The following is a 71,459-nucleotide window of genomic DNA, read 5'->3' as shown; positions in this document are numbered from 1 at the left end:
ACTAGGGTAAGTTTGGCGGCGTGAAGTGAAGGAGGCTTTGTTGGCGGAATAGGAAGCCGATTCTTGATTTGATTTTGGATTGGAGATGTTTGATATGAGTCTGGAAGGAGAGTTTGCAGTCTAGCCAGACACCTAGGTACTATATATGTCGCACATATTCTTAGGTCGGAACGTTCCAGGGTGGTGATGCTAGTCGGGCGTGGCGGGTGCAGGCAGCGAACGGTTGAAAAGCATGCCATTTGGTTTTACTACCGTTTAAGAGCAGTTGGAGGCCACGGAAGGAGTGTTTGTATGGCATTGAAGCTCGTTTGGAGGTTAGATAGCACAGTGTCCAAGGAAGGGCCGGAAGTATAATAGAATGGTTGTTCGTCTGCGTAGAGGTGGATCAGGGAATCGCCCGCAGCAAGAGCAACATCATTTGATGTATACAGAAGAAAAGAGTCGGCCCGAGAATTGAACCCTGTGGTCCCCCCATGAGACTGCCGAGGACCGGACAACTGCCCTCCGATTTGACACCCTGAACTCTGTCTGCAAGTAGGTTGGTGAACCAGGCAGGCAGTCATTAGAAAACCGAGGCTACTGAGTCTGCCGATAAGAAATATGGTGATTGACAGAGTCGAAAGCCTTGGCCAGGTCGATGAAGACGGCTGCACAGTAATGTCTTTTATCGATGGCGGTTATGATATCGTTTAGTACCGTTGAGCGTGGCTGAGGTGGCACCCGTGACCGGCTTCGGAAACGCGGATTGCACAGGCGGAGAAGGTACGGTGGGATTCCGAGATGGTCAGTGATCTGTTTTGTTGACTTGGCTTTCGAAGACCTTAGATAGGCCAGGGCAGGATGGATATAGGTCTGTAACAGTTTGGGTCCAGGGTGTCTCCCCTTTGAAGAGGGGGATGACCGCGGCAGCTTTCCAATCCTTGGGGATCTCAGATGATACGAAGGAGAGGTTGAACAGGCTGGTAACTAGGGGGTGCGACAATGGCGGCGGACAGTTTCAGAATAGGGGTCCAGATTGTCAACGCCCAGCTGATTTGTATGGGTCCAGTTTTTCCAGCTCTTTCAGAACATCTGCTATCTGGATATGGGTAAAGGAGAAAGCTGGGGAGGCTTGGGCGAGTAGCAGCGGGGGGGGTGGGGCTGGTTGGCCATGGTTGGAGTCGCCAGGAGGAAGGCATTGGCCAGCCATTGAGAAATGTTTGTTGAAGTTTTCGATTATCACGGACTTTCAGTGGTGACCGGTGTTACCTTTGACCAGTTTGACCAGTTTATTCGACTTTTATTTAATGACTTTTGTAATTTTTTTGTTCCATGCGCCAAGCGTTCATGGACACGTGAGCACCATTATGCTAGCCAAAGTTGCTAATTCGACAGAAGAAAATGGACATTCTTAAAACAAAAACAATTTATTGTGGAACTAGGACTCCTTGCACTGCATTCTGATGAAGATCATCAAAGGTAAGAGAATATTTATGATGTTATTTCGTATTTTTGTGGAATATGTTGACTCCAAACTGGCGGAGAATGGCTGAGCGCTGTCTCAGATATTGCATTGCTGTGCTTTGTAGCTTTGTACTAAAGTTATTTTTTTAAATCTAACACAGCGGTTGCATTAAGAACAAGTGTATCTTTCATTTGCTGTATAACATGTATTTTTCAGCAAAGTTTATGATGAGTTTTTTGGTTAGATTACGTCGCTGTGTAAAATTTCTCCGGACAATTTGGTGTTATTTGTGACGATGGCTGCGTTGTAAAACCCAGATTTGTAGCTATAAATATGCACATTTTCGAACAAAACATAAATGTATTGTATAACATGATGTCATAAGACTGTCATCTGATGAAGTTGTTCAAAGGTTAGTGATTAATTTTATCTCTATTTGTGGGTTTTGTGAAAGCTATGTTTGCCGTGAAAAAATGGCGTTGTGTGTTGCGCTATTGTGGTGAGCTAACATAAATATATCTTGTGAATCCAGCCAATATTTCCGATTTTTTAAGTGTTTACTTAAAAAATCGGAAATATTGGCTGGATTCACAAGATGTTTATCTTTCATTTGCTGTACAACATGTATTTTTCATAAATGTTTTATGATGAGTATTTATGTATTTCACGTTGCTCTCTGTAATTATTCTGGCTGTTTTGGTGCCATTTATGATCATGGCACCAATGTAAAACCAGGATTTGTAGCTATAAATATGCAAATTTTCGAACAAAACATAAATGTATTGTATAACATGATGTTATAAGACTGTCATCTGATGAAGTTGTTCAAAGGTTAGTGATTAATTTTATCTCTATTTGTGGGTTTTGTGAAAGCTATGTTTGCGGTGAAAAAATTTCGTTGTGTGTTTGGCTTTTGTAGTGAGCTAACATAAATATATATTGTGTTTTCGCTGTAAAACATTTAAAAATCGGAAATGTTGGCTGGATTCACAAGATGTTTATCTTTCATTTGCTGTATTGGACTTGTGATTTCATGAAATTATATTATATGATATTCCTCTGGCGCTAGCCTAGGCTATGCTAGTCAGCTTTTCTGATGAGGATGATCCCGGATCTGGGAGGGTGATTAAGTAAAGCTTTTAAGGTGCCCCATAGCTTTTTACTATCATTCTCTATATAATTTATCTTTGTTTCATAGTGTAGTTTATTTTTTATTTTATTTAGTTTAGTCACATGATTTTTAAATTTGCAGTACGTTTGGGCTGCCAGACTTAATTGCCATACCTTTTACCTCATCCCTCTCCACCATAAAATGTTTAAATTCCTCATCAATCCAAGGGGATTTAACAGTTTTTACAGTCATTTTCTTAATGGGTGCGTGCTTAGTAACTGGAATAAGTAGTTTCATAAATTCGTCAAGTTCTGCGTCTGGTTGCTCCTCATTTAACACCACAGACCAACACAACTTGTGTCGTCAGCAAACTTAATGATGATGTTGGAGTCGTGTTTGACCATGCAGTCGTGGGTGAACAGGGAATACAGGAGGGGACTAAGTACACACCCCTGAGGGGCCCCAGTGTTGAGGATCAGCGTGGCAGACATGTTGTTGCCTACCCTTATCACTTCGTAGAAATGGATTCCCCATCAGTTCAGCCTGAAAATCCCTCTGTTAATCTTTGGTCACCGCATCATTCTTCATAGCTGCAAGCCCCACTGGCAGAATCGGGTTGAATCTCTGGTATGTAGAATGATGAAAGATAATTCATTTTTGCGCTTGTTTGTAATTAGCATAGCCAGGCACAGAACACCACACGGGCATCATGACAAACAGTGAAAAACAGTTTTCAAAAAAATCTTGCCTAGAGAAGTTAAGAGATTACTGTGTGTTGGTCGTTCGAAGTAAACAACGCCATTATTTAAGTTTGTGGACAGACCCCCTCTACCTAGGGGGCGGTATCAGCATTCACCATGAATGCCGGACTTTGTGGTTCACTATGAGCAGATGAATCAAAACTTCTCGATTCTACCAGTGAAATTAAAATGTGCTTGTTCTAGCTTGTGGTTTGGATAATTGTGATGTTTATGATAAAAACGTCATGTTGTTAATATAGTAATGAATATATGCCATTGCAGAGCCAGGGTGAAATTCCCTTTTAAGGCCTTACATTTGAGGAACATCTTGTGAAGTCTGCAAACAGGGTCCACAAGAGGAGACTGGGGAAAAAAACATTGTTTATGCGTAATGAGATTGGTTTTGGGTGGGGGATTTGTAATCAAGCGCCAATAGTTCTCATTAATTGTGACACCGCTCCAACTTTTAGTTCACAACAGAGTTAGTCCCCCTGAAATGGATACAACTGGCTATTACACTCAATGTCAACGTTAATAATATATGGGCCAAAACGAATTACATTGCAGCAAACAAATGGACTGTTTGGATTCCATAACTCCATTACCATTAACCTCCGGAAAGGTAAAGTCAAGCAAGTTATAATCAACCTACATGGGGGCACTAAAACCTGTGTGAGAGTTATCAGACGTGAATTCCCTGAGGTGTGGGGAATGGTTTCAGTCAGGCTTTTCCATTTTGATATTTCAGGTCCTATATTAGCCTATACGTTTGCGTTGCGAAAAATATAAGTTTACAGTGGCTGAAATCCTTCTTTTGATTTAAAAAGATGTGTGTACTAATCAAGATGATTACTGTATGTAAACTCACAGTTTTTAAACCAGTCTTGAGATATAATTGGCTGAATTGTGGACATCTCCCCTTCTGTACTCGCTTGACTTGCTGACAGAAACATTTTGATACGTCTCATTTGTCTTTTGTACTCACTCATGGAATGAAAACACATAATTAACACAACATTAACCCGACCGAGCCACTTATCTGCCCATGTTTACATTCAGCCTTATGATGGCGATAAGGAACGTTACAACACAGAAAAGCCATGTTGGAACCACACAGATAGCTAGTTATTTTGACTGTTTTGCAGTAGTCAGATCTGGGTTCAGATAATATTTAAAATCTTTCACATAGGCCTACTTTAGCTTTGCTTGATTGATCTTGCCTGCCTGGCACAATGAAACCAATGGAATCATCCCAAAAGTGTAAACCCCCTCGCCAGCGCTCAACGTCACCGGTCTACTAACCACCTGTGCTCGCTACCATCATTACGCACACCTGCTCCCCATCATTACGCACATCTGAACTTCATCACCACCTTGATTACCTTCCCTTTATTTAGCCCTCAGTAGCCTTAGTCATCAGGCAGTATTTGTTTGTTTTCACGTTCAGTACACTACTCCTGTTTTAGTCATCTGCCTCGTCTTATTAAACTCTCTTTCTGCAAACTCTCTTTCTGCACAACCCCATCCAGCTGACAATACTACACTGAACAAAAATATAAATGATACATGGAACAATTTCAAAGATTTTACTGAGTTACAGTTCATATAAGGAAATCAGTCAATTGAAATTCATTAAGCCCTAATCTTTGGATTTCACATGACTGGGAATACAGATATGCATCCGTTGGTCACAGATACCTTAAAAAAAGGTAGGGGCGTAGCTCAGAAAAACAGTCAGTATCTGGTGTGACCACGATTTGCCTCATGCAGAGCGACGCATATCTCATTAATCATGTGTTAGAAATGCCTGATTTCTGGTCCCAGGTTGTCCACGGTACTAACTGGATATTTTCGGCGACAGTATGACCATACTCAAACCCTAATCAAATCTTGTGCTATAGCTAGCTAGATAAATATAGCCTAAATAATGTATGCACTCACTGTACTGTACTGTAAGTCACTTTGGATAAAAGTTCCTGCTAAGTGGCATTTATTAGATCAAATTATAAGGCAGGTTTTCCCAAACTCAGTCCTGGCCGTGACAAAGCGAAAACAGGTTTTTCAAAATGTTGGCAAATGTATTACACATATAAAACATAAATACCTGTCACGATCGTCGTAGTGAAGAGAAGAAGTGGACCAAGGCGCAGCGCGTGAAAAGAACATCTTCTTTTATTAGAAGAGGAAAAACACGAAAACGAACACTACACAAAACAACAAACGACCGTGAAGCTATAAACGTTAGTGCACACAAAAAAGCAACAAACGTTCAACATAGACAATTACCCACAAACACCTAAAGCCTATGGCTACCTTAAATATGGCTCCCAATCAGAGACAACAATAACCAGCTGTCTCTGATTGAGAACCAAATCAGGCAACCATAGACTTTCCTAAACACCTACACTCAACCATAGACATACCTAGACACATACACTCAACACAAACCCATACACTACAACCAACACCCCCTATACCATATAATCACCCAAAACACACACATACCCCATGTCACACCCTAACCTAACTAAAATAATAAAGAAAACAAATAATACTAAGGCCAGGGCGTGACAATACCATATTTACATAAGTATTCAGACCCTTTGCTATGAGACTCGAAATTGAGCTCCAGTGCATCCGGTTTCCATTGATCATCCTTGAGATGTTTCCATTGATCCTCCTTGAGAGTTCACCTGTGCTAAATTCAATTAATTGTCCATGATTTGTAAAGGCCCCACAGTTGACAGTGCATGTCAAAGCAAAAACCAAGCCATGAGGTCGAAGAAATTGTGCGTAGAGCTCCGACACAGGATTGTGTCAAGGCACAGATCTGGGGAATGGTACCAAAAACTTTGAAGGTCCCCAAGAACACATTGGCTTCCATCATTCTTAAATGGAAGAAGTTTGGAACCACTAAGACTCTTCCTAGAGCTGGCCGCCCGGCCAAACTGAACAATCGGGGGAGAAGGGCCTTGGTCAGAGAGGTGACTTAAAATGATGGTCACTCTGACAGAGCTCCAGAGTTTGTCTGTTGAGATGGGAGAACCTTCCAGAAGGACAACCATCTCTGCAGAACTCCACCAATCAGGCACATGACAGCCTTTTTGGAGTTTGCCAAAAGGCACCTAAAAGACTCTCAGACCATGAGAAACAAGATTCTCTGGTCTGAGGAAACCAAGATTTAACTATTTTGCCTGAATGCCAAGCGTCACTTCTGGAGGAWACCTGGCACCATGGTGGTGGCAGCCTCATGCTGTGTGGATGTCTTCAGCAGCAGGGACTGGCAGACTAGTCAGGATCAAGGGAAAGATGAACGGAGTCCTGAGAGAACCTTGATGAAAACCTGCTCCAGAGTGCTCAGGACCTCAGACTGGGGCGAAGGTTCACATTCCAACAGGACAACAACCCTAAGCACACAGCCAAGACAACTCAGAGGTGGCTTTGGGACAAGTCTCTGAATGTCCTTGAGTGGCCCAGCCAGAGCCCGGACATGAACCCGATCGAATATCTCTGGAGAGACCTGAAAATAGCTGTGCAGCGACGCTCCCCATCCAACCTGACAGAGCTTGAGATAAATGAAAAACAGTTTTTGCTTTGTCAATATGGGGTATTTTGTGTAGATTGATGAGGGAAAAAATGTCAAGGGGTCTGAATACTTTCCGAATGCACTAGGTGGCTTCTTATTTCCAGACAATAAAAAAGCGACATTAATACATTTTTTACGTGTTTTGTAGGTTTTAACCTCTGCATGTGTCCTCATTAGGCCTTTTTGGGATGGGACGTATTTTGCTTAAAGTGTTTTGATATAGTCAAAAAATAATACCTGAACATACTCTAAAATCTTCAACCCAACTCAACGATTACTAAGGTGTGTTTAAGAAGCCCAAACACTGGATATTTCATAATTATGTTTGGCTTTAAAGTTGATATATTTTTCTACAAAGCTACCGTACGTTGTGTTTGGCCTTGGGCCCAAAGTAATCAAATGTTTTGATAGGCCTCCTGAAAGCACCCTACAAGGTCATGTACTGAGAGAAGCATCTCTCCATTGTGCATTATTTGTTTGTTGTGTTTTCCCTCAGGTTGGAGCTCATACAGTAATTGTGCAGGTGGTGGTGAATGGGTTTACATGTACCCTGGCAAAACAAACTTCATGATTAAACATGGAGTTACCCACTGTTAATGATTTAGATGCCAAGCTACTTTTCAGGCTTACAAATAAATCCAAATTTCAGGCTTACAAATGAATCCAAAAAGCATTTAAACACTGGCAACAAAACAAATTGGGAATTTCTTCCATGGGTAATTACCATGCCAGTCATACAAGCAGCTTCTCGAGTTGGAATTTGTTGAAGTTTAATTAAAGAAGAGAGGGCTGAATAAGTTCTCCATGTTTATTTCCATTAATGTCAACGAGGTAATCTGCTGGAGCGGAGGTTGAGCCAGGTTGTTCTGTGCTTATTTACAGTTCAGGTTTTTTATACCGGTGGTTGGTTGATTTATTTCAACACATTAGATCGAAAACAGAAACTGTGAAGTTCTCAATGTACTTTTACTTTTGTAATAATGTGAGGTGAAATTTTTACATTTACAAAATTACAGCAGAAATTGAATTGGAATATAAAGTGGTGTGCCTCAGCACCATTTGGAGGGTTGGGAGTCAGGAGTAAATTCTGATCAGGTCAGAGTTCAAAGAATAATCAATATTGATGAATCTGAATGAATGCAGGTGTATTCACTCAATTTGAAATGTATTTCCTACAAATGTGGTACAGCTGTCACCCTCCTCTGATTCCAGCAACCATACAATTGCTATAAGTAAATTGATATATGATTTCGAGGTACACACAATAACAGGTGCACTAATTGGATGTCACTGTCACCAGGTGTATGATATTGTCCTGTGGTTTTGCATCCTGGTGAAATAATTCCTGCAGCTCAGTGGGATCTTTCTGTTTCCCACACATCACAGGTTACACAGTGTCTCTGGTACACTGGTGAAGGTGGACTTGATGCCAAATATGTGGGGAGTTATAAATGTTCATTGGTCTCCTCCGCGGATCGCACTGAAAATGCATTGCCATGAGAAATAGAAAGAGACTCAGAGATTGCCTGCTCCAAGGTGGAATATTGGATTTTCCAATTGTCAATGGAAGGGGGCCTGATCATTAAATTGAATATATTTTCTCTCCTTGAAGCAATTTTGGGTCATGCCTGCTTCCCACTCACTTTGCCTTCAGCGTTTCTATCTGCAATTTTTCCCAGAGCACTGGGCTGCCTGTGTAAATGTAGCCATAGAGGGTTGTACATAAAATGGATTGGCAGTAGTACAAGTGGATTTTCAGTAGAACATGGGCCAATCATTGCCCCCCTGATCGATCGGTGTTTGTTGATGGGTTTTTTTTTTCATGCCTTTCTGAATAAAGCCTGGGGATATATGGAGTTTAGGATCAATTCAGTTTTTGTTATTCACTTTTGACATTTGCACACATCTAGATAAAATGTGCTAAGGTGACACCACTTTCATGACACTCAGGCTACTAATGAAGGAGCTCTAAAGTGACTTAAAATGGGTCTCAAGACAGGTGACAGATAGTATGTCAATTAAATATGGAGGATGTCATTGAGTGTAGGTATAATTTAAGTAGAGAACTCAATGTAATCATTACAAAGTAATTTCTTGCCTAAGAGGTCTCTTGTCTATCAAATAAAAGGGTAATACAGTAATCTCGTTCCCAGACACTTCCACCCAAATGTGCAAAGAGTCTGGTGAACCAACACGTCAATCTTGGCCTGTTATAACAAATACAGAAATACCAGGAGAAACTCCTGGGGCATAGGCATTGGCTTAATCGGCTTAATCTACCAACCAATCATCTCCCATAACACCTTCCCTCCTAACCCACCCCATACACTAGCACATCACAAGCACAGAGCCACGACTAGCAGTCGTGTGATTCACTAAAATGAAATGATGACAAGTAAGGTCAATGCCATATAATTCTATGGTCACTCACACTAAAGGGGTCTACAGACAATACGTAAACAGGGTCGTCGGAGCGTAGCGCAGTGTTGCAATGTCGTTTTTCATCACAAAAGGGGCTGCTCCTTGTAATATGCTCCGTTGTTCAACGCAGTTTTTTCCTACTTGGAAATTGAGACCCGACTTATCATTCCTTGCGAAGACTGAGGGGCAGTATTGAGTGAGTTTTGCAACAGAAGTTCCGGCCCTGTTTCTACAACACGTCTTTTCCGGTATCCCTTCTGGTATAAACACAGAAGAGATGGACGTTCTGCTACTTCGCTTCTACTACTTGCAAGCTTCCTTTTTTGTGCTTTTTATTTCGAGATTTGCAAAGCGCAATTGTCTACGTCCAGTTTGGAGTACTGCCTGTGTGAGCTGGTGAGACAATACGAGAACCTTTACAACCCTTTGATGTGGTTGCATTTGGACAAGCAAGCAAAAGACAACAGCTGGAGGGAGATATCACAAAATTTGAGCACCGATACTGATATCAAAGAAACATGGTGAAAGATTAAGTAAGTTGGTGGTTGAAGATATCCCTCTAGTGGTGTGGGGGCTGTGCTTTGCCAAAGTGGGTGGGGTTATATCCTTCCTGTTTGGCCCTGTCTGGGGGTATCATCGGATGGGGCCACAGTGTCTCCTGACCCCTCCTGTCTCAGCCTCCAGTATTTATGCTGCAGTAGTTTATGTGTCAGGGGGCTAGGGTCAGTTTGTTATATCTGGAGTACTTCTCCTGTCTTATCCGGTGTCCTGTGTGAATTTAAGTATGCTCTCTTTAATTCTCTCTTTCTCTCTTTCTTTCTCTCTCTCGGAGGACCTGAGCCCTAGGACCATGCCTCAGGACTACCTGGCATGATGACTCCTTGCTGTCCCCAGTCCACCTGGCCGTGCTGCTGCTCCAGTTTCAACTGTTCTGCCTGCGGCTATGGAACCCTGACCTGTTCACCGGATGTGCTACCTGTCCCAGACCTGCTGTTTTCAACTCTCTAGAGACAGCAGGAGCGGTAGAGATACTCTTAATGATCGGCTATGAAAAGCCAACTGACATTTACTCCTGAGGTGCTGACTTGCTGCACCCTCGACAACTACTGTGATTATTATTATTTGACCATGCTGGTAATTTATGAACATTTGAACATCTTGGCCATGTTCTGTTATAATCTCCACCCGGCACAGCCAGAAGAGGACTGGCCTCACCTCATAGCCTGGTTTTGGCCTTTCTAGGGAGTTTTCCCGAGCCACCGTGCTTCTACACCTGCATTGCTTGCTGTTTGGGATTTTAGGCTGGGTTTCTGTACAGAACTTTGAGATATCAGCTGATGTAAGAAGGGCTATATAAATAAATTTGATTTGATTTTGATTTGATTTGATTCGGGACCGGTATGTTCGCAATCAGAAAAGGGTGAAGGAGAAGAGGAGTGGTGCTGCCGCTGGTGTGTGTCCCACCGATTTTCAGACAACTGGAATGGCCTCGTGTTCACGTGAAACATCGTCAGACAGACACCAATATGCCAGATACGGTATGTACTCGTCATCAGTAGCATTAATACGTGTCACGTATCTGTTTGCAAACAATGTAAAAAATATATATATAATTGAGTTAATAAAGCTGCATACCAACATGCTCTCTTTTTTGCTTTCTTGAGTAAGGCAGCTCCAAAATGCAGGTGTTTCAGCCCAGCTCAGTGTTTTCTGTGGTGGTTGGGCAGCCAGCGGAAAATACAGAGCATAGGGGTTGGTAATGTTCTCTGGTTGTGCCGTGATTGGCTCAGTTTCCTGTCACTCTAGGGGACACTACGTCACAGCAAAATCTACAGGGACTCCCTGTTCACTCATGACTGCACGGCCAGGCACGACTCCAACACCATCATTAAGTTTGCCGATGACACAACAGTAGACCTGATCACCGACAACGACGAGACAGCCTATAGAGAGGAGGTCAGAGATCTGACCGTGTGGTGCAAGGACAACAACCTCTCCCTCAACGTGATCAAGACAAAGGAGATGATTGTGGACTACAGGAAAAGGAGGAACGAGCATGCCCCCATTCTCATCAACGGGGCTGTAGTGTAGCAGGTTGAGAGCTTGAAGTTACTTGGCATCCACATCACCAACAAACTAACATGGTCCAAGCACACCAAGACTGTCGTGAAGAGGGCACAACAAAACCTATTCCCCCTCAGGAGACTAAAAAGATTTGGCATGGGTCCTCAGATCCTCAAAAGGTTCTACAGCTGCACCATCGAGAGCATCCTTATGGTTTGCATCACTGCCTGGTTTGGCAACTGCTCGGCCTCCAACCGCAAGGCACTACAGAGGGTAGTGCATAAGGCCCAGTACATCACTGGGGCCAAGCTTCCTGCCATCCAGGACCTCTAAACCAGGCAATGTCAGAGGAAGGCCCTCAAAAATTTTGTTAGCAAGCTAGACAAACAGTCATCGTCATGATGAAGTCGACAATCTACTGGCAAATCCTTTTCATTTCTTGTCTTATGAACAAAATGTACAGATAAAATGTAGCGATGCTCATCAACCATTGGACATAAACCTTACAAAACAAGTTGGAAATCGCAAATTCAACAATGACTGGTTTGGAAGGGATCAGTGGCTAACTGCACGTGTTGCGAAGCAATCACTAGCCTGCTATTTAGTGGAGTGGGTGTGTGGTCCATGTCTGGGTTTAACTTCTTTGGGGTACCCCCCCTTCTTCTCAATTTTCCCGCCTGAAGACATACTGTCACGCTCGTCGTTAGGAGAAAGAGAGGAGGACCAAGGCACAGCGTGATGTGAATACATTCTTCTATTTATTAACGAAGAAACACTAAACAAACTATACAAAACAACAACGTGACGCTATATATAAACACGTGCAGACACAGGCAACTAACCATAGACAATAACCCACAAACTAAACTGGAAAATGGCAACCTAAATAGGATCCCCAATCAGAGACAACGATCAACAGCTGCCTCTGATTGGGAACCAATCTAGGCCACCATAGACCTACATATGCCTAGACTAACTACACACACCTAGACATACATAAACCCTATACAATACCAAAACCCCATAGATATATAAAACCCCTAGACAAGACAAAAAACACACATGCCACCCTCGTTACACCCTGACCTAACCAAATTAATAAAGAAAACAAAGATAACTAAGGTCAGGGCGTGACACATACCCTAATCTAACTGCCTGTAGCTCAGGCCCAGAAGCAAGGATATGCATATTCTTGGTATCATTTGAAAGGAAACACTCTGAATTTTGTGGAAATGTGAATTGAATGTAGGAGAATATAACACAATAGATCTGGTAGAAGAAAATACAAGGAAATAAACATAAGTTTTCTGTTTTTTATTGTTGCTGCATCATCTTTCAAATGACSAAGAACAYKKAAACATACAGATAGGATGCTGTGGATGATTTGAATGAAGAACATAAGATGGCAAKAATAGCTGAGCAAAGTTTTAGACAGATAACTTCAAAAATGAGCGAGCTACATGACATTGAGCATGAAGRCACCCAGGTGTCCCACACWAATYTACCCAAATGTACCCAAGTGGCCGAATTGGTACAGTGATACATTTTGAAGGAAATAACTATATATAAAATACATAAATGCTATTCTAACACACCCCCCAAAAAAAWATATATATATGAAAAAATATTATTATTAATAATAATAATAATAAACAAATAACAAGGGTAACTATTTAAACATTTTCTATTTACAATATTGTGAAGACCCTCAGTCCTCAACACAATATTGTGCTGCTGGTGCCATGGCCCATAGCAGTCTCTTTCTGCTGTAAAGCAGAGGCTTACTGAACAGGTGGTGCAGGTGATGGGGCATTTCCTGTGACAAAGGGCACAACGACGTCTCCCTACTGTGCCCTTTTTGCCCTGAGGCACATTCATGCCCGCAGAGATGAATCTGGACAGGTGAACACCACTGGTTGGAGCAGAAGGGACAGAAGGTGCTGCAGTGGACTTCACCTGAAGGAAGGAATTCCTGAAGGAATTCACCACAGCAATGTCAATGAAATTATAGAAAAATGTCTTGTACCATTTCATGGTCTTGTGGAGAACATTTTAGTATCCTATCAGCGTATCTGACAGGTCCACACCTCCCATGCTCTTGTTGTAGTCCTTCACAGCAGCTGGAATGGGAAAAAAAATTGTGGTCCATGCCCCGGCACCGTCCTTCACACGCCTGACGACGTGATCTCCACTGAAGGACTTGTGGATACTGGAGCACATGACCACCTCTCTGGTATCCATCCACTTCACAAACAGCAGGCCATCTTCACGGATCCATCACATGGTACCCCGCTCAGCCCGCTTAGGCATGTCCTTCACCTTTGTCTTTGGAAATCCCACCCTGTTGGTACGAATGGTGCCACAAGCCCACAACTCCCGCTTCCTCAGCTCTGTAAACAGGGTAGGGCTTGTGTAGAAGTTGTCCAAAAACAGTTTGTAGCCCTTACCCAGCAGTTGAAAATCCGATAACTCCATAATGGAATCATAACTCAGTCCATTACCGGTAGCAAAACTGTTTTTCCGCTCATAAACAAAACAAATTGCAAGTGTAGGCACACACAGAATCAGCCAAAACAAACAGTTTGTAACCCCATTTGGTTGGTTTGTTACGCATGTATTGTTTGAGAATGATTCTGGCCTTTGAGGCTACCATCCTCTCATCGATGGACAGGTTCTGGGCGGGCTGAAAATAGGTCTTGCAGGCCTCAATGATGCTGGGCTAGAGAGGTTTGATTTTGCAGAGCCTATCAAACCTTGGTGTGCCTCTCTTCTTGTCATTCTCCCCATCAACTTCTGGGTCACTGATGTGAAGCGCCCGTGAGATAGTCAGAAACCTTTTAGAAGACATGACAGTCATGGGGGAAGGCAGTTGATAGAGAGCTGATGTTTTCCAGTAGTCCCTTAGAGTTTTCAACTTCACCAGCCCTATGTAAATGACCATTGAAAAGTAGCAGAAAAGGTCTGACATGGAAATGGTCTTCCATGCCTCTTTCTTTCCTGCCTGCTTCTTAGCCCCGTACTTATTGGTGTTCGACACCAGGGAATCAACAACTGACGAGGTGAAAAACAGTTAAAAAAGTTGAAGGGGGCTGTACTTTGCAGTCATGTCTAGTTGAGGTCCTGGCTGCCTTTTGGGTCTAAAAACTGGTGGTTTTGGTTCCACATCATCTTCTAACACAGAGTGCCAACGACCCTCTGGCCCTCTGTCTGCAGGTTTCTCTCTTCCCCATCTCCGCTTCTTTGTCACTGACTTCACACCTCTAGATGGCCGGATAGGTGTGGAGCCGGAGACAGCGGGGGTCCGGCTGGATGAACCAGCTTCAGAGGGAGATAGCCACCTAGACATTGGTGGCTCATAATCAGAATCACTGCCATTGTGAAAGATTTAAAAAATCAGTAACAATACTTTCACGTATGAGCCCTGTATCAACACATGTATCAACACGTGAAATAAACAGATATATATAGAGTACATATATATATATATGAAACTATATTGCAAATAAAATAAGGAAATCAACAAAAAAAATCTCAAATGAATAATATTTCATATTATTAATTTCAAACAATGACATTAGCATTAGAATTTACCAATCCAGCATGGCATCTTCGCCGTGCAGAAACATGTCTTCCGCCTGGGAGTCAAAACTAGCTAAACATCTTCCTGAAGCAACTCGGTCTCGCTGTCTCTATCAATTTCCTCTATAATTTGGGTTAAATCTGTATACCTAAACTTTGTTTTAGCTTTTCCTGATTTATTCGCCATAATTTAAATATATAAACTTGTTGAAAATGCTATTGAATATGTACTGCTATGCGTAACTCTCGTGGCTCCGTCAAGTAGAATATGCAATGGTGAATGAACCTCTTTTACGCCAGAGTTTACGACAAAGGCGGGTCTTCGAACGTATAACCATTACATATTGCCGTTTACCTCAGCTCACTGCCTATCTTCCAAGCTAGATTTCAAGATGATCAGTGGTCATTGGGCCAAAATACAGTCAATCAACGAAAGACTTGTCCTACCATTGGTGCGCAATGAGGTCATTGATTGGTGTCTTCAAATCGGTTTGTTTCGGTCAAAACGTCCCGGGAAAAGAACCATCAAGTATGGTTGTGTTAGTAACAACCAGTCGATTGCAATGAAACCAACCATGACTGGATAAACGTTTGTTTAGTGTGTGTAATTACCACAAACGCTTCGTCCAAAGTTGAATGAGACGGAAATCACGACGCAAGCGGTTTACAAATGTTTCGTGTTAGGCTATAAAAATTGATTTTATCAAACAAAACGAACATGTAGTTAGGACACTTGGCATTGCCACCAGAGGAAGATCTTCAATGGTAAGCGATTTATTTTATTGTTATTTCTGACTTTCGTGATGCTAATGCTAGAAAATGCTAGTAATACTTGTGTGTGCGGGGCGCCGTCCTCAGAAAATCGCATGTTTGCTTTTGCAGTAAAGCCTTTTTGAAATCTGACACAGCGGCTCGATTAATAACACGTTCATCTTTTAAATGATGTAAGATACATGTATTTACAAGAATGTTTAATATATGAATGGTGTATTTAGAATGTTAGCTCTCTGCAGTTTCACCGGATGTTGGCCTGGTGGGATGTTAGCGTCTCACCTACCCTAGAAAAGTTAAGGGTCTATTTTCCAAACTTAAAAGGATAAAGATTCAACACCATGGGCCAGAAAAGGTTGAATACATTGACCATGCTGTTAATCCAGCATGACTTCTGCCGCGTTCGAAACTGGGAAATCTCAGACTCAGTGAGTTCAAGTGTCACGTCCGTCGTTAGAATGAGACCAAGGCGCAGCATGGTATACGTGGGACAGGGGGCAGCATTTTCACTTTGGATGAATAGCGTGCCCAGAGTGAACTGCCTGCTACTCTGTCCCAGATGCTAATATATTATATTATTATAGAAAACACTCTGAAGTTTCTAAAACTGTTTGAATTATGTCTGTGAGTATAACAGAACTTATATGGCAGGCAAACTTCCAAACAGGAAGTGGAAATTCTGAGGCTGGTCGATTTTCAACTCATCGCCTATTGAAATCCCAGTGGAATATGGATCTGTTTGCACTTCCTACGCCTTCCACTAGATGTCAACAGTCTATAGAAAGTTGAATGGAGCGTCTACTGTGATGTGGGGCCGGATGGGAGCTGTTTCAGTCAGTGGTCTGGCAGAGTGCCAGTTCCTGGTCACGCGCATTCCAAATGATATCGTCTTGCGTTCCATTACTTCTAGAGACACAAAGGAATTCTCTGGTTGGAATGTTATTGGATATTTATGATAACAACATCCTGAAGATTGATTCTCTACTTAGTTTGACAAGTTTATTCGACCTGTAATATAATTTTTTWAAGTTTTCGTCCGAGTTTGCCTGGATCTGCGCGAGCGTTTGGACATGTGTACTAAACGTGCTAGCAAAAGTAGCTACTTGGACATAAATAATTGACATTATCGAACAAAACAGCAATTTATTGTGGAACTAGGATTCCTGGGAGTGCATTCTGATGAAGATCATCAAAGGTAAGGGAATATTTATGATGTAATTTCGTATTTCTGGCAGAGAAATGTTTTTTATATCTGAGCGCCATCTCAGATTATTGCATGGTGTGCTTTTTCTGTAAAGTTTTTTTGAAATCTGACACAGCGGTTGCATTAAGAACAAGTGTATCTTTAATTCTATGTAAAACATGTATCTTTCATCAAAGTTTATGATGAGTATTTCTGTTATTTGACGTGGCTCTCTGCAATTTCTCCGGATATTTTGGAGGCATTTCGGAACATGGCGCCAATGTAAACTGAGATTTTTGGATATAAATATGCACATTATCGAACTAAACATACATGTATTGTGTAACATGATGTCCTATGAGTGTCATCTGATGAAGATCATCAAAGATTAGTGATTAATTTTATCTCTATTTCTGCTTTTTGTGACTCCTATCTTTGGCTGGGAAAATGGCTGTGTGTTTTTTGGACTTGGCGGTGATCTAACATAATCATATGTTGTGTTTTCGCTGTAAAACATTTTTTAAATCGGACACGATGGGTAGATTAACAAGATGTTTATCTTTCATTTGCTGTATTGGACTTGTTAATGTGTGAAAGTTACATATTTCAAAAAAATATTTTTGAATTTCCCGCGCTGCCTTTTCAGCGGAATGTTGTCAGGGGTTCCGCTAGTGGAACGCATGTCCTAGAAAGGTAATGAATTACCACCGAACAAACCAACAAAATGAACAAATGAAACGTGAAGCTATACAAAATAGTGCTGACAAGCAACTACACATAGTCAAGATCCCACAAACACAAATGAGGAAATGGCTACCTAAATATGATCCCCAATCAGAGACAACGATAAACAGCTGCTCTGATGGGAACCATATCAGGCAACCATAGAAAATACAAAAAACACTAGATGACCCACCCAGTCACTATCCAACCCAACCAACACTGAGAAAACACCAGCTTACTATGGTCAGGGCGTGACAGATACCCCCCCCCCCCCCACAAAGGTGCGTCCTCGACCGCAAAACTGACTCAATAGGGGAGGGTCTGGGTGGGCATCTATGATGGATGACGCAGGGCTCCGGTGCGGGACGAAGTACCCACTCCATCGCAGATACGTCTTCCTCTGGTGCGGGGATCATCGCGGAATCTCCGGACCGGTGGGTCGTCGCTGGACGGTACCTGAACCGTGGATCGTCACCAGATGGCTCTGGACTGAGGACCCCTGCTGGAAGCTCTGGACTGCCAGTCGTCACTGGAGGCTCTGGACCGCCGCTGGAGGCTTTGTCTGTGGAGGACCGCGGACGTGGATCATCGCCGGTAGGCTCCGGACTGGAAACCACCACTGGGGGTCCGACTGACAGATTCTGTCGCCGGGAGGCTCTGGATGGAACCCCCGCTGGAGGCTCTTGGATGCGGGACCGTCGCTGAAGACTCCGGACTGCGGACCGTCGCTGGGAAACCTCCGGTAACTGAGGGACCGTCGCTTGGAAACCCAGACTGTGGGGCCCGTCTCAGGAGGTTTCGGACTGTGGCCCGTACATCAGGAGGTCGCACTCTCTCAGGAGGTCAGCTGTGGCCCGTTGCCCTGACAGCTCTGGAAGACGATAACTGTCGCGGAAGCCTCTGGACTGGAACTGTCGCCGGAACAGCTCTGGGCTGTGAGAGGCGCACTTGTGAGCCTGATTCGTGGGACGGTCACAGGTCGGCAACCGGGCTTGATTTGACACAGACCTCAGGGCGAGTTGCGGGAATGACGGCACCAGGACCGTACTGGGACTGTCTGAGCAGGCGCCACTGGAGACCTGATGCGTGGGACTTTTCACCGAGACTGTGGTCACGCGGCTACAGAAAGCTGATGACACACACCTCAGGGCTCGATGTGCGGGGAAAGAGGGATAACAGCGGGTGCTGTGAGCAACGCGCACTGGCAGACCTCGATGCGTCGGAACCGGTCAGGTCCGGCAGCCGGGGGCTGATGACACGCACTCAAGGCGCGAGTGCGGGTGAAGCAGGCAATGAGCGTACTGGACTGTGGGTAAGGCGACATTGACGAGACCTGATGGCGTGGGACTTTAGCAGTGGCACCCGGGCTGGATGACCACACCTCAGGCCGGCGGCTGCGGGGAGAACGAGGCAGACATGGATGTACTGGACTGTGAGGCGACTGGAGACCGATGCGTGGGACTTTACAGTGGGCACGGGCCTCGGATGACACGCAACCATCAGAGGCGAGTGCCACGAGAGGAGGCACAGGATGTCTGGACTGGTGGAGCGGCGCACCCAGTGTCTGGAGGTCTACGAGCGCAGAGCGCACAAACCTTCCTGACTGGGATGCTCCTCGACAGCCCGGCAAGAGACTGGGAAGCCTAGCAACTATGGACACCACTGGTGCTTGAAGGCGCTACTGGGAGACTTATGCGTGGGACCGGTCCACAGGGTGTAGGCACCGCGCTTATGACCACGCACCTCAGCATCAGCAGCACCGGCTTCTGCCAGCCGCGTCTCAACGGCACAGCACTCTCTTCCGGAATCTCTCGTGTCGAGCTCCTCACTCGACCCCGTACTGGCTCTGTTCACCGCCGCTGGCTTCATGCTGCCCCCCCCAAAAAAATATTGGGGTTTCTGTGGCCTTCCCTCCCGACGTTGTTGTGTCCTCTCATGCTCCTAGGCAACTCCGCCAAGGAAGGCGATCCTGTCCTGCAGGTTCTCTCCCAAGTCCAGGATCTCTTCCATCCAGGATCTCTTCCAAGTCCAGGCATACTTCCTTCTCCTGGGCACACTGCTTGTCCTTTGTTGGAGGGATCTTCTGCATGTCCGTTGTTTAGATGAGATCAAGGCGCAGCGTTGTATGCGTACATTCTCTTTTAATGAATGAACACCGAACAAACCAACAAAATAAACAAACGAAACGTGAAGCTATACAAAATAGTGCTGACAGGCAACTACACATAGTCAAGATCCCACAAACACAAATGAGGAAATGGCTACCTAAATATGATCCCCAATCAGAGACAACGATAAACAGCTGRCTCTGATTGGGAACCATATCAGGCCACCATAGAAATACAAAAACACCTAGATGTCCCACCCAAGTCACTATCACGCCCCAACCAACAGAGAGAAAAAACAGCTTACTATGGTCAGGGCGTGACATCAAGACAACTGAGAAGTTAGAAAAATACATCCAACACAGAATTCCAAGTCAGGAACATGGCCTCTTTCTAGAGCTTCGACATGAAGATCACTGACGTCATGATTCAACCTTTTTTTCAAAGTTCCCAATTGTCTTGAAAGCACCATAAATCCAGAGAATGCCTGGGGAGCATGTCTGGTGAGAATGCAGGCCATGGAAGAACTGGGACATTTTCAGCTTCCAAGAATTGTGTACAGATACTTTCAACATGGGGCCATGCATTATCATGTTGAAACATGAGGAGATGGCGGTGGATGAATGGATCTCGCCACGGTATCTCTGTGCATTCATTTAAAATGCAATTGTGTTTGTTGTCAGTAGCTTATGCATGCCCATACCATAACCCCACCGCCATTACGGGGCACTCTGTTCACAATGTTGACATCAGCAAATTGCTCACCCTCACAACGCCATACACGCGGTCTGCCATCTGTCCGGTACAAAACGTGATTCATCCGTGAAGAGCACACTTCTCCAGCGTACCAGTGGCCATCAAAGGTGAGCATTTGCCACTGAAGTCTTTTACGACGCCAAACTGCAGTCAGGTTAAGACCCTGGTGAGGACAACGAGCACGCAAATGAGCTTCCCTGGGACGGTTTCTGACAGTTTGTGCACAAATTCTTCGGTTGTGCAAACCCACAGTTTCATCAGCTGTCCGGGTGGCTGGTCTCAGACGATCCCGCAGGTGAAGAAGCCGGATGTGGAGGTCCTGAGCTGGCGTGGTTACACATGGTCTGCGGTTGTGAGGCCGGCTTATGGTAGAGAAATTAACATTCAATTCTCTGGCAACAGCTCTGGTGGACATTCTTGCAGTCAGCATGCCAATTGCACGCTCCCTCAACTTGAGACATCTGTCATTGTTGTGTGACAACGGCACATTTTATTGGCCTTTTGTCCTCAGCACAAGGTGCACCTATGTAATGATTGTGCTGTTTAATCACCTTGATATGCCACACCTGTCAAGTGGATGGATTATCTTGGCAACGGTGAAATGCTCACTATTATGTATGTAAACCAATTTGTGCACAAAATTTGAGAAATATGGAACGTTTCTGGGATCTTTTATTTCAACTCATGAGACATGGGACCAACACTTTACATGTTGCGTTTATATTTCTGTTCAGTGTAATATGTAACGTTGTGAAGACATTAGTTTATTATACATTCTCTTTAAAAATGTCAGGTTTGTGATGAAGACATGCAAGAGATCTGTCGTTCATTCAATGCTATGATCATTGATCTCCTGAAGAAGCCATCCCTTTTGATTTTGCTGGTAAAGTTACCAGGTTGTTAGCAAGCTAGCCAATGAGGTAACATGACTGAACAAAGTAAACAACTGGGTAACGATGCGTGAGTAGTTTTAGAACGGCCCACGACACGGTTTATGTTATGACTGTAAAATGTGGTCACGGCATTCCGCTATAGGAAGATACAAATATTGCGCCGGTAATATGGGTCAGATCCTATGACCTGGTTGGGCTAGAAGCAGGCCGTTTTCACTGTAGGAATGGTGCAACCATGATGCTTTTCTTTCTAGGGCACTCTGAAACAACAGCCTTATTACAACAATTATTATATGGGAGATTTTACTTGTAGTCGCACGGTGCTCCTAGAATAAAACTTTGCATATGCGACCAAATTGGTCACACTTTAAAGCCCTGACTGTATGTATTTCTATGGTGGTAACCTTCTATTCTCCTCTTCCTCCACAACCCTAGGGCCGTCAGAACATCTCCCCAGAGAAGATCCCGTGAGCGATCTTGGAGACCTAATCCATCTACGGCGGCCGCATCGACAACGAGTTTGACCAGCGGCTGCTCAACACCTTCCTGGACTGCATCTTCACCACGGGCAGCTTCGACTCAGAGTTCAAGGTGGACGGCCACAAGGACATCAAGATGCCCGATGGCATCCGGTCAGTGGCCGGGGTTGGGGGGTAGTGGTGTTAATTTAGTTTAGTTTTATTTCATTACATTGGCAACTAAAAGCTGCATTTTTTGATACAGTACATGCAAAAAAACATGAAACATGGTTTCCAATATATTGTGACCAATCCATCTCAGCAAAACTTTTGTAAATGTCAAAGAAATTCATAGGAAACCTCTTCTGAAATGCACACATTTAGGAAACACATTTAGGAATCTGTCTCATTGACACTGTGCTGTTCTGTGTCTTTTCTTCCAGACGTGAGGAGTTCATGAACTCCGGACTGCTGCCGGACACCCAGACCACGTCCTGGCTGGGCCTGCCTAGCAACGCTGAAAAGGTCCTGCTCACCACTCAGGGTATGCGATTGTCTGCTGCTGGTTGTTCCCGGCTGCAGCTGAACTCAAGGAGCGTGTCCGGGTTTGTCTGTGGGATCCTTTGTCAGCAGCGAGGAGAGCTACAGGAGCTCATCTCCCAGTTTCTCCATTTCTCTAATAGCTCTACATATGTTCTAACGCATCTTATTTTAATTTTAAATCCTATAGAAGACTACCATTGATGCAGAACATATTCTCACATTGCTCCCGTCAACGTGGATGCAATGGCATTGGTGGCTCATTTTTACTCCCTAGGTCTCTTTCCTTTTCCTCCTATCAGTTCCAGTGTTATAACACAAGCCCCGTGTGGTGGTAGCTGTACCCATGTGAATGGGGGTGTTCTCACCCTCCAGCAGCTGCATTTCAAATTCGTGTCTTGCTTAGCTTCCGGTTCCAACTCCCAGCCATTGATGCATCCATCCCTCCATCCATCCCTCTTTTCCCATTTGAATACATTGATTTCTCTCACAGAGCCCTGGAAACCTTTTTCATGCACGACTTCATGCCCCCATCACTTTATCACTTTGAGTTACTATGATTTTCTCAGAGCCCACAGGAACCCTCTTCACTTTTTATATTGCATGGTCTCCTGTTTACTCTTGACTTGGTGTTCGTGTCATTGTTTTCGTCATGTCTTCTTGACTTATTGTAACCGCTAATTTTGAAGCACAACTACCCCTTATTAATATGTGTATGAGAATGCAAGGCTTTGTCTTTTTTACAATGCAAGGCATTGGTCAAGTCCACCGTTAAAACCTTTTCTCAATAGGGGGTGCTGTTTACACTTTGAAGATTTTTCGTTCCCAGATTAAACTGCCTCGTACTCAATTCTTGCTCGTACAATATGCATATTATTATTACTATTGGATAGAAAACACTCTCTAGTTTCTAAAACCGTTTGAATTATTTCTCTGAGTGAAACAGAACTCATTCTGCAGCTCACTTCCTGTCAAGAAGTGAGATTTCTGAAATTGAGGTCTCTGTTCCAGGGTCGGTTTATAAATTCCCTTATAAGCTATGGGGCTACATGCACTGCATACGCCTTCCCCTAGATGTCAGTAAGCGGTGAGACTTTGAATGGAGCGGATAGCACCATCTGGGGGAGTATAAAACCTCTTGGAACGGAAGTACCGACCTTTTCGACGAGGCGCCTGARGCAMGAGGGAYACCGGCATGGCGTCTTRAAAAGCTTTCGGTTTAGCAGTTCTATATCTCCAGCTCTGATTTAATTTGTTTTTTGTCTTAAAAACTTCATAAGGTAGTTAATTTAAACCGACTTATAGCAGTTTATAGCAGTTTATTGCGATTTTCTGGAGTTMCTTTGTCAGGCGTTATCACGAGTTGGGCACCTCTCCGGTACATCGGCGTTAGCAGCTAATTTCTACAGGAGTAGAGGACATCTTTCAACCAAAAGACGATTGTTCTGGACAAAGGACCACTTGCCCAAGATTCTGATGGAAGATCATCCAAAAGTAAGAGCTATTTATGATGTTAATTCGTATATCTGTGGAAAGATGTAAAATTATTAGTCCGCCATTGATTTAGGCATGGTCTCGCTGTAACGCACGCTGAATGTCGAGTAACGTTAATTTTAAAAATCTAACACAGCGGTTGCATTAAGAACTAATGTGTCTTTCATTTGCTGTCCAACCTGTATTTTTTAGTCAAGTTTGCGATTAGTTATCGATTAGATTAGGTGCCTCTCCAAGATGGCGCCGGGCAGATTGCCTGAAATGTTGCTACAAATCACATTGTATAACCACGATTTGTGCTGCTAAATATGCACATTTTCGAACAAAACCTATATGCATTGTGTAATATGATGTTACAGGACTGTCATCTGATGAAGTATATCAAGGTTAGTCAAAAATTATATATCTTTTGCTGGATTGTTACGATCGCTAACCTTTGCTACTGGTAAACGGCTTGTGTTTCCGGCTATTGTGGTAAGCTAATATAATGCTAAATTGTGTTTTCGCTGTAAAACACTTAAAAAATCTGAAATATTGGCTGGATTCACAAGATGTTGGTCTTTCATTTGCTGTACGCTGTGTATTTTTCAGAAATGTTTTATGATGAGTATTTCGGTATTTGACGTTGGTCTCTGTAATTATTCTGGCTGCTTCGGCACTATTTCAGATTGCAGCTGCAATGTAGAACTGTGACTGTCTCTTATACACATCTAGATGTGTATAAGAGACAGCTGCAATGTAGAACTGTGATTTATACCTGAAATATGCACATTTTTCTAAAAAAACATATGCTATACAATAAATATGTTATCAGACTGTCATCTGATGAAGTTGTTTCTTGGTTAGTGGCTATATATATCTTTATTTGGTCGAAATTGTGATAGCTACCTATGCAGGAAAAAAATGGTGGGGAAAAAAAAAGTTGTGTCTATTGCTATCGTGGTTAGCTAATAGATTTACATATTGTGTCTTCCCTGTAAAACATTTTAAAAATCAGAAATGATGGCTGGATTCACAAGATGTGTATCTTTCATCTGGTGTCTTGGACTTGTGATTTAATGATATTTAGATGCTAGTATTTACTTGTGACGCTATGCTAGGCTATGCTAGTCAGCTTTTTTACTGTGGGGGGTGCTCCCGGATCCGGGATTGGGACCAATTAGAAGTTAATTTCTTCTCCCCTCACTCCTACTCCCCGTCCTTCCACGGGCTTGTCTCCTCCCTAACCAGCCTCCCGTCTCCTCTCCGGTTCCCCTTGTTGGGCTGCTCAGGCACTGACATGATGGGTAAGATGCTGAAAATGCAGATGCTGGAGGATGAGGATGACCTGACCTACGAGAAGGAGATGAAGGGCGACCGCACGGCGTCCACCTCAACCGAGGCCCAGCCCGCCTGGATGCGCACGCTGCGCACCACTGCCACCAATTGGCTGAAGCTCATCCCGCAGGTGGTCAACCACCTCAAGCGTACGGTGGAGAATATCAAGGTAACGTACCAGTAACGTCTCATCTGGTTTGAGCAGCATCTCTGGGATCTGATGGGTTGAGGTTGGAAGAGTGTTCTTATGGTATTTTGCCACTTCTATTTCTTTATATTACTTATATTTCACAAGTACGTATGTACATACCGTAACACTTCAGGTAAACGCAGTCTCAAATAGCCGCCTGTCCCTCTGACTAGCCAGGCAGCGGCACACATTTCAGCAAATAAATGCCTGTTTCAAATAAACACTGGGTCTAAATTAATTGTTTACCATGAATTGTTTTAGGTTTAATGTTTGATTTTTTTACATTGAAATAATTTGAGTCATTTCGGAATGATTTAATCACAACTTTTTATTTTTACGAAATAGAGGCATACTAAAGGAAAAAGAAACGTGACATGGTGTGTAGATAACACATTAGTGTAGGAAATGAAGAAATTGTCACGCCCTGACCATAGAGAGCCCTCAGGGTTCTCTATGGTGTAATAGGTCAGAGCGTGACTAGGGGGGTTTCTAGGTATTATATTTCTATGTTGTTGTGTGGGTATGGTTCCCAATTGGAGGATGCTGATATTCGTTACCTCTAATTGGGGATCATACTTAGTGTGTCCTTTTTCCCACCTGCGATGTGGGATATTGTTTTGTTTGAGTGCCTATGTGCGATACGTATTTCACGATCGTTATATCTTTGTTGTTTTTGGAAGTTTCACTATCAATAAAATGTGGAACTCTACTCACGCTGCGCCTTGGTCCAATTATTCATACGACGGCCGTGACAGAAATGTATTAAAATGCTGGAAATTGAACAATTAACTATGCAAATGAGCAAAAGCTGTCTGTGTTAAGGAAATGGACACCTGTCTCAAATAGAAGCCTGTCTCTAATAAGCACCTGTTGTGTTCAGTGATTTAAGCAAATAAAGGCCTGGGCTTTTAATTTAAGTTTTAGCGTACACTTGCGCACACTGACTCAAAAACTGCCTTCTCTTAATTAAGGATCTTTGCATTAAATGATGAATCTATCCCGAACCTGATTTCATGTGAATGAAACTCGTATACGGATCTGACTTCTGATAATGCAGTTCACAAACACTCAGGGTGTGGGTTTCTTTTCAAGGACTGTACAGGTGAAAAGAATGCCGCGCACAGGATCCCCTGTTCCGCTTCTTTGAGCGCGAGGTGATGATGGGCACCCACATGCTTCAGGAGGTGCGGCAAGACCTGACTGATGTGGTGCAGGTGTGCGAGGGCAAGAAGCAAACCAACGACCTGCGGACCCTCATCAACGACCTTGTCAAAGGTTCTCCTCTCATTCTCCACACAATCCTCAATTAAGTATTAATTCACTACTACTTCTACCACATTGGTCTCAGTTTTACTGCACTAGCCAAACAATTTAAACTCCTACACTTCTTCCACTACCATGAAACGCTTTTATACAGGTGAAGCAAGCGCACATTTTCTCCCGGAATGTACCTTTTCCAGTTATACCCCAATGTGGTTGTACAGTCACAATATGTGAAATTTAATATGGTAACATATTGACTATTTCAAGTCAATATGGTCATATAGAGTCTGTCTAGAAGGATTCCCAATGCTAACATGTAGCATGTCTCCTCCAGGTATCCTGCCTCGTAGTTGGTGCCGCTACACCGTGCTTGCCTCCATGACTGTCATCCAGTGGGTGGCCGACTTCAGCGAGCGCTTCAAGCAGCTGCAGGCCATCTCCCAGGGAGCTGCCAGCGAGGGCGCTAAGGAGCTCAAGGTACATTCATCTGACTTCTATATTAAAGGGATAGTTTCCTGTCATAGGAAGATCTTAGTGGATTTGGTGTTACCTTAAAATGACTCCATTAATGATTTCTCACAGTTGATAGACACCCTATTTGCCTAATTCGTCAGGTTAACATATTGCTAATGTTCGCAACTCATTTGGATATTATTCATTCAACTCTGAATGACTTGAACTACTCTAAAGAAGTCAATGAACAGTTGTTCAGTTTTACAGTTAAGAACAAAGCCACTCTAGAAGTTATCCCTTTAATACCACATGGTGGATTTGCCATGGATTGATACCATAGTTGACCAGGAATTTGAGACATTGGACTCCAACCACTCTGAATTCATGTCTCTTCTGTCCAGAACACCCATGTGTGCCTGGGCAGCCTGTTTGTCCCTGAGGCCTACATCACGGCCACCCGTCAGTACTGGTCCCTGGAGGAGCTGTGTCTGGAGGTCAACGTCACCACCACACAGGAGGACGCGCTCGACGTCTGCAGCTTCGGCATCAAAGGTCCACTCATCAGTCTCTCTATATACAGTACGAGTCAGGGCACTAGGTATTCTCACCAGAGAGGAAGAATCACCACAACACCAGCGCAACACGAAAGCTACTTTTTGATATAGTTGTGCTTTGGCGCAGATTTTCCTTGGTGTCTTGGACCCATATTAAGGCTAGTCCTGGATCAAAAAAACATTTCATAATGGAAACTCCATTGAACGAGTGTTATTTGGTTGGCTGTGATGACACACTTAGCCTCACTGAGGAGTGCTTTGATAATGAGAACACCACCTTAATACTCAAATAACTTCTGAGTCAATGTCTACTGACTAGAAGAAAAAATAAGTGTTTAAACCAGCCCCTATTGTTTATCTAATGTTTATAATCAACCTAAGTGATCTTAACATACCCCTCTTTCTTCCCAACAGGTCTGAAGCTGCAGGGAGCTACCCACGGCAACAACAAGCTCTCTCTCTCCAACTACATCTCCACTGAGCTGCCACTGACTCAGCTGCGCTGGGTGAAGCAGTTGAGCGCTGAGAAGAGGCACATGGTACGGCTCATAGCAACATAAATACTGCACTTTACATGGGAATGTACAAATGTTAACCGATTGAGCTCAAAGCTTTCACTGGATTCAATTCAATACAAAAACTTTATTTATCCCCTCCGGGGTATTGCCAGATTACAAATATCAACTTTCTCCACATATAATACAGACCTCACATTCCCTTAGAATGTATCCAATAAATAGATGGCTCATAGGAAGTCAGTCAAATACCTACAATTAAATTAGGAGCTATTCCTCGTCTATATTGTCCAAATACCATAAAATTGTACTGTCTTAATGACATAACACACTTGTATATCTGTCAATCCCACAGGTCACTCTGCCTGTGTATTTGAACTTCACCAGAGCCGATCTCATCTTCACCGTAGACTTTGACATCGCCACCAAGGAAGACCCTCACAACTTCCACGAGTGTGGCGTGGCAGTGCTCTGCACAGAGTAGTGTCACCAGAAGCCTAGAGAATTCCCATTAATAAATCATTCCTATTAATCATTTATTTGTAGTATAGTACTCTTATGAAACAGTTTGTATGGTTAATGTCGATATGAAACATTTTATTCATGTAACTGTAGTTGAAGTAAAATCTGCATTTAACATCACGCGCTGCCTCTTGACGCACTGCCTCTTCCTGTGGCCGCACACTTGTGCTGTCTCTGCTCGTGGAAGACCGAACTTCCATTTGAAGAGTCACCTGAGAGGGACGGGACTGTCAGGAGATTTCTCTGAAGAGCTCTTCTTTGGGATTTGGTTGGCAGATCGTATCCAACTTTTAGGTGCCTACACCTACTGTACTGGTGTGTGAGGCAATTCACAGCCTACCAACATATTATTTGATACAATAATAAAGAATTGGAGAAAATGAAAATGACCCTACCATCTATTAGCCCTCTAAAAAAAAAGAAAAACCTTTCCACTATTTAACCCTACCTAGTCCTACTCTAGACCAATGGTCTGAGAGGACATACAGTGCTTTCGGGATGTATTCAGATCCCTTGACTTTTTCCACATTTTGTTACATTACTGCCTTATTCTAAAATGTATTAAATTGTTTTTTCCCCCCTCATCAATCTACACACAATACCCCATGATGCGTTTCAACATCTAGTGAAAAGCCTTCCTTCTTCAATGAGGTTTAATGGTGGTTGGCATCCAATAAATGTGGTATTACCGCCACCTACTAGACTGAAGTACTACTCCCTTATACTTGGCCTGAGGTAGGACAAAATAGATTCAAATAGTGGAGTAGGGTGGTGTTATTTTTGTATTATTTAAAAAAAATGTGTTAGTATAGTGTTAGATGGTAGAGTATTTATTTGTTCAAGCAAACAACCTGGAAGGATGGGACACCACCACTTAACACACCCTGTAACTCTTCTGATGTCAAGTCTCACACACCCAAATACCTTTCTGCAGCTGCCACCACAACCTCCATTTTCTGTGACTTATGTTTCATCCCCGCAGTACAGTTGATAACCATTATTATAAATGCTAAAAATCCAATCTTACTGAAACATATATCACTTGTTGGTTTATCCTTCTGTACTGGTACAGATCTACTCACACCAATCCTCTCAGGATCCCTCCCCTTGACCCATCTTCCTCTACTTTCTTCACTGCCTCAGCATATGACAATATCTACACTACTGTAACCCTGGAAAGCTCAACCCGCCTCTCTCGCACAGTACATTTCTGATCCCCAGCCCCATGGGCACCCCTACAATTAACACATACCGCTTCTTTCCCCGATACTATACATTCCTTTGTCTCATGCCCTTCTGCACACTTCTCACACCTAGGAATCTCCCTCCTACACACTGCTGCCACATGCCCATAAGCTTGACACCTGTAACAACGTGATGTATTCGGCACAAAAGCTCGTACAGGATAAGTTATATATCCTAACATCACTTTGTTGGGCAAAGACTCAACATCAAAAAGAACAGACAATGATTTCTGTTTCACCACTCACGCCACCCTGTCTGCGACGCACCAAACAACGAGCATCACAAACACCGGGATTTTCCCCTTCAGTTGGTCAACGTTTACATTTACTGCTACCCCAGTAATCACTCCTTTCAATGGCACCCTTTTCTTGAGAGCAAAACAATTCACATTTCTTGCCCCCATTCGTTTAACGCGGAGCGCCTTCTCCCTCTGACCAGCAGAAACAAACAATTATCACAAAACCACTTCTGGTTACCCTCACCAATTCCACAGCACCCAACTCTGTTTCCCCCACCCTGAAACCACAAATGGATCAGCCAAAAGGCAAAGGTCCACTTTTTCCAAAAGCTTCACTCCTACTGTCACAGACTCATCTTTATCCTGACCCTCGGTGCAAGCCTTGGACTCAGAACTTCACCACACCTACCATCTCTGATACTTCGACCTCATTCACTTCCATTTATCCTCTTCAGCACACTCTGCTTACACTTTCTACCATTCTTCTTTAACAAATCCCCTTTTTTGTTGCAATTTTTAACTGACTCAAGCTCACCCTCTTTCTCTCTTAAACCTCCTCTGCCTCTCTTTTTCCCTCCATTCCTCCTCCGTATTCCAAGTATACATCTCCTTATGATAATACTGGACTTTTCCTGACATATATCTTATTCTTGCCTTCTCAAGGGACGCCATTTAACCTGCTGTCACAATCTCCGTACAATCAGCACGGACCCCTGGGGATGTCATCACCGGAAGCCTTCCCAGAAGAGTTGAGGCTTTTATAGTAGCAAAGGGGGGACCACCTCCATATTAAAGCCCATGATTTTGGAACGAGATGTTCAACAAGCAGGTGTCCGCATACTTTTAGTCATGTAGTGTATATGTTTCTTTAAGGTTGGTTTCTTAGTGTTCATAGCAATGGTTATCAACTGTACCGCGGAGATGGAACGTAAGTCACAGAAAATAGATGTGGTGGCAGCTGCAGAGAAGTATTTGGGGGTACGAGATTTAACTTCAGAAGAGTTACAGGGTGTGTTGAGTGGTATAGTGTCCCGTCCTCGCAGGTTGTTGACCAGGGGTAGGATTAGATAGGGTTAAAGTAGTAGAATAAGGTTGTGGGTTTTAATGAGTGTAGGGTTAGTTGGTAGTGTAATTAAAAATATATTTCATTTTTATTTTCCGGTTTCCCCTTTTCACATGTTGTATCACAAAGTGTAATGGATGTATACTATAGTTCAGTTAAGGCGATAATACAACATTTTGGATGCCAACCGCCGTTAAACTCCACCGAAGAAGAATGCGTATTTTTTACCATGGTGAGAAATATGTGGGCTGCCAGTGTTAGAACGTATCACGTTTTTGAGGTGGTTTCTTCTACTCCTGTCCTACATTCGAATAGGTCTACTTGCGCGAGTCGACACAACTTTTACCCATGAACGGGCATGCGCACGTTCCATGTGTAAAATCCGGTCTCGAGGAAGGATGAATGTAATTCAAAGATGGCGGCGGAGGGAGGAGGGAAGGAGATTAGCGAAATTAAAACTCAGTTCACTACACGGGAAGGCGTCTATAAACTCCTCACTCATTCCGAATATAGCCGCCCCAATAGGGTGCCTTTCAATTCCCAGGGTTCGAACCCTGTCAAAGTTTCATTTGTCAACGTCAATGACCAGTCTGGCAACGGCGACCGAATCTGTTTCAATGTGGGCCGGGAGCTGTACTTCTACATCTACAAAGGCGTTAGAAAGGTAGGTAAACATTATGCTAACAGTCTTATTTATAATTTGTATGTCTTAACTGATGACAACAGGTCAGTGTTGTCCAGTTTGCCTGGTGTATGACTAATGCACAGTAACGTTACTGTGTCCTAGCTAGCACCACCAGTCTAAGTAAATTGTGTTGTGGCAACGTTATGCACCGCGAGCTAGCCAGCAGGCTAACTCTAATCTGACAGTCAGTTAACAGGTAACAGCTATCTACGGACCATGCTGGACATTTGACTAGAATCCCAATATTGGCAATTAATGCATGCTCATGAAATCAAAATGTGACCTCCACTGTACTTAAATTGAATTGCTTGGGTCATGACGTCGCTACAGTGCACGGATGCTATGCTTCTGTTCTGACCTAGGCGAGCTAGCTACTCTACGCAAAGTATTGAGGTGTAAAGTTACCTACACTAAATAACTCCTTTCACAACAATGATGGAGTATTGTTGAGAATTAATTTGCACAATAACTTGCAAATTCACATGTATGTAAGGATGTTATATGACTGACCACATACCATTCATCAGTCTATTCTTGTTCTGAGAAATGAAGGCTATTCCATGTGAGAAATTGCCAATTGCCAAGAAACTGAAGATCTCGTACAACGCTGTGTACTACTCCCTTCACAGGACAGCACAAACCGGCTCTAACCAGAATGGAAACTGAGCAAGAGGACAAGTACCTTTGAGTGTCTAGTTTGAGAAACATACGCCTCACAAGTCCTCAACTGGCAGCTTCATTAAATAATACCCGCAAAACACCAATCTCAACGTCAACAGTGAAGAGGTGACTCCGGGATGCTGGCCTTCTAGGTGGAGTTCCTCTGTCCAGTGTCTGTGTTATTTTGCCCATCTTCGTCTTTTATTTTTATTGGCCAGTCTGAGATATGGCTTATGCTTTGCAACTCTGCCTAGAAGGCCAGCATCCCGGAGTCACCTCTACTATTTAATGAAGCTACCGGTTGAGGACTTTTTTCTTTTTTCTTCTTCTCAAACTAAACACTGAAATGTACTTGTCCTCTTGCTCAGTTGTGCAACAGGGGCCTCTCCCTTTCTATTCTGGTTAGAACCAGTTTGCGCTGTTCTGTAAAGGGAGCACTGAACACAGCGTTGTACGAGATCTTCAGTTTCTTGGCAATTTCTCGCATGGAATAGCCTTCATTTCTCAGAACAAGAATAGACTGACGAGTTTCAGAAGAAGGTTCTTTGTTTCTGGACATTTTGGGCCTGTAATCAAACCCGCTGATCCTACAGATACTCAGCTAGTCTAAAGAATGCCAGTTTTATTGCTTCTTTAATCAGAACAACAGTTTTCAGCTGTGCTAACATAATTACAAAAGGTTTTCTAATGATCAATTAGCCTTTTAAAAGGATAAACTAGGATTAGTTAACACACCGTGCCATTGGAACACAGGAGTGATGGTTGCTGATAAATGGGCCTCTGTACACCTATGTAGATATTCATATATTTTTTTTAATCAGCTGTTTCCAGCTACAATAGTCATTTACAACATTAACAAAGTCTACACTGTATTTTGGTTCAATTTGATGTTATTTTAATGGACAAAAAACGTGCTTTTCTTTCAAAAACAAAGACATTTCTAAGTGACCCCAAACTTTTGAACGGTAGTGTATGTTGTGGTTCACTCTTAGTTTTCCTTATCTCCACTGTGGAATGTCCATGTTGATCCTCTCAGCTGTCTTGGTCTTCTTGATCCATCCACCTATCTTCTTTGTTAGTCAGGCCTGACCCCTTCATCCCGTAGTTGTTTCCTGTAATCTAATTTAATATGACTGAAGATGCAGAATTTTATGCCAGGCCCCTTCTAATAGGGTATAACAGACTCGTTAGAACTTTGACCACACAACCTCTAGATGGACTACATGCCCTCTATCAAGTCAAAACTGTAATGTTTCCTCAAAACAAAGGTTGTAAAAGTATGCTAGACATTTATAGAATAAATTATACCTAGTTTGATGTTTCTGTGACAAACGGTGAATTAGTTATTGATTTCTACAGCTTTAAATTGCATTTTAAAGATGTTATGTATTTCCATCAAATCAACTAGATTTTTTTATTCAAAACAAAGCTTTTAAAAGTATGCTTGACATTTATAGAATAAACCATATCTATTTTTATGTTTCTGTGACAATCAATTAATTAGTTATTGATTTTTAAAATGGCTTTTGGCGAATGTCTGTTGAATGTCAGAATTAGAGGCCGGCCGATTAATCGGAACGTTTAAAAACTTTGTTTTGAATAAAAAAATCTAGTTGATTTGATGGAAATACATAACATTAGGGGTGATTTTAATTAGGGGCGATTTCAAGTTTTCATAACAATCGGTAATCGGCAATTTTGGACACGATCAAGGCCGATTACATCGCACTCCACGAGGAGACTGCGTGGCAGGCTGACTACCTGTTATGCGAGTGCAGCAAGGAGCCAAGGTAAGGTGCTAGCTAGCATTAAACGTATCTTATAAAAAAACAATCAATCGTAACATAATCACTAGTTAACTACACATGGATGATGATATTACTAGTTTATCTAGCTTGTCCTGCGTTGCATAAAATCGATGCGGTGCCTGCGCATTCGCGAAAAAAGCACTGTCATTGCACCAATGTGTACCTAACCATAAACATCAACGCCTTTCTTAAAATCAATACACAAGTATATATTTTAAACCTGCATATTTAGTTAATATTGCCTGCTAACATGAATTTCTTTTAACTAGGGAAATTGTGTCACTTCTCTTGCGTTCCTTGCACGCAGAGTCAGGGTATATGCAACAGTTGGGCCGCCTGGCTCGTTGCAAACTAATTCTCTAGAATTTTACGTAATTATGACATAAAATTGAAGGTTGTACAATGTAACAGGAATATTTAGACTTATGGATGCCACCTGTTAGATAAAATACGGAACGGTTCCATATTTCACTGAAAGAACAAACATTTTGTTTTCGAAAGGATAGTTTCTAGATTTGACCATAGTAATGACCTAAGGCTAGTATTTCTGTGTTATAATTAAGTCTATGATTTGATAGAGCAGTCTGACTGAGCGGTGGTAGGCAGCAGCAGGCTCATAAGCATTCATTCAAACAGCACTTTTGTGCGTTTGCCAGCAGCTCTTCGCTGTGCTTCAGGCATTGAGCTGTTTGACTTCAAGCCTATCAACTCCCGAGATTAGGCTGGTGTAACCGATGTGAAATGCCTAGCTAGTTAGCGGGGTGCGCGCTAATAGCGTTTCAATCGGTGACGTCACTTGCTCTGAGACCTTGAAGTAGTTGTTCCCCTTGCTCTGCAAGGGCCGTGGCTTTTGTGGAGCGATGGGTAACGATGCTTCGAGGGTGGCTGTTGTCGATATGTTCCTGGTTCGAGCCCAGGTAGGGGCGAGGAGAGGGACGGAAGCTATACTGTTACACAGGCAATACTAAAGTGCCTATAAGAACATCAAATAGTCAAAGGTATATGAAATACAAATTGTATAGAGAGAAATAGTCCTATAATAACTACAACCTAAAACTTCTTACCTGGGAATATTGAAGACTCATGTTAAAAGGAACCACCAGCTTTTACATGTTCTCAGCAAGGAATTTAAACGTTAGCTTTTTTACATGGCACATATTGCACTTTTACTTTCTTCTCCAACACTTTGTTTTTGCATTATTTAAACCAAATTGAACATGTCATTATTTATTTGAGGCTAAATTGATTTTATTGARGTATTATATAAAGTTAAAACAAGTGTTCATTGTTCATTCAGTATTGTTGTAATTGTCATTATTACAAATAAATAAATAAGAAAATCGTCCGATTAATCGGTATCGGTTGTTTTTGGTCCTCCAATAATCGGTATCGGCGTTGAAAAATCATAATCGGTCGACCTCTAGTCCAAATGTGTGAATATAAAACCAACTTTACCTCTGTGAATTTCCAGTGCGTGGTTTTGCACTGTACCTCAATTTCACTTTTCCTGCAGGGCTTCTGGATATAACTCTTGTTCATAACAATCAACAGCAGCAATCCCCCTGAGACACTGTTCATTGTCATGTAGGCCTAATATCAGTCTTTGATGCCCTCTGATTTTAACACTTGATTATACTGTAATGCTCATAAAAACCTATCAACTTCAGACCGTGTAATAGACCCAGTAGCCATTTGAAAAAAGCTTTTGTTTGCTGTTATGTTCGAAGAATTTGGTGGCTTTATGAGCGTACTACTCATGTCTTTCATTGCTTTTGCATGCCACCATTGATGCTTTGTTCAAGAGCCGAAAACATGCAACATTGAAAAGGTTACTGCTCCAAACTTAACTCACTTTTCTTGTATGCTTATCTTTCAGGCTGCTGACAAGAGCAACCCTATTGACAAGAGGATATACAAACTTCTTAGGGATCGGCGCAACGGGACAGTTGTAAATCATGCAGCGCCTTGTGTCACGATCGCAAATTTTAGAGAAACAACAAATGTCGGTACATATAAGTGTCTTAAATCGGCTGAAAGCTTAAGTTCTTGTTAATATAACTGCACTGTCCAATTTACAGTAGCTATTACTGCGAAAAAATGCCATGCTATTGTTTGAGGAGAGCTCCTAACAACAAAACACTTTTTTCACCGCGATAGGTTTGATAAATTCCCCTCTGAAGGTGAAATGTGTACTTACATTCTGAAATCTTGCTCTGATTTATCATCCAAAGGGTCCCAGAGATAACATGAAGTGTCATTTTGTTAGATAAAATCAATTTTCATATCCTAAAAAGGGCCAAATAGCATGCACGATCGATTTTGTATTTCCACTCGTTCAATTTGCAAAGAAAGGAATCTGTGAAAATCTAACTCTAAACGTTGTTTCAACCAGTCAAATCACATTCGTAAGTATTTCTCAGAGATCCTAGAACGCAACCAGACTTCACTATATCATTTGTGGTGTAGTATATCCTAACGACACCATATTTGGTCAGAGTGACGCCTTCATGGCACGCCGATGACGTGGGCGGTCTTCACTTGAATGACTCTAACTTTGTCAAATAAGCACCAATCGGGGTGCTAGCTAGATAGCCAATGAGCTGGGCTTTATGGGAGTATCCGGAAACCCTGTGTCTGTCGTAAAATCTATCTGCTAACATTGTGCGACAGCATGCCTTGTCCTTCTGGTCAAAAATTATAAGGATATTCAGAGTTATGAAAACTGGTTGTTTTGAAAATGTTGAACTTATAATATGTCTACTAATACTGGAAAAGCTAAATCAAAGTCCAAGTATACAGATTTGACGATTTTCTGCAATCTTTTGGACACTATCGGAATTACAACCAGAGTGACGGCTAGAACTGGGACCTTTCTCTTGCATTTCAGAGATGGTGGTAGAAAAAAGCTGGTTGTTTTTTTCTTTGTATTTTCTTCTACCCGATCTATTGTGTTATATTCTCCTACATTCAATATACACATTTCCACAAACTTCAGTGTTTCCTTTCAAATGGTACCAAGAATATACATATCCTTGCTTCAGGGCCTGAGCTACAGTCATTTAGATTTGGTATGTCATTTTAGGCGAAAACTTAACTAACTTTTCTTGTATGCTTATCTTTCAGGCTGCTGACCTGAGCAAACCTATTGACAAGAGGATATACAAAGGAACACAGCCCACATGTCACGACTTCAACCACCTCACGGCCACGGCGGAGAGCGTCTCCCTGCTGGTGGGCTTCTCGGCAGGCCAAGTGCAGCTCATCGACCCAATCAAGAAGGAGACCAGCAAGCTCTTCAATGAAGAAGTAAGTCGGGAAGGAAAGGAAAAAAAGAAACTGTGATTGAAGTAGAGATGGAAATTAAATTTGGGAACTAGCCTCAAATCTTATGTTTTTGACATATAACTCAATGAATGCCATTGTTGCTAACAATTGAAATGTAACATTTGTGCCTTCTCTCCCTCCTCACTTTCTATCCCAAACCACTTTCCCCAGAGACTAATAGACAAATCCAGAGTAACTTGTGTAAAATGGGTGCCAGGCTCGGAGAGTCTGTTCCTAGTCGCTCATTCCAGTGGAAACATGTACTTGTACAACGTGGAGCACACGTGTGGCACCACGGCGCCTCACTACCAGTTGCTCAAACAGGGCGAGAACTACTCAGTGCACACTTGTAAGAGCAAGTCCACGCGCAACCCCTTGCTCAAATGGACGGTGGGCGAGGGAGCGCTTAACGAGTTTTCCTTCTCACCCGACGGGAAGTTTCTGGCGTGCGTGAGCCAGGACGGCTTCCTTCGGGTCTTCAACTTTGATGCGGTGGAGCTGCACGGGACCATGAAAAGCTACTTTGGGGGTCTGCTGTGCGTGTGCTGGAGTCCAGACGGAAAGTACATTGTCACGGGGGGCGAGGATGATCTGGTGACCGTGTGGTCGTTTGTGGACTGCCGGGTTATTGCACGCGGTCACGGACACAAGTCGTGGGTGAGCGTGGTGGCGTTTGACCATTATACAACCAGTGTGGAGGATGCAGACCCTATGGAGTTCAGCGGCAGTGACGAGGACTTCCAGGACCAGATCCACTTCGGTCGCGACCGGGCCAACAGCTCGCAGTCCCGACTCTCTAAGCGCAACTCCACGGACAGTCGGCCGGTACAGGTCACATACAGGTTTGGCTCAGTGGGCCAGGACACTCAACTCTGCTTGTGGGACCTCACAGAAGATATCCTTTTCCCCCACCTCCCGCTTTCCCGGACAAGAACGCACACCAATGTGATGAATGCTACCAGCCCCCCGGCGGGAGGGGACGTGGCTGTGGGAGGCGGGGTAGGTGGTGGCATAGTGAGTAATAACCCTAGCACTAACGGCACCAACACCCCTGGTAACCCCCTCCCTACTCCCCTGCCACGCTCCAACAGCTTACCGCACTCTGCAGCTACGACCGCCAACAGCAAGAGTAGCGTCATGGACAACACCATCGCCACAGGCGCAAGCAAGTTCGCCACGCTCTCCATTCACGATCGTAAAGAGCGGCACCACGAGAAGGACCACAAACGGAACCACAGCATGGGCCACATTAGCAGCAAGAGCAGTGACAAGCTCAACATGCTCACCAAAACCAAAACAGACCCTGCAAAGACACTGGGGACGCTGCTCTGTCCCCACATGGAAGACATACCCTTACTAGAGCCCCTCATCTGTAAAAAAATAGCACATGAGAGACTGACTGTCTTAATATTTCTTGAAGATTGTATAGTGACAGCTTGTCAGGAGGGATTTATTTGCACATGGGCAAGGCCTGGCAAAGTGGTAAGTTCTTTTTGAATAGAAATGGAGTTCTGCTAAATTCCTGTGCATTTCTTTATAGTCTAAAAAATAGTTGTTTGGGCAATGGAAGGATCCATTTAGAAATGTTAGTATTATTGTGGACATTTTAGACAGCATTGTGATGTGTACAACACTACTGTAGATGAGTATGGGAATCTCTTGCACTTGCAGTATGTTACATGTCAAACTGTCTGTATGTACACTTCCCTACGTATTTATTTGGACAGTGAATCTAAAACGTTTAATTTGGCTCTGTACTCAGCAATTTGGATTTGAGATTAAATGTTTTATATGAAGCTACAGTACAGAATGTCACCTTTTATTTGAGGGTGTTTTCATACATATCTATTTTACCGTTTAGAAATTAAAGCATTTATGTATCTAGTCACCCAACTTTTAAGGTGTCAAGTATTTGGACATATTCACTTAGTGTATTAAAATTGGTCAAGTATAGTAGTTGGTCACATACTCCAGGTCATCTACAAGACCCTGCTAGGTAAAGTCCCTCATCTCAGCTCGCTGGTCACCATAGCACCACCCACCTGTAGCACGCGCTCCAGCAGGTATATCTCTCTGGTCACCCCCAAAGCCAATTCCTCCTTTGGCTGCCTCTCCTTCCAGTTCTCTGCTGCCAATGACTGGAACGAACTACAAAAATCTCTGAAACTGGAGACACTTATCTCCCTCACTAGCTTTAAGCACCAGCTGTCAGAGCAGCTCACAGATCACTGCACCTGTACATAGCCCATCTATAAATAGCCCAAACAACTACCTCTTCCCCTACTGTATTTATTTATTTAGTTATTTTGCTCCTTTGCACCCCAGTATTTCTATTTCTACTTTGCACATTCTTCCACTGCAAATCTACCATTCCAGTGTTTTACTTGCTATATTGTATTTACTTCACCACCATGGCCTTTTTTTGCCTTTACCTCCCTTATCTCACCTCATTTGCTCACATTGTATATATACTTATTTTTCTACTGTATTATTGACTGTGTTTGTTTTACTCCATGTGTAACTCTGTGTTGTATGTGTCGAACTGCTTTGCTTTATCTTGGCTAGGTCGCAATTGTAAATGAGAACTTGTTCTCAACTTGCCTACCTGGTTAAATAAAGGTGAAATAAAAATATTTCTAGCACTCAATGACTCCATCAAGCTTGTGACTCTACAAACTTGTTGGATGCATTTGTAGTTTGTTTTGGATTTTGTTTGCCTAATAGAATGGTAATGGTAAATAATGTGTAGTCATTTTGTCAGTTTTATTGTAAATAAGAATATGTTTCTGAACACTTCTACATTAATGTTGATAATCATGAATAATGAGTGAGAAAGTTGGAGTCATAAATGTCATACCCCCCAAAAATGCTAACCTCTGCTGTTATTGGTAATGGTGAGAGGTGAGCATGTTTTTGGGGCATGATCTTTGCATCGAACTTAATCACTCATTATTCACGATTCATTCATGATTGTCTGTAATCATTTTAGCATCCACATTAATGTATTTTTATTTTTTATTTAACCTTTATTTAACTAGGCAGGTCGGTTGAGAACAAATTCTTATTTACAATGATGGCCTGCCCCAGGCCAAACCCTAACCCCGGACGTTGCAGGGCCAATTGTGCGCCGCCCTATGGGACTCCCAATCGCGGCCGGTTGTGATACAGCCTGGAATCGAACCAGGGTCAGTAGTAATGCCTCTAGCACTGAGATGCAGTGCCTTAGACCGCTGCACCACTCGGAACACCCAAATGTAGAAGTGTTCAGAACATATTATATTCTTATTTACAATAAGTGACTCCAAAATTACACTAAATTATTTACCATTAATTTCAACATAATCTGAAACACAACCAAAACAAACTGCAAATGCATCCAATACTTTTTTTTAAATTCAAGCTTGATGTAGTCACTGTGTTCTAGGAATATGTCACCAAAATGTAATTTAATCTAAATTTAAGTGAATTTGTCTTAATACTTGTTACACCTTAAAATGGGTGGACTGGATATATGAAGTGCATTCATTTCTAAATGGTAAAAACAAATATGAAAATACCCTAAAATAAAATGTGACATGCTGTACTGTAGCCTCACATAAAACATTTGATCTCAAATCCAAAATGCTGGAGTATAGAGCCAAAATAAAAGTTCTAGCTTCACTGTCCAAATAAATCAGTAGGGGAGTGGTTTGTGTTCATCTGCCACCCCATGCAAAGCCAATACATTTTCAAAGAAATCAATAATGGTAACAATCTCGAATGTCAAGTACAATCAAGTCACCTGGTGGATAAGTAAGTGCACTTAGGTAGCCCTCATCAGTGGAAAGAAGACATTGATCCCAATTGAGTATGTTTGTGTGCATCGGCTCCATATTAAAACACCCATATTGGAGCATTACCATCCCACAAGGCACCGCAGCATAAACAAGCAAGTCATCTGTACGCTCACCCACAACACTATCAGATTCTTTATGAGAGGACCTCTTTATTTTACAAACAGCGTTATATGTTAATGCATTACATTCACGGCATCATCCACTAGGTAACTGCTGTGCACTGGCCATTTTGAAGGCAGGAAGATGGGTGTGCTGAATTTGATGCTTTGTGAACTTTCCCCAATGCAAGTCTCCTTTTTCTTTCCAGGGTTTGTCATCCCAAAACCAAGTCAGCTCTCCCAGTGGAACTGTAGTATAGCCCACATTATTTATGCTGCTAAGAAACCTGCATCACAGAGCTGTATTGTCACCAGAGCCTGGTGCTGCTTTTCACCCCTCAAAGCACTGCAAGTTTTTTATTTTATTTTTGGTTATCAGACACATGGCCTAGATGGTGGAAGTATTCAAATACAGAAATGGAAAGGGTGTGGTGCAGTTTTGGACAGTTGCTCTGTCCTTTTCTGGAATCATGTAAAATATTTTTTTATTMTCTTCTCTCGCTCATATACGTTAAGGCTGTTTTTCTGGACTTCGAGCTTGGCTTAGTTGGATGAAACCATTCATATTATGCTTGTGTTTAAAAGGATAGTTCACCCAACAACTTTTATCATTCCTGTTTCTTACCTTGCAAGTTGTCCATGGGCCAGGAGTGACTGCCACAAGCTGTCACAGGCTAAAGTCTATATGAATTACACAAAAACAGTGGTGTTCTATAGTGCCCACCATCCATTGTTTAAAAGTTGCACACCAAAATCATGTCCATCTACATTAGCCTTCATGATTTGGAATATGTGCATTGTCAAAGGGTACTACAGTTGCTAAAGTCAAACTATGTTCTTGACCTACCTACACACTATCACATCTTTTGGTGTGGCTTGTCTTCCGTTCAGAAGGTGGTCTCGGTCATCGTAGGTGTGGTTTTTCCAGTCAGTCCAGGCTCAGACTGCATTCAAGGTAAGAAAAAGATTAACCAAAATTAAATCAGTGTAAACTATCCCTTTAAGTTCAAGAATGTGGGTATCTAAGGATTTGCTTTCATCCAAAGTATTTTTAATTTACTGAACAAAATATAAACGCAACATGTAAAGTGTTGGTTTCATGAGCTGAAATAAAAGATCAACACCAAATGTTCCTTGTGCACAAAAGGCTTATTTCTCTGATGTTGTGCACAATTTTGTTTACATCCCTGTTGGTGAGCATTTCTCTTTGCCAAGATAATCCATCCTCCTGACAGGTGTGGAATATCAAGAAGCTGATTAAACCGCATGATCTTTACACAGATGCACCATGTGCTGGGGACAATAAAAGGCCACTCTAAATGTGCAGTTTTGTCACACAATGCCACAGATGTCTCAAGTTTTGAGGTAGTGTACAATTGGCATGCTGACTGCAGGAATGTCCAGCAGAGCTGTTGCAAAATAATTGAATGTTCATTTCTCTACCATAAGCCGCCTCCGACGACAGTTTAGAGAAATTGGCAGTGCATCCAACCGGCCTCAGAACTGCAGACCATGTGTAACCACACCAGCCCAGCACCTCCACATCCAGCTTCTTCACCTGCGGGATCGTCTGATCGTCCCGGATTGCTGATGAACCTCTGGGTTTGTACAACCAAAGAATTTCTGCACAAACTGTCAGAAACTGTCTCAGGGAAGCTCATTTGTGTGCTTGTCCTCACCAGGTTCTTGATTGCAGTTCGGTGTCGTAACTGACTTCAGTGGGAAAATGCTCACTTTCGATGGCCACTGGAGAAGTATTTATTATGGATCCCCATTAGCTGCTGCCAAAGCAGCAGCTACTCTTCCTGGGTCCAGCAAAATTAAGGCAGTTTATACAATTTTAAAAACATTACAATACATTCACAGATTTCACAACACACTACGTTATCTTGTGTGTGTGTATGCATGTATCTGTGCCAATGTTTGTGTTGCTTCACAGTCCCTGCTGTTCTGTAATCTGTTTTGTAATCCTTTTTTTAAATCAAATTTTACTGCTTGTGTCAGTTACTTGATGTGGAATAGAGTTCCATGTGATCATGGCTCTATGTAGTACTGTGTGCCTCCCATAGTCTCTTCTGGACTTGGAGACTGTGAAGAGACCTCTTGTGGCATATACATGGGTGTCCGAGCTGTGTGCCAGTAGTTTAGACAGACAGCTCGGTGCTCTTCACGGATCAATACTGGTTTCAACTGTACCAGGCAGATGGCAAATGTATGGTGTCGTGTGGGCGAGCGGTTTGCTGATGTCAATGTTGTGAACAGCTTGCCCCGTGGTGGGGGTATGGGCAGGCATAAGCTATGGTCAACGAACACAATTGCATTTCATCGATGGTAATTTGAATCCACAGAGATACCGTGACGATGCCATTTATCTGCCGCCATCATCTAATTTTTCAGCATGATATTGCACGGCTCCATGTCGCAAGGATCTGCACACAATTCCTGGAAGCTGAAAATGTCCAAGTTCTTCCATACCAGACATGTCACCCATTGAGTATATTTTCGTATGCTCTGAATCATTGTGTACGACAGCGTATTCCAGTTCAGGCCAAAATCGAGCAACTTCCCACAGCCATTGATGAGGAGTGGGACAACATTCAACAGCCTGATCAACTATGTGAAGGAGAAGCAAATGGTGGTCACACCAGTACTGACTTGTTTTCGGATCCACACCCCTAAACTAAAAAAAGACATGAAATATATCTGTGACCATCAGATGCACATTTGTATTGCCAGTCATGAAATCCATAGATTAGGGCATCATTTTTTTCTTCTTCAATTGACTGATTTCCTTTATGAACTGTAATCCAGTCAAATCTTTTTTTTTTTATCTATCTTTTTTATATCTATATTTTTGTTCAGTGTAGACTGTCCCCTTTTTGAGAACTTCGCACTGATTTTAATTAGTTTTGTAACTACTAGAACGGAACAAAATATGGAGAGGTTTGAGGGTGGCCTTGATGCACATCCTCAGTCTTAACCTTAATCTATAAAGCTGGATGCTGCAATCATAATCTTTTGAGGAAAATGTTTGCACTTAAAATAGTTTATTAGAGGAAGATGGCTTTACATTTTCGGGGTGCAAGAGGAACTCTGACAGCTATCAGGTGGATAAGTTATTAACCTTTTATCTATTGAGCATTTACTGCTCTGTATCATACGTATAATATTGTAATTAAGTGATTTGATTGGGGCAAAAGCAAATGATCATTACTCTAGTGGAAGTTTGATCATTTAAGGAATTAGGGATATTTCAAAAGTAGAAAAAATGTATACTAATGTTAAAATAATCTTGAATATGCAGGTTTTTACAGCCAGATGTACACTATATATACACAAGTATGTGGACACCCCTTCAGAAATGACTGAATCCCTCTATTTCAGCCACACCCATTGCTGACCGGTGTATAACATTTCTGCCCTGCTAGAGCTGCCCCGGTCAACTGTAAGTGCTGTTGCTGTGAAGTGGTAGGCCACACAAGCTCACAGAACGGGACCTCTGAAGCGCGTAGTGTGTAAAAATCGTCTGTCCGAGTTCCAAACTGCCTCTGGAAGCAACGTCAGCACTAGAACTGTTCTTTGGGAGCTTCATGAAATGGTTTTCCATGGCCGAGCAGCCACACACAAGCCTAAGATCACCATGTGCAATGCCAAGCGTCGGCTGGAGTGATGTAAAGCCCGCCGCCATTGGACTCTGGAGCAGTGGAAATACATTCTCTGGAGTGATGAATCAAGCTTCACCATCTGGCAGTCCGACAGACAGATCTGGTTTTAGCGGATGCCAGCAGAACGCTACCTGCCCGAATGCATAGTGCCAACTGTAAAGTTTTGTGGATGAGGAATAATGGTCTGGGGCTATTTTTCATAGTTCGGGCTCGGCCCCTTAGTTCCAGTGAAGGGAAATCTTAACACACCGAGCATACAATGACATTCTAGACGATTCTGTGCTTCCAACTTTGTTGCAACAGTTTGTGGAAGGCCCTTTCCTGTTTCCTGTGACAACGCCCCGTGCGCAAAGCAAGGTCCATACAGATGTTTTTTTCGAAAAATTGGTGTGGAAAAACTTGACTAGCCTGCACAGAGCCCTGACCTCAACTCCATCGAACACCTTTGGGATGAATTGGAACGCCGACTGCGAGCCAGGCCTAAACGCCCTACATCAGTGCCGACCTCACTAATGCTTTTGTGGCTGAATGGAAGCAAGTCCCCACAGCAATATTCCATCATCTAGTGGAAATCCTTCCCAGAAGAGCGGACGCTGTTATAGCAGCAAAGGGGGGACCAACTCCATATTAATGCCTATGATATTGGAATGAGATGTCCGAGTAGGTGTCCACATACTTTTGGTCATGTAGTGTGTTTTGATGTAGGAAATTTAACATATTAAATGCGCTAATCTCCAGGAAGGAAACACCAAAAGGAATCACAAAATGTGCAGAAGTCAGACAAAGGAGCTGTCAACTGCAAATATTATGAAGCTCTTATCAACAGCAACACTATTCTATGTGCCACTAGGAACAAGTAGTTTTGAAGATAAAACAATGGGACCTTTTTCTCTGTGACACCTATTCAAAGTTTTCATGTTATTTGTTATGACTACCAATCATTGTTAATGCCATGCTAACCAGAAAAGGAATGGATGGTGGGTGAATGTATTTTTTTATTAATGTGGTTAGCATTTTACATTTCACACTTTTCTTCATTCAAAAAAAGTAAATGATTCTATTACACTTGTATCTTTACTGATATTTGTTTGTGCAGATAGATTTTTATAAGTGCTTGGTGAAAGATTTAACATTTGTGTCAAAGGTAAGATAAACATGAAACACACTTTCACTTTGCTTGTTCCCATACATTATTGTAAGTGCTGGGACACATATGTACATACAGTATATACAATATGCATTGCATTTACAGTGCCTTCAGAAAGTATTGGTTCCCCTTGACTTATTCCACATTTTGTTACAGCCTGAACTCAAAATGGGTTAAACTGACTTTGTTTCTCACTCATCTACACACAATACCCTATAATGACAAAGTGAAAGTGTTTTTAGAAGTGTTTGCAAATTAAATACAGAAATATCTAATTTACATAAGTATTCACACCTGTGAGTCAGTACTTTGTAGAAGCACATTTGGCAGCGATTGTAGCTGTGAGCTTTCCACACCTTCATTTTATAACATTTGCCCTTTATTCTTTTCAAAATTCTTCAAGCTATCAAATTGGTTGTTGATCATTGCTAAACAACCATTTTAAGGTCTTGCCGTAGATTTAAGTCAAAACTGTGACTCGGACACTCAGGAACATTGGTAAGCAACTCTGTCTTCTTGGTAAGCAGCTCCAGTGTATATTTGGCCTTGTATTTTAGGTTATTGTCCTGCTGAAAGGTAAATTAATTTCCCAGTGTCTTGTGGAAAGCAGACTGAACCAGGTTTTTGCCTGTGCTTAGCTTCATTCCGTTTTTTTTGTCCTGAAAAATGTCCCATTCCTTAATGATTACAAGCATATCCATAACATGATGCAGCCACCACTATGCTTGAAAATATGGAGTGGTACTCAGTTACAGTTGAAGTCAGAAGTTTATATACACCGAAGCCAAATACATTTAAACTCAGTTTTTCACAATTCCTGACATTTAATCCTAGTAAAAAATCCCTGTCTTAGGTCAGTTAGGATCACCACTTTATTTTAAGAATGTGAAATGTCAGAATAATAGTAGAGAGAGTGATTTATTTCAGCTTTTATTTCTTTCATCACATACCCAGTGGGTCAGAAGTTTACATACACTCAATTAGTATTTGGTAGCATTGCCTTRAAATTGTTTAACTTGGGTCAAACGTTTTGGGTAGCCTTCCACAAGCTTCCCACAATAAGTTGGGTGAATTCTGGCCCATTCCTCCTGACAGAGCTGGTGTAACTGGGTCAAGTTTGTAGGCCTCTTTGCACGCACACGCTTTTTAAGTTCTGCCCACAAATTTTCTATAGGATTGAGGTCAGAGCTTTGTGATGGCCACTCCAATACCTTGACCTTGTTGTCCTTAAGCCATTTTGCCACAACTTTGTTCATTTGGAAGAGCCATTTGTGACCAATCTTTAACTTCCTGACTGATGTCTTGAGATGTTGCTTCAATATATCCACATAATTTTCCTACCTCGTGATGCCATCTATTTTGTGAAGTGCACCAGTCCCTCCTGCAGCAAAGCACCCCCACAACATGATGCTGCCACCCCCGTGCTTCACGGTTGGGATGGGTGTTCTTCGCTTGCAAGCCCCCCCCCCCCCCTTTTCCTCCAAACATAACGATGGTCATTATGGCCAAACAGTTCTATTTTTTTTCATCAGACCAGAGGACATTTCTCCAAAAAGTACGATCTTTGTCCCCATGTGCAGTTGCAAACATAGTCTGCTTTTTTATAGCAGTTTTGGAGCAGTGGATTCTTCCTTGCTGAGTAGCCTTTCAGGTTATGTTGATATAGGACTCACCTTTACTGTGGATATAGATACTTTTGTACCTGTTTCTTCCAGCATCTTCACAAGGTCCTTTGCTGTTGTTCTGGGATTGATTTGCACTTTTCGTACCAAAGTATGTTCATCTCTAGGAGACAGAACGCGTCTCCTTCCTGAGTGGTATGACGGCTGTGTTGCCCATTCTTATTTATTTATTTTTATTTTACCATTATTTTACCAGGTAAGTTGACTGAGAACACGTTCTCATTTGCAGCAACAACCTGGGGAATAGTTACAGGGGAGAGGAGGGGGATGAATGAGCCAATTGTAAACTGGGGATTATTAGGTGACCGTGATGGTTGAGGGCCAGATTGGGAATTTAGCCAGGACACCGGGGTTAACCCCCTACTCTTACTCTACGATAAGTGCCATGGGATCTTTAATGACCTCAGAGAGTCAGGACACCGTTTAACATCAATACCGAAAGACGGCACCCTACACAGAGCAGTGTCCCCAATCACTGCCCTGGGGCATTGGGATCTTTGTTTAGACCAGAGGAAAGAGTGCCTCCTACTGGCCCTCCAACACCACTTCCAGCAGCACCTGGTCTCCCATCCAGGGACTGACCAGGACCAACCCTGCTTAGCTTCAGAAGCAAGCCAGCAGTGGTATGCAGGGTGGTATGCTGCTGGCATGGTGTTTATACTTGCGTACTATTGTTTGTACAGATGAACGTGGTACCTTCAGGCGTTTGCTCCCAAGGATGAACCAGACTTGTGAAGGTCTACAACTTTTCTTGGCTGATTTCTTTAGATATTCCCATGATGTCAAGCAAAGAGGCACTGAGTTTGAAGGTAGGCCATGAAATACATCCACAGGTACACCTCCAATCGACTCAAATTATGTCAATTAGCCTATCAGAAGCTTCTAAAGCCATGAKATTTTCTGGAATTTTCCAAGCTCTTTAAAGGCACTGTCATCTTAGTGTATGTAAACTTCTGACCCACTGGAATTGTGATGCAGTGAAATAATCTGTCTGTAAACAATTGTTGGAAAGCATACTTGTGTCATGCACAAAGTAGATGTCCTAACCGACTTGCCAAAACTATAGTTTGTTTACAAGACATTTGTAGAGTGGTTGAAAAACAAGTTTTAATGACTCCAACGTAAGTGTATGTAAACTTCCAACTTCAATTGTATGTGTTGTATTGGATTTTCCTCAAACATAACACTTTGTATTCTGGACAAAAAGTTTGTTTTGCCACATTTTTTTATTGTATTTTTCTTCCTCTCAGGCAACTGAGTTAGGAATGACGCCTGTATCTTTGTAGCGACTGGGTGTATTGATACACCATTCAAAGTGTAATTAATATCTTCATGCTCAAAGGAATATTCAATGTGTGCTTTTTTTTAACCCATCTACCAATGGGTGCCCTTCTTTGCAAGGCATTGGAAAACCTCCCTGGTCTTTGTGGTTGAATCTGTAGATGAAATTCACTGATCAACTGAGAGAACTTACAGATAATTGTACATGTGGGGTACAGAGATGAGGTAGTCATAAAAATAACATGTTAAACACTATTATTGCACACAGTGAGTCCATGCAACTTATATGACTTGTTAAGCAAATGTTTACTCCTGGACTTCTTTAGGCTTGCCACAACAAAGGGGTTGAATACTTATTGACTCAAGACATTTCAGCTAWTTTTTTTATTAATTTGTTAAAATTTCAAAAAACATTATTCCACTTTGACATTATGGAGTACTGTGTGTAGACCAGTGACAAATCTACATTTTATTTTTTTTGTATTCGGGCTGTAACGCAACAAAATGTGGTAAAAGTAAAGGGGTGTGAATACTTTCTGAAGGCAATGTATGTACACTTTATATACAAAAGTATGTGGACACCCCTTCTAACTTGTGGATTTCAGCTATTTCAGCCACACCTGTTGCTGACAGGTGTATAAAATCGAGCACAGTCATGCAATCTCCATAGACAAATATTGGCAGTAGATTGGCCTTACTGAAGAGTTCAGTGACTTTCAACGTCGTACCGTCATAGGATGCCACCTTTCCAGCAAGTCAGTTCGTCAAAGATCTGCGCTGCTAGACCTGCCCCGGTCAACTGTAAGTGCTGTTATTGTGAAGTGGAAACATCTAGGATCAACAATGGCTCAGCCACACAAGCTCACCGAATGGGACCACCGTTCTGTGTCCTCGGTTGCAACACCGACTACAGAGTTCCAAACTGCCTATGGAAGAAACGTCAGCACAAGAACTGTTCGTCTGGAGCTTCATGAAATGGGTTTCCAAGGTCCAGCAGCCGCACCCAAGCCTGTCCACAGGTGTCCACAAAATGTTGGATGTGTAGTGTACCTCTCTCAAAAATCTGTCACAGCTTTGGAAAATCTTATGTAATATGACATCATTAAAAAAGAGAAAAACATTCACAGAACTTGTTACAAAATACAGTTACATTTTATACTCCTTTGGCAATGCAGTAGTATATTCTACAGATCTTTTGTAAAAGGGGTGATACTAAAGCATATTCTGAGAGTTTAAGGAGTTTCTTTTGTAATTATTGTCATGCACATGACACTTGCTTTGGAAGTCACAGTGGCCTAGGAAATCTGCAACTTTGATTTTATTATAAAGATATGCTCTGTGAGCAAAAAAGTGAATTTCCCAAAATCTAATTTTATCAAGCACTAGCATACACTACACTGTGCTGAATCAATGAACTAATGCTGGCTCTTTCATCACTTGATAAAATATATCAGAGATCATCCTTGAATTTCTGCGTTGCATGCGAGTACAGTCATTAGCTACATTTTGAGTAAACTTATCAACAGCTGTTAACATGACACCTAATTTAGTTAGGAAATGGCTGGGTAAATAATGGTTAATAGGCAATATCTCATTAAGCTAACACTGATGACAGAGTTAAATATACTTTGGGGATCATGTTGTATTTCATCTGCAGGAATTATGACGTGTACAAATTAACCCTGGTAATTATTGCTATGTGATATTCCTTTGTCAAACACCCTGGTTGCACTTCTCACCAGAAAGTGGCAGGCTTTACAGAAGCTGAATAGCTTTGTTCAAACAATATTGTCTTAACATTTCAAACAAAGCAGCTTAGAGTATGTACAGTAGCTACAGGTATGTTCTGTTAAACAGCAACAGTTCTTAAGAATTGGGGCTCTCAGCAGCCACCACGTTTCCTGTCCAAAGGAGGCATGTAGTAGGTCTTGAAAGCAGAGCAGTAGGACTCATCCCTTGGCTGTTGGGAAAAGAGACAAAGGTTATTAACAGAAATATGAACAACACATGGGTGAGTCCTGATACTGTATGCATCAAGGGTCTCAGAGTAGGAGTGTTGATCTAGGATAAGTGTTGCCTTTTAGATCATAATGCATAAAATTACATGGACAGGGCGGACCTGATCCTAGAGCAGCACTTCTTCTGAGACGCTTGACACTTACAGCCTCAGATGTTCTGACATTAGGGTGGTCTTCCTTTAGCTCCACCTTATCTCAGCTCACTGGTCACCATAGCAACACCCACCCGTAGCACACGCTCCAGCAGGTATACATCCCCAAAGCCAACACCTCGTTTGGCTGCCTTTCCTTCCAGTTCTCTGCTGCCAATGACTGGAACGAATTGCAAAAATCACGTAACTTGGAGACATATCTCCCTCACTAACTTTTAGCGTCAGCTATCAGAGCAGCTTACCGATCGCTGCAGCTGTACACAGCCCATCTGTAAATAGCCCAACCAACTACCTACCTACCTACCTCATCCCCATTTTGGTTTTTCTGCTCTTTTGCACACCAGTATTTCTACTTACACACCCTCATCTGCACATATCACTCCAGTGTAAATTGCTAAATTGTAATTACTTCACCACTATTGGCCTATTTATTGCCTTACCACCTTACTTGCAAGCAGCATACCACCCTGCATACCACTGCTGGCTTGCTTCTGAAGCTAAGCAGGGTTGGTCCTGGTCAGTCCCTGGATGGGAGACCAGATGCTGCTGGAAGTGGTGTTGGAGGGCCAGTAGGAGGCACTCTTTCCTCTGGTCTAAAAAAATATCCCAATTCCCCAGGGCAGTGATTGGGGACACTGCCCTGTGTAGGGTGCAGTCTTTCGGATGGGACGTTAAATGGGTGTCTTGACTCTCTGAGGTCATTAAAGATCCCATGGCACTTATCGTAGGGGTGTTAACCCTGGTGTCCTGGCTAAATTCCCAATCTGGCCCTCAAACCATCACAGTCACCTAATAATCCCCAGTTTACAATTGGCTCATTCATCCCCCTCCTCTCCCCTGTAACTTTACCCCAGGTCGTTGCTGCAAATGAGAACGTGTTCTCAGTCAACTTACATGTTAAAATAAACTTCATTTGCACACACTGTATACAGATTTTTCTATTGCGTTATTGACTGTATGTTTGTTTATCCCATGTGTAACTCTGTGTTGTTGTTTTTGTCGCACTGCTTTGCTTTATCTTGGCCAGGTCGCAGTTGTAAATGAGAACTTGTTCTCAACTGGCCTACCTGGTTAAATAAAGGCAAAATAAAAAATAAATAATCAGTGGTCACCAACCTTTTGAGTACACTTTGTGTCAAAGTGCAAGCTGAGATCTACTGTTCTGATTTTTTTAACAAATAAAAATGCAWRATTACCCTATTAAAAACAGTTCTGTAGCAATGAGGTTTGTGCAGTAGGCTATAGGCCCAAAACTATATCACCTCGCTTTGCTTGCCAATGAATGTATTGTTCTTCTCAGACCATAAAAAAAAAACATTTCATTTGATGTAGTATGATCACACCAGTAACCGATTAGTTGTTGTATTACTTGTGAGGCACAGCTGAGTGAGCATACATTTAAATAGTTAGCTTCTTTAAATTTTACTGGGCTGAAGGAGCCTGCATCTGATGGTCAGTCTCAGCGGAGGGAGAGGGCAGCAGACTGAGGGTCCGCCTCTCAACGTCCCTCTGCTCTCCCTTTCCTCCGCTGACACTGACCAAAAAGGGACACCGTCTTCCAGCTGATGGCGAAACTCAATTTGCACCGCATTATTTCTACCTCATGCACAAATTCATGCTGTTACTCCTATGACCAGAGAAAGTGAAATATTCCTCAATCTAAAAAAAGACCCAAGCTTATCGATACACTTTCCTACTCATTCATTGCCGCTGCAGTGCTGGTTGTAGCGTGAGTGGAAGTAGGGAGAACGCACATTTTATGGCTTATAAGTGTTGAATAGAAAGTGTTGACAGTGCAGAGTAAAAACAAACATGAACTCACTCATAAAAACAGCAACTCTGCTGTAAGTTGTTGACAGTCTCTCTCTAGTCATGGTTTTAAAAGTTCAGAAATCTCACCATATCAATTTCGCTGTAGCTTTCATTTTTAACATTTTAGTCATTTAGCAGCCGCTCTTATCCAGAGCGACTTACAGTAGTGAGTGCATACATTTTAATACTTTTCACTTTCTTTTATGCCTGCTACATTACTGCAGACACGGTAATCTGAGCCATCTGATTGGCCAGCGGTGGGCATATAGTGCTACCCCCGGGAAGGCAGAATTTGTACCTTCTGACAAATAAAATGGGAACACATTGTCCACCCGGCGCACAGGACAGCTGAATCGGGTGCACATACCGACAACAGCGCAAGACGAATTCAAAACATAGAATGCCTTGGAGATCGACCAGTCAATAGCGATCGACCGTTTGGAGACCACTGCTTTATATGATGTGCAATAAAGTAATGTCCGTACAGGACTTTTGTCGTAGGGAGTAGCCTTAGGGATGTCTTAAAATAGGGAGTAGCCGTAGGAATGTTCTAAAATGTACACCGTAATGGAGTGTTTACCTTAGCCAACCGCAAGTGGCACTTTTTTGACGTGATGACTGGAAGGGGGGACCCACGGTGAGTGATGGTAAGAGCTGGCACTGTGGTACCAGGGTAGGTGATCTGGGGTGCAGGCACTACCACATTGAGCTTTGGTAATTCCACTGGATAATGTTGGGCGTTGCGTCTGATCCGAGGCTCGGCAACATGCTTTATGTTGTGCTGCAAAACAAAATAATATTAGGCCATCATGAGAGACTTCATAGCAGGGCATCATAGCAGGGCAAAGTGCATCGCAATTATGGAATATTTGGTACTTTTTCCAGTATGTAGCCTATTATTACATGTTATCCTAATCTTTGTAATGGGGTTTTCATTACTCATAAAATCTGATGTAGGGTTAACCTTTTGGACCTATTTTTAAACGATGTGGCCATCTCTTACCTGCCTCCTGCCCTGTCTGGCCATGCGCCACACGTGATCCACAGAGTTGGGGGTCCCACTGCTCTGTCCTCCCTCTACAGTCCCAATGGCCCTGTGCAGATTTTCAGCTCTCCTCTCTGCCAGCCTGAGACGAGAACCAAAGAGGACAGGAGGGAAGATAGCATTTACCATATGAAAAATGAATCTTACACACTACAATTTTAAATACAATTGTATTTTCTATCCAGTACAGTGAGTGCTTACCGTAGCTCTCTAAAATAGGCGTGTTGTAGCGCCGCTCGTGAGCCAATGCGCTCCTCTGGGTCGTAGGCCAGCATCTGGTAGAGCAATGACAGACTGGGCGCAGAACAGTTTGGGATGAGCCGAGAGATCCCACTGCCCTTCCGTGGAGGGAAGTCAAAACGCATCGCCCTAGACCTGTCAACAATAATGTACAACAATGTCACTAAGGACAATGGTTTCCATTGAACATACTGTGAAGGCATTGGTCTCCATTACATGAGAAACGTATATAACGCAGCCAAAGTAAGAAACGTACTGCCTGAATTTTTGAAGAAGACTGCTGTCAGGTGTACCCAAAACATCATGGATCTTGGTCACCTGATCCAACTCGTTGGTACCCGGAAACAGAGGGCTGAGACTGAAATATAAAAACATGATAATCTGTGATGCCATCAAGGCTACTTACACAACAGTATGTGTTCATGAATGTCTGGCTTTGACCATAGAGGAATACATATATCACTAAGGCTATAACCTAATTATAATACTACATCCTATTTAGTCAGCTTTTTGGGTATGCAAGGATGGAAAGTACATAAGCAGTATGTAGTTTGAGAATTCGGTCACAGCCAATGACAAGGTACCTGATGATCTCGTAGAAAACACATCCTACACTCCACATGTCCATCTTGTGTGAGTAATAGCCGTCTGTAAGGAGGCACTCTGGGGCTCTGTACCAGCGGGTGGAGATGTACTCTGTGTAGGGGGGCTTGGAGTGCAAACTCCTGCATGAGCCAAAGTCTCCTAGTTTGAGCACATCATGCTATGGAAGCAACCAACCAAGTCATGGGCAACATATGGTAAATAACGTAACAGTAACAGTTCTTATTTACAAATTAGCAGGCAAGGTTTTCAGCATCATCAGTTTTTTTTTACTTACTTTGATTAGAATGTTCTCTGGCTTAACATCACGGTGGAAGATCCCATTGCTGTACGAAGGTAACAAAAGAGTAAAACTGTTAACTTTTAGGGGAAGCAAAACAATTACCCTTAACCCCTCCGTAAGAAATGTAAACTAAAAAGCATTATTGGACAAGCTCCCATCCATATTTCATTCGTACCTATGCATGTGATCGAGTGACTTGCAAAGTTGATACATGTAGTGTCTGATTTTACTTTCTGGCAAAGGTTGTTGCCTCCCTGCAAGTGAGACAAGTTAGCAATACACAAGATAACAGAATGAGAAATAGTCTTTGATGTACTGTAGTTACAGTTATGGTAAAGGTTTCATGTCATTCACAGTAGCAGTTTCCCTGTGTGTCTGACCTCGTATGTACTCATAGATGTTCATCTCCATCAGCTCACATACCAAGGACAGGGTCCCTGATTCTTTGTCACTGTAACACATTGAATGAATCAGACAAAATGATCCTGTTATAATTCAGTTCAGGCCTCACACATACAATGAAAACGACTGTGACAAACATTGTACTCACAATATCAATTCATGCAGCTGAATGATGTTGGGGTGAGGGTTCAGTTTCTTCATGGCCTGGACTTCTCGCAGGTTGTTGGCCTGTTCCAGGCTGAGCAACAAAAAACAAAACACGTTTATTATGTGAATCGTTCTATTGTAGAGAACATGTCTCACGACTCATTTTCAAAGATGCAGGCTTAAAAATTCTTGCCACAAAACTTAAAGCCACGTTGTCCCTCGCTGACCTCACTTGGTCAGAGTATGTTAAAACCAATATACACATCAATGGTTGACACCCAGTAGGATAAGGTAGGGGTGTCATGCTGCTGGCTCGAGTTTCAAGGCAAGGGTCCACATACAAAGAGGATGCCATGCACCTGAAGGCAAGCAGCAGGCAGAACCATTATATACTTATGGGCAACACACATGATAATTACCTGCTGAGTGACTGCTTCATCGTTTTACAAGCATAATATTTCCCATCTTTCAGGCTTTGAGCCTTCACCACTTCTGAAAATGTCCCTTCTCCAATTTTCTTGATTATCTTGTAATCTGCATAACAACAAAGGAGTTGAGAAAAAACATGCAGCTATCTACAGTACCTGTATCTAGCTAACGCTAGCGTACTGTACTAGTTTGCTAACGTTAGTAGCTAGCTAACGTTAACTACTAGTATCGTTAGTACAGGCAAACAATTCGATCAACTTACTATCCATTCTTCAGAGTGTACACTGCATAGAAGTAAATTATCCATAACGTTACTAGCTAACGTTAGTCCAATATATAAATAACACATAGCGATATTTTCATGACACATTGTTGTCAAAGACTTGTATAACTAATCTCATTGTTCTATCTGTGGTGTTGTGGCATGCATTTTAGCTAGCTAACTCCAAGATTGAAAGGCTTGGGGGAAAATACGCCTTGCTGGTCTCTAGCCTAGACTAATGAAGACATTTCTAATCTCTACTACTAGCTAGCCATGTTAGCTGGGCCGTCACCTTGGTAACCAGGCACGCCTCACCCTCAACTCTGACCTAAAAGGTGGATGATTTGAAACAAGAAACGTGTCTCGTTACATTGGCTGGCTATCTATTTCTGAAATTGGACTCACACTCAATGATGTATGCACACTTTTACTGTTATGGACGTCCAAATGCCTTTATTCTGCAAATAGTATAACAATTGTGTTTTTGCTCTATTACAAAAGGTCTGCACACATCAGTCGCTCGAGCAGAGAGAGATGATGCCAAAAGCAACATAGCTTACCAAAAAAATGCACAAATGAAAAAAACATATATTTCCTATAACGTGGAGCATGTTCATGTAAACATGTTGTTCGTTTGAATGCCATTTTGCGAAGTATTGAGCTCACCTTTTTTCCAAAGAAGCTTGCTTAAAATGAGCTCAGATCTATTTCGATTGTACGACGTTGTATTGTTATATATGTCCATGAAGCTTTTCCAGTCGATACTATGCGTTTTGTTTGCTTTGCGAATGCATGCTCTATTTTTCACACCAACAAGCCAATTTGTGTAATACATAATTATACGATAGCTGACGAAGAGAACGCATTTAGTACAACAATGCCCCAAATCTACCGTTAATTTGTATCTTGAAACACTCCCAAGTAGCAGCGGGTGACCATCACCTGGCAGCATCAACCAACAAAATTCATCATTGCGTAATGTAAAGAATTTTCGTCAAATGTCTGCGCATGCACGTGCACAAGCGTGTTTGTGTGCGTGAGAGTCCATGCTCGCGTGGTATTTTTGATTCAAACAGGATTCCGTACAAATCTAGACCGCGCATGCGTGCTGTAAAAGCCAGCGTGTTTCGTTGCTSTGTGCTGCTCTCCTTGTCTGCAGTGTAAATGTTTCGGACAACGAATACAAACTACAAATTTTCACCATGAAAACAAGATTCAATACCGTGGATATCAGAGCGGTTATTGCTGAGATAAATGCTAAGTAAGTTAGTCTGGTTCATGCATCATGAAACGTGCTAATGTTGGCTAGCTAGCTAACGTTAGCTAGTTACTGTAGCAAATGTCGACGTTAAAAGAGAGATTTGGCTTGTTCGACATTTCAGGCGACTGACTGATCTTCAAATCACCTTGCGTCATAAATAACGACTCATTATTATTTGTAGCAAGATCAGTCACAATTTACCCACGAAACATCACGGTTTTGACGTTCTCGAACACGGCCACTGAGTAACTAGCTAACTAAATAACTACTGTCAACAATGGGTTTAGGTCCACGGGCATTCGCTAAACTTGACAGACGTTAACTACACAGATATCTAGCTAAATGGATAGCTAGCTAACAAAATATGATTGGGACTTATGAATAACGTCATCATGACACTAACTTAACTTGTTATGTTATCACAGTTACCTTGGTATGCGCGTAAACAACGTGTATGACATCGACACCAAGACCTATCTCATCCGGTTGCAAAAGTAAGTAATATCTGCTGCCTGTCAGTGGTACCAAGCTACAGCAACCATCCATGTTGTTGCCATGATGTTTGTTTACAGAACTTGTCATGTACACGTAGTCCTAGGGATGACTGGTGTTCAAGGTTAGAATTGAAAACGTTTTTGTTTGTTTTCAGGCCTGACACCAAATCTATTCTACTGGTTGAATCTGGACTCCGCATTCATTCTACAGACTTTGAATGGCCCAAAAATATGATGCCCTCAGGCTTTGCCATGAAAGTGAGGATAAGTTGTTTTTTCAGTTGTCCATTCACTTGTCAAGCAATGATGAATGTCTTGGTAACTCACTGTATGATCACTCTTCCCCACAGTGTCGAAAGCATCTCAAGTCAAGACGACTAACACAGGTGAAGCAGCTTGGGGTTGACAGGATTGTTGACATCCAGTTTGGCTCAGATGAGGCTGCTTACCATCTGATAGTGGAACTCTATGACAGGGTGAGAAATGACCATTCCCTTTTTCCTCTCTCCGAGTCTGACGTTTTCATTATACTCCTCAACTCTAGAATACAGTACTCGTTTCATATTTAGCAATGATATTAGATAATCCATGCTGTTCTCTTCATGATCGTCGTGTTGAATGCAATGTAATGTGCACCCCCTGTGTATGTGAAGGGTAACATTATCCTGGCGGACCACGAGTACACCATTCTGAACCTGCTGCGCTTCCGCACAGCAGAGGGAGAGGAAGATGTGAAGATAGCGGTGAGGGAGAGGTACCCTGTGGAGAACGCCAGGCCCCCAGAGCCCCTCATCAGCATGGAGAGGTAAGACAGCCCCTGGAGGCAGATAGTGGGGTAGGATGAATGAATCATGGGGGGAGAGTGGGTTAGGATGAATCACGGGGCCAATGCGTGCAAAAGATTGGGAAAATATGTAAATATTTGCAGATGAATTCGGTGAAAAGTAGAGGGATTTGTCACAAGATGTTTAGTGAACTGAGCATTGTATTCAATTATATATATATATATATTATATACATACACCAGTCAAAAGTTTGGACACACCTACCCTTTCAAGGGTTTTTCTTTATTTTTACTGTTTTATACATTGACGAATAATGGTGAAGACATCAAAACTATGAAATAACACATATGGAATCATGTAGTAACCAAAAAAGTGTTAAACAAATCATAATATATTTGAGATTCTTCAAAGTATCCAACCTTTGCCTTGATGACAGTTTTGCACACTCTTGGCATTCTCTCAACCAGCTTCATGAGGTAGTTACCTGGAATGCATTTCAATTAACAGGTGTGCCTTAAGTTAATTTGTGGAACTTATTTTGTGAATGCGTTTGAGCCAATCAGTTGTGTTGTGACATGGTAGGGGTGGTATACAGAAGATAGCCCTATTTGGTAAAAGACCAAGTCCATATTATGGCAAGAACATCTCAAATAAGCAAAGAGAAATGACAGTCCATCATTACTTTAAAACATGGTCAGTCAATCCGGAAAATTTCAAGATCTTTGAAAGTGCAGTCCCAAAAACCATCAAGCGCTATGATGAAACTGGCTCTCATGAGGACCGCCACAGAAAAGGAGACCCAGAGTTACCTCTGCTGCAGAGGATAAATTCATTTATTAACTGCACCTCAGATTGCAGCCCAAATAAATGCTTCACAGAGTTCAAGTAACAGACACATCTCAACATCAACTGTTCAAAGTCAAGCCTTCATGGTCGAATTGCTGCAAACAAACCACTACTAAAGGACACACAAAAGAAGAAGAGACTTGCTTGGGCCAAGAAACACGAGCAATGCACGAGCAAGTCCAAATTGGAGATTTTTGGTGCCGACTGCTGTTTCTTTTGTTAGATGCATAGTAGGTGAACGGATGAACTCCACATGTGTGGTTCTCACCGTGAAGCATGGAGGAGGTGGTGTGATGGTGGGGGGTGCTTTGCTGGTGACACTGTCTGTGATTTAGAGTTCAAGTCACACATAACCAACATGGCTACCACAGCATTCTGCACCGATACGCCATCCATCTGGTTAGGGCTTAGTGGCACTATCATTTGTTTTTCAACAGGACAATGACCGAACACACCTCCAGGCTATGTAAGGGCTATTTGACCAAAAAGGAGCGTGATGGAGTGCTGCATCAGATGACCTGGCCTCCACAATCACCCGACCTCAACCCAATTGAGATGGTTTGGGATGAGTTGGACTGCGGAGTGAAGGAAAAGCAGCCAACAAGTGCTCAGCATATGTGGGAACTCCTTCAAGACTGTTGGAAAAGCATTCCTCATGAAGTTGGTTGAGAGAACACCAAAAGTGTGCAAAGCTGTCATCAAGGCAAAGGGTGGCTACTTTGAAGAATCTCAAATATAAAATATATTTTGATTTGTTTAACACTTTTGTGGTCACTACATAGTTTTGATGTCTTCACTATTATTTTACAATGTAGAAAATAGTACAAATAGAGAATAACCCTTGAATGAGTAGGTGTTTGAACTTTTGACTGGTTGTGTGTGTATAATATGACAAGGGGAACTGTTTTGAAACCACCACGCCTCCATCTTGGCATTCCCCCACCATTGCAAAATGTTTTTGAAGCTATAGAAATGCATTTATTATTGTCTACATTTGTTTTTGTCCCATGTATTCTATTAGAGACACCTTAATGCTTACTTTTTAAAATTGTATTATGTCAGCTAAACATAAAAATAAACATGAGAAAATATATAACATTTCCCTTAAAGTTATGCTAATATCCCCACTACAACAACAAAAATACTTGAATATGTGTAATTATCTCCTTAAAATTGAATTGAAATACTGTAGAATTCCATTCATTACTATGGAGGACTGCTCCTTCTAGGGAGTGCCAATATCGCCGTCCGGTGGCTTCAAAGCACTACAGAGGGTAGTGCGTACAACATAGTACATCACTGGGGCCGAACTCCCTGCCATCCAGGACTTCTATACCAGGCGGTGTCAGAGGAAGGCCCAAAAAGTGTCAGACTCCAGCCACCCAAGTCATAGACTGTTCTCTCTGCTACCGCATTGTAAGCAGTACCGGGGCGACAAGTCTCTGACCAGAAGGCACTTGAGCAGCCTATACCCCCAAGCTATATTCACTAGATTCTACCCACACACTCACATACTACACTGACACTCCAACACACACACACACATTGACGCCACAGACACACTTTACATACGCTGCTTCTACTCTGTTTATTATATATCCTGATTGCCTAGTCAKTTTTACCCATATGCAGTTGTGTAAAGTACTTAAGTAAAAAATACTTTGGGGTATCTGTACTTTACTGTTTATATTTTTGATAACTTTTACTTCACTACATTCCTAAAGAAAATAATGTACTTTTTACTCTATACATTTTCCCTGACACCCAAAAGTACTTGTTACATTTAGAATGCTTAGCAGGACACAAATGGTCCAATTCACGCACTTATCAAAATATCCTCTCTGTTCATCTCTACTGCCACTGATCTGGCAGACTCACTATCCATAAAAAGAAAATGTTGCTGTCTGGTTTGCTTAATATAAGGAATTTGAAATGATTTTTACTTTAACTTTTGATACTTAAGTATATTCTATCAATTACACTTGATTCTTAAGTATATTTTAAACCGAATACTTTTACTCAAGTAGTATTGTACTGCATGACTTTTACTTGAGTATTATTCTATTAAGGTATCTTTACTTTTACTCAATTATGACAATTGGGTACTTTTTCCACCACTGCCCACATGTACGTACTGTATTGGCTCAATTACCTCAACTACCTTGTACCCCTGCACATTGACCTGTTACTGGTACTCCTTGTATATAGCCTCGCTATTGTTTTTGTTACTACTTCCTTTTTTTAATTTAGCAAATATTTCTTACTTTTTAGCTCTGCACTGTTGGGAATGGGCTTGTAAGAAAGCATTTCATTGTAAAGTCTACACCTGTTGTTTTCGGCGTTGTGACCAATAAAATTTGATTTCAATAAGCAGGACTTTCGAAATCATCCAGCCAGGATTTCTGGAAAACTTGGTTATTTTGGGAAAGTTTACCGGACTTTTGCAACCCTAGTTAGGCCCAAGAGTTCATTGAAGAAATAATCATATGTGTTGGTTTGTTTTTCGTGTAGACTCACTGAAGTCCTGTTGAAGGCCACGAATGGAGAACAGGTGAAAAGGGTCCTCAATCCCCACCTTCGTAAGTAGTCTTCATCTCCTCAGTGGCTCCATCCATTGCTCATCCAGGTTTAGTTTAAAAATAAATGTTTTACACAATGTTATTATTGTAAACAGCAGACTTAACTTCTAATGTTATCTATCTGTTCTTTCAGCATATGGGGCTACTCTCATAGAGCACTGTCTGATGGAAGTGGGACTCCCCGGCTTCATCAAAGTGGACAGCCAGTTTGATGCTGCACGAGGTACGTTTCTTTTAGACCAGCTGTAGCCGTTGGCAGATTACAAAGATGTGCTGCTGGTATATATTATTCAAACAATGATCATCAGAATTGTGATATTCTGGATGTAATAGGCTTAATTGTTGTCTGTAGATGCACCCAAAATCCTCGATGCCCTGCAAATGGCAGAAGATTATATGGAGAAAACGGCAAGCTTCGATGGAAAGGTAGGTCTCACGTCTTTATTGAGAACATTCATTCATACATCAGATCCATTTGTCATAGCGAAATTATAGAAAACTGTGTCTCCCTTGTTTCGTTGCAGGGCTACATCATCCAAAAATGTGAGAAGAAACCAAGTTTAGCCCCAGAGAAACCTGAAGAATTGCTCACGTAAGTTATTTTATTTGACTCTCATTCTGTGCTTATGATATTGTGTCTCAAAGTTCAGTTACTGGTAAGATCAGCATTACGTCTCACCAGAAGCATTATGGAGGTTTTTGTTTGCTTGGTTGGTGAGATATGCTCAAATCTCCAACATTGTCTTCTTTTACAGATATGAGGAATTCCACCCCTTCCTCTTTGCCCAACATGCAAATAGCCACTATGTTGAGTTTGATACATTTGACAAGGTGAATTTTAGAATATATGTCCTTTATATCTGTTTATTTACCCTATGCATATGTTGGGAAAATGTCATTGTTTCCCATACGTACCTACTGTACCAAAACTATATTGGTATTTTCATAAGACTAAGGTATGAGATCACTAAAGTAAGTCTTGCTCCTCTGCGCTTAGGCAGTGGACGAATTCTACTCCAAGATGGAGAGTCAGAGGATTGACGTGAAGGCCCTGCAGCAGGAGAAACAGGCTCTGAAAAAGCTGGACAATGTCAAGAGGGACCACGTGCAGAGGCTGGAGGCACTGCACCAACTTCAGGTCAATACTGAAGAACTCTCTCATCACCACCAGACCTGAGCTGTGTTTGAATACTCATACTAACCGCACTAACTGTACTATTTTTGACGTGAATTGAGTGCAGTTGGAGTCGGAAGTTTACATACACTTAGGTTGGAGTCATTAAAAGTAGTTTTTTCAACCACTCCACAAATTTCTTGTAAACAACTATAGTTTTGGCAAGTCAGTTAGGACATCTACTTTGTGCATGACACAAGTAAGCTTTCCAACAATTGTTTACAGACAGATTATTTCACTGTATCACAATTCCAGTGGGTCAGAAGTTTACATACACTAAGTTGACCGTACCACAGCTTGGAAAATTCCAGAAAATGATGTCATGGCTTTAGAAGCTTTTGATAGGCGAATTGACATAATTTGAGTCAATTGGAGGTGTACCTGTGGATGAATTTCAAGGCCTACCTTCAAACCTAGTGCCTCTTTGCTTGACATCATGGGAAAATCAAAAGAAATCAGCCAAGACCACAGAAAAAAGACCACAAGTCTGGTTCATCCTTGGGAGCAAACGCCTGAAGGTACCACGTTCATCTGTACAAACAATAGTTTGTACAGATGAAATAAATCATTCTCTACTATTATTCTGACATTTCACATTCTTAAAATAAAGTGGTGATCCTAACTGACGTAAAACATGGACTTCTTACTCGGATTAAATGTCAGGAATTGTGAAAAACTGAGTTTAAATGTATTTGGCTAAGGTGTATGTAAACTTCCGACTTCAACTGTGTATGTAGTATGCTTATTGGTCATAGTATGGATATAGTTAGTATGCCAAAAGTTTCCGGATGTCGTACTAAATTTGCCAAATTTACKATTTCCGTACTTTTAGGGCCCATAATGCAAATCTTCAGAAAATGGGCGTGGCTTCACAACGTTTTCAGATTTGGAGAAAATGCCAGAAACTATGCAGCCGAAGTCCGACGAGAGCGAATTCAAATTCATTGAACTAACTAATGACAAATGTTAATGTTGAGCAATGTAATGACATTTGAAATAAGTTAAGTTACACGTTATGTTGGCTGACAATTTGTTAGCTACGCTATCCTTACGGATACATAAAGCATTACAGCACTATGTATCGGTTTGTTAGCTAGTTACCTAACGTTAGTTGGATACTAATACATCGAGCTCGCCAGGCAGTATATTAACTATCTGCTAACTAACCAACGTTTTATTGACTTGATTATTCACGTCATTCTTAGATAAGTGGTGTAGTCGTTTTGCTTTTCAATAGACTTTGTTAATTAGTCTCGCGCACCATTGAATATGGCCGGTGTCAGTAAATGTTTGCAAAAAAATAAATAAAAAGAGTAATAAATTGTTGCCAGCTGCACAGTTAGTCACCAACGCTCTGGATAACATGAAAACAGCCTAACCAGCTCTGCGATGGCGAGTAAAATGGTCAGAGTGAGGTGTTCTCTCATTTGTGTCTGGAAGTAGCTAGCCAACGTTAGCCAGTTAGCTTGGGTGCTTGACTGACGTTGAACGCTCGGATCAGCCCTACTCCTCGTCAAGAGCGTCCAGTGTCGGCTCTGAATGCTCCGAGAGTGAAACGCTCTGAATTTACAATCTGACAACGCTCTGGATTTACGAACGCCCAGAGCACACTCTGGCACTGCAGATTTGAATTTACGAACACACCCGGAATCGTAAAATGTTTAGCTAGTCATTTGTTATGCTAGCAAGAGGTTGCATAGCAACAGCATCAACTTCCGGTAGACAGGCGACGCTCTAGTACGCTCAACTGAAACGATACCATTCGTTTACAGTATACTAAAATTAACTAATAGAACATTTTATGTAATATATACTCATTAAGTATGTAGTATACAGTATGTTAGTATGGGTATTCGAACACTGCCCTGGGTTCAACTAGTATTTGTTTTCTTTCAGATACTTAAACTGCTCTTGATTTAGCCTTCCTTGCTCAATGGAACCAATGGAGTAAACCCGAAACATCAACAGGCAGTCTCAATCAAGCACTCAAAGTATTTGAAAGATAACCAATGATATTTGAACTCGGGTCTGATCACCACAGTGAAAACAAATGGTCAGACCAAAAGGAGTGCTAATGGGTCCGGCCAGAGCCATGTATTTAGAGTTGGGCCAATGCAGTTTTTGCATTATGATGCGTTTACATGACACTTCAACATTCTATGGCAGCCACGTTAGCTCCCAATTTACATTACATGGGGAATATTTAAAATATACTATAAAATTGAATGTCTAGAATGAACATTATGATGCATTTACATGACACTACAACATTGTATGGCAGTCATGTTAGCTCCCAATTAACATTACATGGGGAATATTTAAACAATGTTATGTAACTGAATGTCTAGAATTAGAACAATATTCAAAATTCTAAAAGTTCGCCTCTCTCTAAATGCATGGCCCTTGGTCCTGCTAATCACCCCAAACAACTCAAAAATACCCACAACTCAAAACAAACACAAACAGGTACACGGGTTCTCTCTTCCCCTCGCTCTCTCCATACTACCTGTCTAATAAACAGTCAGGTTATGGCTGGAATGAAGGATGACTGATAGGCTGTGTGGAGGGTAATGATGGGAGGATTGTCCTCCATGATGACCCACTTTATGGGTGTGTCCCAAATGGCACACTATTCCCTATAAAGTGTACCTAGCCATAGGGATATGTTCAAAAGTAGTGCACTTTATAAGGAATAGGGTGGCATTTGGAAATCCGCCTATGTAGCTGAGGAATATGTAGCTCCCCGGCTGTGGTTTACATATTGATCTGATCCGTAATGGGGTGATTGGGTTGATCACCTGAGCGATCGGCAGTCACAAACCTTGTTACTGTCAGCAGGTGACATGCATGGATTTCCATAATTTCATAGAGGTGAGACTACTCTGTGTCGCAAATGGCAACCTATTCCCTGTATAGTGCACTACTTTTGGAACATAGTCACCTGGTGTTGGCAGCACCTTATCCCAGCATCTGTGTGTAGGCAACACTAATGTACATAACCTAATCACAGGTAATCTCATTGAAGGAGGAGAGGTGGCTCTGCCAAGACATGTAGTTTAACACCTTCTGTGTGTTATCTAGTTATGATGGGAAGCATGTGTGTCCGTGCCAGGGTTAATTTGAAATGAAGATGGTCAATTCAAGAAGTGATTTTAATTTAAAACGGAAAGACTTTTGAAATAAATAGCTTCTACTCAGTTATGCGAATGCTAAAGGAGTGCTAATGCTAACGTTTGTTGCAGGAGGTAGACAGGCTTAGGGGCGAGCTGGTGGAGATGAACTTGCCCATAGTGGAGAGGGCTCTGCAGGTGGTGCGGAGCGCCCTGGCCAACCAGGTGGACTGGGCCGAGATAGGGCTGATCGTCAAGGAGGCCCAGGCTGCCGGAGACCCAGTGGCCTGCGCCATCAAGGAGCTGAAGCTGCAGACCAACCACATCACAATGCTTTTAAAGTGAGTTGATGCCCAAAATGGATACATTTCTAATTGCCCCTCAGGGATTGATAAAGTCATATTGAATTGAACTGTCTTTGGTTCGGTTAAACTTGACTACTACCCTTTAACACTACAACTGAGCTGAGCTGTACTAAGCTAACCTGGTTACGCATCCATCCTATGCTGCTGCAATCTTGCTGGAAAGGTGTGGGAGCGTAGCGTTGCAGTTTCCCAGCGTCTAGGATTTGAATCCCACGTCCTTGATGCTCCCCCCTATCAATGTGTCCCATCCTCTTTCAAACTGTCTGAATAAGCTGAACAATATGTAAGGGGGACCGAGCTCTTTACTGTAGGTGTCATATGTATGCATTTATAAAGCCTTGTATTAACAGTGTTACCAAGAATCCTGCTCGAAAGGAAAAATGTGATATTGTATCCAGCACAGAACAGTTTGGATTCGAACAAGAGCATGAAATGGGTACTCCAAATACTATGAATCAACCACTAACCCACCTTTATCTGCCCTCTAGCCAATTAAATAGATGGATGCTGAACAGAAAGAACAGGGTCATGCTCATTAGGGCCTACCGTAGCACAGTGTTTTGCAACGGACAACAAAAACGTAAATTTCTTATTGGACAAGTTCAAAAAGTACCTCCGTGTATTAGGCTGTTTTCTTCAGTTTTATATTAGTATTTATTATTAGCAGCTACTCTTCCTGAGATACAGCAAAATTAAGGCAGTTTATACAATTTTAAAACATTACAATACATTCACAGATTTCACAACACACTGTGTCCCTTCAGGCCCCTACTCCACCACTACCACATATCTACAGTACTAAATCCATGTGTATGTTAAGTGCATATGTTATCGTATGTGTGTGTATGTATATGCCTGTGTCTGTGCCAATGTTTGTGTTGCTTCACAGTCCCCACTGTTCCATAAGGTGTTTTTTTAATCTGTTTTTTAAATCTAATTTTACTGTTTGCGTCAATTACTTGATGTGGAATAGAGTTCCATGTAATACTGTGTGCATCCCATAGTCTGTTCTGGACTTGGGGACTGTGAAGAGACCTTTTGTGGCATGTCTTGAGGGGATACATAGTGCACACCTTTTGACCCAGAGCCTAAATAGTGCACTATAGAGGGAGCTGGTATGGAGTAGGTGTGATGGTTTCTAAACCCCTGTTACTGTGATATCAATGTGAAATCATCTACAGTCTATCTACATGGGTGTCCAAGCTGTGTGCCAGTAGTTTAGACAGACAGCTCGGTGCATTCAACCTCTCTTAAATAAAAGTAGTGATGAAGTCAATCTCTCCTCCACTTTCAGCCTGGACAGATTGACATGCATATTATTAATATTAGCTCTCTGTGTACATCCAAGGGCCAGCCATGCTGCCCTGTTCTGAGCCAATTGCAATTGCAAGTCCTTTTTTGTGGCACCTGACCACACGACTGAACAGTAGTTAAGGTGCGACAAAACTAGGGCCTGTAGGACCTGCCTTGTTGATAGTGTTGTTAAGAAGGCAGAGCATCGCATTATTATAGACAGACTTCTCCCCATCTTAGTTACTACTGCATCAATATGTTTTGACCATGACAGTTTACAATCTAGTGTTACTCCAAGCAGTTTTGTCATCTCAACTAGCTCAATTTCCGCATTATTTAGTTGGGTTTAGTGAGTGTTTTGTTCCAAATACAATGCTTTTAGTTTTAGAGATATTTAGGGCTAACATTCCTTGCCACCCACTCTGAAACTAATTGCAGCTCTTTGTTGAGTGTTGCAGTTATTTCAGTCGCTGTAGTAGCTGACGTGTATAGTGTTGAGTCATCCGCATACATAGACACTCTGGCTTTACTCAAAGTCAGTGGCATGTCATTAGTAAACATTTTAAAAAGCAAGGGGACTAAACAGCTACCCTGGGGAATTCCTGATTCTGACTGGATTATATTTGATATTCTTCCATTAAAGAACACCCTCTGTGTTCTGTTAGACAAGTAGCTCTTTATCCACATTATAAAAGGGGGTGTAAAGCCATAACACATACGTTTTTCCAGCAGCAGACTATGATCAATATTGTCAAAAGCTGCACTGAAGTCTAACAAGACAGCCCCCTACTGAAAACGACCCTGTTGTTTCCCCTTTCAGGAACCCATACATTGTCCCAGAGGAAGTAGAGGAGGAAGATGTAGCCGAGGTGGCTGAAGAGAAAAAGGGGAAGAAGAACAAGAACAAAGACAAGGGTCAGAAGGGCAAGCCCAAGAAGGACCAGCCCATGCTGGTGGATGTGGACCTCAGCTTGTCAGCTTACGCCAATGCCAAAAAGTAGGCTCTCCACTCTCCCTGGCTTAGTGTATTCTTTGAACTGCAAAATTAAATAGAACAGTTATGTTTTATCTCTATGCTTTGAACAGTATGGCCAGATGTGGTTTTAGATATCAAGCTGACGAACCCAAACGTTTATCTCCTTTCTTTCCAGATACTACGACCACAAGCGAACCGCTGCTAAGAAAGAGCAGAAAACCGTGGAGGCAGCCCAGAAGGTGATGGTGCCACATGCATGACATTCCCTGTCGATTGTGTTTGTGATCAGTTCATATATTTGTAACATTTTCCCCCTTTTTAATTTAATTCAAGGCTTTCAAATCTGCTGAGAAGAAGACCAAGCAAACCCTTAAAGAGGTCCAAACGGTTACGACCATTCAGAAGGCCAGGAAAGTCTACTGGTAAGACACTCAACCTAACTGAAGCTGCATTCACCCTCTGAAAACTTGCCACGTGTAGAGAGATGAACAGTCATTGACAAATCAGAACTAATGCAGCCATGTCCAGCTAATGTAACACCTGTAAGAAGTGATTAAATGAGCGCAAAGTTCTCTCCACCTTTGTTTGTGTCAGGTTTGTGACAAATTCATATTCTTCTGGGCAATTACTTTCTCTATCTTTTCAGTATGTGACAAATTATGTATCGTTGTGCTCTGTCAGGTTTGAGAAGTTCCTGTGGTTCATCAGCTCAGAAAATTACCTCATCATCGCCGGACGTGACCAGCAACAGAATGAAATTATCGTTAAGCGCTACTTGAGGGCTGGTAAGAGTGGAATACACTTATTATAGTCCTGCCTTGCAACATCCAATGTCCATACCAGCATCGAATACATGCCCAATACATTGTTTCAGACTTGAACGTATGCTAGTTTGGTACACACAACACGTGCTATGTTCCACTGTCCATACTAGCATACCACATAGAATGCATTCACAATACATTGCTTCATTGTAGTTAGACTCTGTTCCAATATCCATACTATCTCTCTACCCGTGTGAAAATCTCATCCTCTGTTGGTGTCTCTTATCAGGGGATATCTACGTTCACGCCGACCTCCATGGAGCTACTAGTTGTGTCATCAAGAACCCATCTGGTAAGAGCTGGCCTAGTTCTGTGATCAGCACACTGTTGTTCAGTCAAATMATGCTCTCTTATCCTCTGGAATCTCTCTTTAATATACAGTACCAGTCAAAAGTTTGGGCACACCTACTCATTACAGGGTTTTTCATTAATTATACTATTTTCTACATTGTAGAATAATAGTTTCATGTAGTAACCAAAAAAGGATTAAACAAATCAAAATATATTTTATATTTGATATTCTTCAAAGTAGCCAACCTTTGCCTTGATGACAGCTTTGCACACTCTTGGCATTCTTTCAACCAGCTTCATGAGGTGTGCCTTCGTAAAAGTTAATTTGTGGAATTTATTTCCTTTTTAATGCGTTTGAGCCAATCATTTGTGTTGTGACAAGGTAGGGGTGGTATACAGAACATAGCCCTATTTGGTAAAAGACCAAGTCCATATTATGGCAAGAATAGCTCAAATAAGTAAAGAGAAACAACGGTCCGTCATTACTTTAAGACTTGAAGGTCAGTCAATCCGGAACATTTCAAGAACTTTGAAAGTTTCTTCAAGTGCAGTCCTAAAAACCATCAAGCGCTATGATGAAACTGTCTCTCATGAGGACCGCCACAGGAAAGGAAGACCCAGAGTTACCTTTGCTGCAGAGGATAAGTTCATTAG

General features: G+C 42.1%; 4 protein-coding genes and 1 non-coding gene across 7 annotated transcripts in view; 4 read left to right on the top strand and 1 right to left on the bottom strand.

Annotated features, from left to right (window-relative positions):
- The first annotated feature begins 18,993 nt into the window (after positions 1-18,993).
- Positions 18,994-29,012, top strand: LOC112070460 (cytoplasmic dynein 1 heavy chain 1-like). Its single transcript, XM_070438978.1, is given in 10 exon segments — positions 18,994-19,248; positions 19,568-19,711; positions 21,812-22,008; positions 22,278-22,378; positions 25,140-25,354; positions 26,500-26,650; positions 26,973-27,115; positions 27,493-27,643; positions 28,060-28,184; positions 28,516-29,012. Coding segments are annotated over 10 exon segments (1,611 nt in total). The 3' UTR covers positions 28,645-29,012.
- Positions 26,356-26,427, top strand: LOC112070462 (small nucleolar RNA SNORD50). Its single transcript, XR_002893901.1, has one exon. It is a non-coding gene; the product is annotated as a small nucleolar RNA SNORD50 (small nucleolar RNA).
- Positions 29,013-31,607: 2,595 nt separating the features above from the next.
- Positions 31,608-42,756, top strand: wdr20a (WD repeat domain 20a). 2 transcript variants are annotated; one of them, XM_070438989.1, is made up of 5 exons: positions 31,608-31,892; positions 36,258-36,383; positions 37,505-37,687; positions 37,877-39,187; positions 41,849-42,756. In XM_070438989.1, exons 1-5 carry the CDS (start codon positions 31,644-31,646, stop codon positions 41,897-41,899), a joined length of 1,920 nt encoding a protein of 639 aa, XP_070295090.1. In that variant the 5' UTR covers positions 31,608-31,643; the 3' UTR covers positions 41,900-42,756. The 2 variants fall into 2 exon arrangements, with proteins under 2 accessions (XP_070295090.1, XP_023993660.1); XM_024137892.2 differs by lacking the exon at positions 36,258-36,383 and having other exon boundaries at positions 31,609-31,892.
- An 8,084-nt stretch (positions 42,757-50,840) lies between these two features.
- Positions 50,841-57,854, bottom strand: LOC112070457 (MAPK/MAK/MRK overlapping kinase). Of its 2 annotated transcripts, none has more exons than XM_024137887.2 (12): positions 57,474-57,854; positions 56,536-56,650; positions 56,118-56,207; positions 55,948-56,018; positions 55,743-55,821; positions 55,562-55,610; positions 55,266-55,444; positions 54,938-55,039; positions 54,643-54,816; positions 54,400-54,523; positions 53,977-54,177; positions 50,841-51,374 (listed from the first exon to the last, which is right to left on the bottom strand). In XM_024137887.2, the coding sequence occupies exons 1-12, from the start codon at positions 57,757-57,759 to the stop codon at positions 51,297-51,299; spliced, it is 1,548 nt and encodes a 515-aa protein (XP_023993655.1). In that variant the 5' UTR covers positions 57,760-57,854; the 3' UTR covers positions 50,841-51,296. The 2 variants fall into 2 exon arrangements, with proteins under 2 accessions (XP_023993655.1, XP_023993657.1); XM_024137889.2 differs by lacking the exon at positions 57,474-57,854 and adding an exon at positions 56,808-57,081.
- A 51-nt stretch (positions 57,855-57,905) lies between these two features.
- Positions 57,906-71,459, top strand: part of LOC112070456 (ribosome quality control complex subunit NEMF) — a 27,540-nt gene continuing 13,986 nt past the window's right edge. The window contains exons 1-17 of the mRNA XM_024137885.2: positions 57,906-58,068; positions 58,494-58,562; positions 58,718-58,820; positions 58,913-59,038; positions 59,216-59,367; positions 62,705-62,772; positions 62,906-62,995; positions 63,125-63,198; positions 63,297-63,364; positions 63,528-63,603; positions 63,770-63,910; positions 67,189-67,397; positions 69,535-69,711; positions 69,866-69,929; positions 70,024-70,112; positions 70,372-70,475; positions 70,744-70,806. Of these exons, the coding sequence (XP_023993653.1) occupies positions 58,010-58,068; positions 58,494-58,562; positions 58,718-58,820; positions 58,913-59,038; positions 59,216-59,367; positions 62,705-62,772; positions 62,906-62,995; positions 63,125-63,198; positions 63,297-63,364; positions 63,528-63,603; positions 63,770-63,910; positions 67,189-67,397; positions 69,535-69,711; positions 69,866-69,929; positions 70,024-70,112; positions 70,372-70,475; positions 70,744-70,806 (1,732 nt within the window). The 5' untranslated portion in view covers positions 57,906-58,009. The remainder of the gene's footprint in view (positions 58,069-58,493; positions 58,563-58,717; positions 58,821-58,912; positions 59,039-59,215; positions 59,368-62,704; positions 62,773-62,905; positions 62,996-63,124; positions 63,199-63,296; positions 63,365-63,527; positions 63,604-63,769; positions 63,911-67,188; positions 67,398-69,534; positions 69,712-69,865; positions 69,930-70,023; positions 70,113-70,371; positions 70,476-70,743; positions 70,807-71,459) is intronic.

Source organism: Salvelinus sp. IW2-2015, unplaced genomic scaffold (assembly GCF_002910315.2).
Source record: "Salvelinus sp. IW2-2015 unplaced genomic scaffold, ASM291031v2 Un_scaffold1333, whole genome shotgun sequence".
Classification (NCBI taxonomy): domain Eukaryota; kingdom Metazoa; phylum Chordata; class Actinopteri; order Salmoniformes; family Salmonidae; genus Salvelinus; species Salvelinus sp. IW2-2015.
Note: the sequence above shows the minus strand (reverse complement) of the source record. Positions and strands in the feature narration are given on the sequence as shown.

Bases quoted from the DNA above. Each gene is read 5' to 3' on its own strand.
- wdr20a (XM_070438989.1), top strand. From the start codon at position 31,644: ATGGCGGCGGAGGGAGGAGGGAAGGAGATTAGCGAAATTAAAACTCAG. The intron at 31,893-36,257 runs GTAGGTAAACAT...CTTATCTTTCAG, and splicing joins TCTACAAAGGCGTTAGAAAG to GCTGCTGACAAGAGCAACCC. The intron at 36,384-37,504 runs GTCGGTACATAT...CTTATCTTTCAG, and splicing joins ATTTTAGAGAAACAACAAAT to GCTGCTGACCTGAGCAAACC.
- LOC112070457 (XM_024137887.2), bottom strand. From the start codon at position 57,759: ATGCTGCCAGGTGATGGTCACCCGCTGCTACTTGGGAGTGTTTCAAGA. The intron at 55,611-55,742 runs GTACGAATGAAA...ACCTTCGTACAG, and splicing joins TCACTCGATCACATGCATAG to CAATGGGATCTTCCACCGTG. The intron at 54,178-54,399 runs GTAAGAGATGGC...TTTGTTTTGCAG, and splicing joins CCAGACAGGGCAGGAGGCAG to CACAACATAAAGCATGTTGC.